At 39.2% G+C, this 60,948-nt stretch overlaps 1 long non-coding RNA gene across 4 annotated transcripts; it reads left to right on the top strand.

Moving 5' to 3' along the window:
* Positions 1–20,216: 20,216 nt before the first annotated feature.
* On the top strand, positions 20,217–45,038 carry LOC136010965 (uncharacterized). Of its 4 annotated transcripts, none has more exons than XR_010611112.1 (4): positions 20,217–20,299; positions 20,475–20,563; positions 40,964–41,055; positions 44,319–45,038. It is a non-coding gene; the product is annotated as an uncharacterized LOC136010965 (long non-coding RNA). The 4 variants fall into 4 exon arrangements; XR_010611114.1 differs by having other exon boundaries at positions 20,222–20,305; XR_010611111.1 differs by having other exon boundaries at positions 20,231–20,361.
* Positions 45,039–60,948: the final 15,910 nt, after the last annotated feature.

Here is a 60,948-nt window from a genome sequence, read left to right as displayed (position 1 = left end):
AACTGCTCATTGAAATTGATTGTTTCTAGTATTTTCAACTGTTGATTGTTCTTTCATGGCTGAAAATTTTAAAATAACACTATTGATTTTTCTCACATTATAGCCCTCCTCATAACTCCTAACAAAAGAGTGTCATTGTGGCCTAAGAACATGTGGAGACACCAGCGCTGAATTTACAATAAGTAAAAAAATCTATGTTTAGTGAAAAATTCGTTCAAGTATCAGGACCTTAAAGCAGTCAGTTCTATGATTCTATCTTAAAACAGTGCTTTGGTTTATTTTCTTTAAAAAATTGCAAAAATATTACTCACAAATATGGAACAGAGTGACGCAGAGCCTAGAATTTGCTAACTGGATTATAGTGGGTTTCCACAAGCCTCTCCTTTACTGATTTTCTACAGTTCCATGGGATTAGAGTAGGACTAGAGAATAATTTCTGTTCTCCCTTCTACTTCAAAAAAGCCCTCATACTCACAGGGCTTACCTCTGTTGGTAAGTGTGCCTCATGTGCCTCCTTCATGCTGTCCATCATCTCTTTTGGACTTTCCATGGTTATCTGATCACCTTTTATGACAAAATAAGCCGCTCTGTTGATAAAGGGAGAGTCATAGACGTTGTCTACCTGGATTTCTCAAGCCTCCTCCTAGAGAAAATGATGTGTTACGATCTAGACAAGTGGTCTGTGTGCTGGCTGGGAAGTGGCTGAATGGCTGCACCCAGAGGGTGATGGTGAATAACTCCTTTCAAACTGTCAGTCTGTCACTAGTGGGATCCTCAGGGATCGATACTAGGCCCAGCCCCGTTTATTGTCTTCGTAAGTGATCTAGAAATGGGATCAAGTGTATCCAGATGAAGTTTGCCAATGATACAAAACTGAGTGGAGAAGTGGACATTTTGGAAGGTAGAACCACCTTGCAGAAAGACCTGAACATGCTGCAGGAGTGGGCTAAGAAGAACCTTATGAAATTCAACAAGGAGAACAATCCAAGAGTGCAGCACAAGCTGGGATCTATCCAGCTGGGGAGCAGCTCCTAACAAAAGGGACCTGGAGGTCCTGGTAGACAACAAGGTCAATACGAGTGAACAGTGTGCAGCTGCAGCAAAGAAAGCGAAGAAGGTGCTGGGCTACACCAAGAAAGGCATCCCCAGAAGAGATAAAGGTGTCATTGTTCCAGAGCTTGACATTATTGACAGAGCTTGTCAGGCCACATCTGGAATACTGTGTTCAATTTCAGTCCTCACTATGTCTACAAAAATTATGTGGACAGGCTGGAGAAGATCTTCTCTGGATCTGGGCCACAAAGGTGATCAAAGCACTAGGAAGCCATATGAGGAAAGGCTGAGAGAACTGGGTTTGCTCAGCCTTGAGAAAAGAATGCTTAGGGGAGACCTTATCATCATGTTCCAGTACGTAAAGGGTGACTACATAGAAGATGGAGATTCCCTTTTTACAAGGAGTCACGTGGAAAAGATTAAGGGTAATTGGTATGATTTACTCCTGGGGAGATTCCAACTGGACACAACAGGAAAATTTTTCACAATGAGAACAATCAGCCATTGGAATAATCTTCCAGCAAAGGGGTGTATTCCTCAGTGCTGGACACTGTGAAGATTCAGCTGCACAGGATGTTGGGCCATCTTGCCTAGACTTATGCTTTTGCCAAGAAAGGTTGCACCAGATGATCCTTGAGGTCCTTTTCAACCTACTATTCTATGCTCTATGTCTGAAACAAGAAGCTTTGCAATCGTCACAGCCTGCTATTATAAAAAATGCTTTGTGACCATAAAAAAATTATTATATCTCTGTCATTAGCACTTCATAAAGCAAAAAGTATTGTGTATCTTCCTAGCCTTGTAACTTACACAGTGAAAAGGACACTTGCATAGCTATTTAATAGAATCATAGAATCATAGAATAGTTAGGGTTGGAAAGGACCTCAAGATCATCTAGTTCCAACCCCCCTGCCATGGGCAGGGACACCTCAAACTAGACCATGTCACCCAAGGCTCTGTCCAACTTGGCCTTGAACACCGCCAGGGATGGAGCATTCACAACTTCCTTGGACAACCCATTCCAGTGCCTCACCACCCTAACAGTAAAGCATTTCTTCCTTATATCCAATCTAAACTTCCCCTGTCTAAGTTTTAACCCGTTACCCCTTATCCTGTCAGTACAGTCCCTAATGAAGACTCCCTCTCCAGCATCCTTATAGGACCCTTCAGATACTGAAAGGTGCTCTGAGGTCTCCACGCAGCCTTCTCTTCTCCAGGCTGAACAGCCCCAACTTTCTCAGCCTATCTTTGTACGGGAGGTGCTCCAGTCCCCTTGTCATCCTTGTGGCCCTCCTCTGGACTTGTTCCAGCAGTTCCATGTCCTTTTTATGTTGAGGACACCAGAACTGCACACAATACTCCAAGTGAGGCCTCACAAGAGCAGAGTAGAGGGGCAGGATCACCTCCTTTGACCTGCTGGTCACGCTCCTTTTGATGCAGCCCAGGATATGGTTGGCTTTCTGGGCTGCAAGCACACACTGAAGCCGGCTCATGTTAAGTTTCTCATTGACCAACACCCCGAAGCCCTTCTTTGCAGGGCTGCTCTGAATCTCTTCTCTGCCCAACCTGTAGTCAAGTGTGTACAGTGGAGAGGGAAATGATACTACCTCTTGCACCTCTGGTGGCCCAGAGTGCTTGCCATGTTCTTGGAGGTGACGGTTAGGCTTGCAGAGTAATCACTGGTGGCTGTGCAGGAAAGGAGGCTCACATCTGCTCCAGGCCAGCGGGATTAGGAGTAAAATGACAAACTGTCAGGCACATCGCTCGTACCTTTTGTGGTCTGATATTGCTGTACCATTCAGCCCTAGCTTTAAGAAAATATCAATTGGATTGCTTTCTGTTTTCACTTGCGGAAGAGGGACAATTTTAACTACAGACAAAATGCCATGTGGCCAAGAAAAATTCTGTGTATTATAAATGTTAAGACATACCAAGAAGATAAATGCAAAGAATAGGAAGTACAATTGACCAGAAAATTTGTCCCAGAAGTCTTTTGTCTAAGTATCTTTTTTGTTGTTGTTGTTGTTGTTGTTGGTAGGAAAATAATGATAAAAATCTGGGTTTGCTTAAAATATGAAGCAATTCTCTCATGTTGGTGTGTCCTATGATTTATTTTGCAAGCGGAATCTTTTTTTCCATTTTGAAATGTATTTTTAACATTATGTAGGTTTTATGTATTCATAAAGAAATCAACAATTTTGTGTTGTTCACTAAGTTTAGGACTTGGGAGTAGGCAAGACTAGAAACATTTTCCTTTTGGAATCAAGTTTCTAAATGACTGTATGTCCTGCTAAGCAAAAAAGTCTGATAGGAATTCGGGGTGGCAAAGCATGACATACTGACACATAAACACTAGGTCAGCGGCCACAGTGTCATCTTTCAGAAGAGCTGTCTGTGGGCTTAGTGTCAGTGGATAATATGAATATTAAGAAAACTCTAAAACTAGCCCTCAGAATCAGGAAAAGTGGTTGTCTCTGCAAGCACACAAAATGTTAGGACTCTAGAAACCAATGCAAAAACAAATACTATGCTTCATGTCCTGTTCTGTAAGATAGAAAGTCTTTTTATGCAAGAGAGAGATCTGACTTCAGTTGCCAGAGCTGATTTCAGTTAGCTCTGTGCATTGTATTATTTCTACCTTTCAGCTCAGGATGTGTTTCTGACTCTAATCTTATGGTCTCTAGAAGACAGATGATTAATACAGACACATGACTTATCCAGATATCATGCTGTGGTGAAGAGTTTGATTAAAGTCTCTGCCCATATAGTAACTGAGATCTCTGTAGATTAGATAGTGCACAGAGAAGAAATCTATACATAAATATTTCCATGTCTTAAAAAGCTTGAAAATATTTGCATGAAAAGAAGAAGGTTTTTCCTTATATGTCAAAAATATTGGGAGTTTTTTGTTGGTTTCATTCAGAGAAGAGTCTCTCAAGTTAACAGAGAGGAATCACCTTAAGTGAGCACATTACTTTAAAAGCCATACAACTATAGACCACATTGCTGTCATTTCCTAAATAGCTGTTTTTGCATCTCAGCTGGCAACGGCCCTTAGCTACTATTCCTGGCCTAATTCCATGTACATGGTTATGTCTGTATGTATGTGCATGGTGTCAGAGGCCTGTGGACACGTTTTCTTTACCGGCCCTGATCAGGCTTCCCTGGGGACTACACGCCTGCCCCACACACCTGCCCATGGGCCCAGGAGCCCCTTTTAAGCTCAGCTCAGGGGCACTGGTCCCTTCCTGAGCAGTATATAGCAGTGATCTTCAGCTCTGCAACAGCCTTGTCCTGCTGATCTGGACCCCAGCCCTGAGGCTGATGTCCTACCTGGCCTGGCCTTGGACTTACCTTGCACCTGCAGAAATGCCTGGTGACCTGAGGTGTTGCCTGCCCCCCAGCCTGCCCCGCTTTCACTCATCTCATCATTGGGAATTTTATTTTTCAGGAACATATAGAAAAAGACAAAATTAGGTAGAAGAAAAGTTAATGCAGCAATTTGAATGACTGTAGAAGACAGAAGATAAGGCATTGAAAAACTTTTAGCCTGACCACCAAAAATTGAAGAATAGACTGAACATGCTCTAGTGGAAGAAATGAAACTAAAAAGGAGAACACAAACATTTACCACTGTCATAATTAATACAGTTAAATCACACCAGGAAACCAGCCAAAGATACTGTTATAATTTAAAGCTGACACAAAGAAACTTGGCATAATTAGTGAAAAACCAAACCCATCAGGAATTAACTGAGTAAATGGGGTAGGATTTTCAGGTGTTTTGAGCACCTGCATCACCTATATTGATGCCTGGCTCTTATGAAACAGCTCTCAAGATTATGATGAATGAAATCATCAAGGTATGTTGTGGATACAAATACTTTTACTCTGAAAACAATATACAGTTTGAGGATAATTTTTTATGTTTCTGAAAACTTTGTCCAGTATCGCCCATGTTTGGTTTGGTACAGAAGATGATTAGACTGGCTCATGTCCCATGCTGTTAGCACCTTGCATGAGACATGAGCCCTGGATCTTTGGATCTATGGATCTTTTCCCCTGAAGATGTTCCTTACTAGCTTCAGAAAGTTGGAAATGGTCCTGGGAGTTGTTGGGGTTTGTATCAACCATTAAAATCAAAATGTTGCTGTAAGGCTGTCTTGTAGTATATGAGCTGCTCTGGTTTATCTATTGTTTGCAAGGCATTGTCGAGCACTTCCCTTGTGTGCACACATCAGAGAGAAACATTAGAAGTAGTGGTCATTGCATCAGGTGATGTATGGCTCATCAGTCCACAGACTAAGGGTAAGCAGTAAACACCACAGAGAAAATATTGTCATGAAATCTTATCTCTGTGGAAATTACTCTTTGTATTGCAGCATCATCTGAGCAAGTCATCTTTAAACCTTTTCCCACACAGTTGTTGTCCAAACTAACAAAGTATCATGGAAGACAAATATCAGTTACACAAAAAGCCTCCTGAGCTTGGTCTGTATTCTCTCCTTCTGTTTTTCTCCTGGCTGGGTGAACTTCTGGCCCTTTGTGAAGAATTGAACATTTAGCTTTATTTCAACAGCGTGAAGTGCAGTTTTGATCATGAACAGGGCTCCTGGTCAGATCAACTTAGGGCAGGTTACTGAAGCAGGCTTGGAAAAACTGTTGTCCTTGGGCTACTAACATCAAATCATATTCCTGCATACTTGTGACAGCAATGGCAGGAGAGGAATTGCACTCTATATGAAGTTGCAGGCATCAAGCCAGAGGATGCATGTATACAACAAGGCTAGATCAACTGTGAGGTGCTTTGCTGATAGTGGGTGGATGCTCATGAAGCCTTCCATAGTAATCTTTGAAATACCCTGGGTTTAATTTTGGTGTCAGGCTGCTTGTTTCTGCTGAGAACAGTTTACGGCAGAGTTGTGTGTTTACAGAGAACTGTTAGGCTGCCCTTTAAAGTGTTTAAATAATATTGTATCAACATGGTGCAGACTGATATGTATCTTAGCAACTGTGTCAAGTTCACGATGGGCTAAAAATCCAAATGGGAATCAAACAATCTGGAGCTTTAAAGCCTAGAAAGCTGAGAATAAGGAGAAAATTACAAGGTTATTCTGGGCCTAACTGATGCTCTCATTCAGCTTCACACTCTGCTAATTGTAGGTTAACAAGTACCTTGAAACTATAATTAAAATGAAAGATACACACAATATCTCCACAAATGAATCCCATAAAAATGGCGTTTCAAGGCAAGAAAGAAGTTGAAATCACAGAAGTGCAATTCAAGTTTGAAAGGTGGTAAAATCTATAATGAATAGTCATGTCATTTCTCAAGTCTGGAAAACTCTGTATCTGAATACAAGGTTGAATGACATATGTTTACCCCAAGCGCTATGTGAGCAAGAATAGAGGTGCAGCTCCCTCTGTAAGCCTGAGCAAATACACATCAGCTATGGTGCTGTTACAAAAAGACATGTAGCTCTGAGCTGTGCAGAAAACAGAACCATGGAGAGTTTGCAGGCCTTCTGCTCACAGGGTCATAAATTGTCCCAGAGCTAGTGACAGTCACTTGGCATCACATTTTGTTGATCTACATTCACAGTCACCCTATTTATTATGTGACTATTTTGGATCATTCTTGAGCACACTGTGTGAACAATTCTTTTTGACTTCAAGAGGCTGAATTTGTAGAGTCCACAGTACCTGGTACAGGTCTGCAATGTCACTTACATACTAGGAAATGAAGGTTCCTCCATAAAGCATTTTACAGCTTTCAAAATGTGTCATGCAGGAGTTCTTCAAATTTCCCAGGTACTCATTTATACAAAGATCTATCGCTCAATTAACGGTTTGTATTAAGCTGATATTTAATGGCATTATTAGTTAAGCCTGTTAAGTACTCTGGGGATAATTATAGGTCTGAGAGTTTCTAGCTATCAGGACTTTAACTCATCCTATGTCTCTGCCAGATTTCTTACAAGGCAGGATTGTGCTTCCTTTGTCCATCTTTTTCTCTCCCAAGAACAGCTTTTAGTAGTTTTCATTGATTCTTACAGGACTGGCAAAACTTTTCTACAAGGAATAGTGTGTATAGTGCTCGCAAAAGATCACAGTTCCATAAAATATCTTATCAAACAGGTGACGCCTTATCTCAGCTTCAGACTAATTCATAAGGCCATCTGCACTTTTACAAAGCTTCCTAGTTTAGGGTACACTTTCTAGAGGTGTTTATGACACAACACAATCATAGTTTCCAAGCAAAACACATAGTGAATGGCATGCAGGGTAGATTATTACATGGTGACTATACTGTGGCATAAGGAAACTAAGATATTTTACATTTTTGTGCTCATCACCTAGAAAGAGATGACCCATAATGCAGTACTTGCCACTACTCACAAGTATTTTTCTGACCGAATCTTCAAAAGTACATCTGTCTACAGAAGTGAAGCTGATATGTTTTTATGTCATGGATTTTATGGAACATTTTCAATATAGCTCCTAAAAAAATCTGCATTTCAGTGTATGATGTTGAGGACTTCTTGAAGATCTAAATTACTCTAAATGAGCAACTGGAATATTGGAGTATTGGAAAAGGCAGCTAAATGGGAATCGTCAGTAACTCCAACAGTCAGAAAGAAAGCTTATTTTTAAGAGTTCTTGCTCTGGAAGAGGTTCATTTTTATTAAAAATGTAAAGTATGAAGAGCTAAATAGAAAGGCAGTGATTTTTTAAGAGATGATAATCTGTTCCTAGCAAATATTACAATAAATATTTACTGTGAAATCAATTTTATTGGATGATAAAATCATGTGGGTTTCCTCCATTGTGCCAATTCTCTGAAATGAAATGCTTTTTTTGTGAAATAACCTTTCTTTTTTTTTTTTTTTTTTTTCCATGTGAAAATTGTTTTTACAGGACAGAAAATATTTTCCCCTTGGGAAAACTTTGCCTGAAGACAGAAAAATGAAGCTGAGAAGCTTTTTGACTCTGAATATCATACTGGGAAATGAAGATGCTGAGTACCCCACAGCCTCACTGCCCCTTCAGCAGCCAGCCAAGGGAGGCAATATATTTCTGTGAGCTTGGCTTCTCTCTGTTAGCCTAGGCTGTTCATGCCAATTCTATTCCAGTGAAATTACCAAGGTCTTTTCCAGCAGGCAAGAGGAAGAGAAAATTCATGATGGCTCTTCCAAAACAGTTCTATTTCCTAGAATTCGCTGTGAGGACTGTAATCTCCAGTAGAGCTTCACAAACTGTATTAAACTCTGAGAACTCTCTAGTGAAATTCCTTTTGCTAGCTGATCCCTGTTGGTTTTGTTTGGTTGATTTTGGTTTTTTCCATCTGTTCTCCCCTTCTTATCTTTTCCTCTGTGTTTATCTTCCCTTTCTTTCTGTCACTTTTCTCATTATGTATCACCCCCCACTTTTCTTTCTGCAGAAATTTCCTTCTTGGGGGTGAGGGACAAGGAGTTTGTTGTATTCAATCCCATTTCTTCCTGATAAAAGTATTTTTAAACTTCATGATATCTAAAGATACTTTTAAGATATAAGAGAAGAAAAGAACTAGACAATGACACCAGTATTCCTTCTGGCATGGTAAAAAATAATTAAATGAAATGGCACAGCCTGAGTGTTTACACTAAGGCTAATTATAACACCACCACCCATTGTCTTAATACTAATGTTCACCTTTCTCTGACTGGCAAAGCAGTAATATAAACACAATTTCATGAAAGGTGCATTTTTCTTTACCTAGAATATTGTAGTTTCATGTCCTTGGTGTTTTTTTCATTCTTGTTCACTTGCTCCCTATTCTGTAATTAATAGTGTTGATTCCTTTGAATTTATATTTACCTAATACTTTCTAAATGACTAACAAGTTCTTGGGCCTCAGATGAGAGCAGATCACACTTTGCTTGAGAAATTCAGGAAGAATTATGGCACACATACATTTGTCTAATCCTGCCTGCACTCCTGCTCAGCAGGTATACATTTGCTTTAAGTCTGTCTGCAATTTTAAATGGAAAATTTTAGTTATTGATGGTAAAATAATGATTTCATGAGTATATTCCTGTTCCAGCAGAATTTCTATGTATTTTGTAGGAGAAACTTTTCCCATAAGAATAAATTAACTGCATCTATTTCCAACAAGGCTGTGTGAGAGAAAAATCTAAATTAATGTAGCTGGTAATCCTTTCTTCTGCTCTTAGATACTTCTAAAAGTTGCAATTTTTTGTAACCCATGATGCACTAAAATGACTTCAAGGGCTTCAAAGAAATACTAATTCTCATTTCAACATTTGTGTTTGAGCATAGATCACAGTTCTGAAGGCTTTTGTATCTTGCCCCTCAGTTACACTTTCGACACTTCAGCTACTGCATAGAACCAAGTTATTCTATTACAGAAGAATGTGTTTATTTATCTTTTCTAATTAGTCTCCTTAAACAAAATAGCTTTTTGTGTCCATTTCTATATACTTTTTTTAGACTAATGGCACTTTATACATATTTTTTTAGACTAATGGTACTTTATATGACTATTCTTCTCCCAGATGTTGTTTAACATTTAGCGTCCATCTTTTGATTAGAATTATGTTGCAATGTTCTCATTTGTTTTGAGATTAGCTATGGTTACAATATTTGGCTTCAGCTTTTTGAACACTTTGGAGTTAAATGGCACTTAAATCCAAGATTAATCATGTTGTTTTTTGTCATTAGAGAAAGAGTTCCATCTGCTAAATTTAAAATGACTTTGGGTTGAGTAAATTCAGATATTATCAGCAAGGCATTTAAGCTTGAGCTTGCTTAAATTCTCTCCATTGTTTGAAATCAAACATCTTCTACTTCTTTTATACTTGCTGTCAAATTACAATGTGATATTTAGAAGATTGTTTTGTCCAATTCCATTAGTTACAAAGATATAACAAAATGACATTCTACTTTTTCATTCAGCACCTGGAAACCTTTCATTTAAACCTGCCAAAATGTGTAATTTGTCATTCTTCCTGAAACATTTCGCATGCCGGCAAACATACAACACAGTTCTGTTCTCGTTGGTTACTGCTTTGTCCATGCCTGGTTACTGGACACCCTGTGCTTCGGTTATGGGAAGTGTGTAAACCTCTCACACTGGCAACACTCGGTTTGGTGCTTTAAAACAGAAATTACAATAGGAACACTCCCTGATTTCATGGAGGCCAAGATGTGACTAAATATTGTTCTTATCTCTATCACTCATCTTTAGGTTGTGGGCAAAAATCACTGAGCTCTTCGCCCTGAGAAGCATTACAAGCACATAAGAAGCCATGCTGGAACTGGTGAGCCTCTAGAGGCAGGGATTAGCTGTCATGATTAATGATCAAAAAAGTTAGCTCTTATTTATTTACTTTATAGGGGCTTATGAGAAAATAACCCTTTTGATTTTAGTTGAGTGGAAGTTGGATTTGAAGGTTCCTGCCAAGCAGTTATTTTACAGTGTATTTTGTATAAAGTTTCTCTGAAAATGCTAAAATCTGCCTGAAGCAAATTTCTATAAGCCTTGGTTACATATTCATTGGGAAAGATTTCCAAGTGTTCTTGCAGAAACTGAAAAACTTCACCTTTCATTAAGTCTATGACCAATCAGTATCTTCTCTGAAAGTATCTGATGAAGGAATTATTTCAGGAAAGAGAAAATACATGGTACAATAGCACTACCTTTTCCTCCTCAACATTAACTTCTCTTCATGTTGTTCTCTCATTCAGTCAGGAAGTTTTAAGTCCCTGCAGTGAGAAATGACCACGACTAGAAGCGTTCCCTCTATTTTTTGTTTCCCTCAGCATGATTTTTTGTCATTTATATCCTAGTTTCAGACTTGTTATTTCTTCTTTTCTTTCTCTCCTACATACTAAAGAATTAAAAAGGGAGTAGTAGCTGAATTCCTGAGAGTAGAGATTTCAAGAGTGTGTTCGATTCCTATAGTACAGAGTACTTTCATCTCCAATTAAAAGGAATAATGAATGAAAGTGTTTTAAACACAAGTTCAGTCATCAAATGATTTAATTTTACTGTGGTTTAAAATTTTCATACAGCACTAGATCTAATGTAAATTCTCATCTGAATGATTAGGAACTGAGTCTTAAAATGCTGAATCTTACAAATAAAAAAAATGCAAACTAAGGCATGGTTTGTAGATTTTCTGCTTCTTTTTCAAGATAGTTATTTAAGAAAAAAGAGAAGGAAACTTTACTGCATAATAACTCTTTCTGTATCTATAACATAATTTTAGTATCTAATATAAAAACACGCATTAAAATATTACACTACTCAGGTCAAGATCAACAATCAATCAGAATAAATGTATTCTCTTTGTGGGCTTTGAACAACACAAAGATATATATTCTTTTTCCTATGCAACAGAGCAAATGCCAGGTCACATGTGGGCATAAACCAAGGCAAGCTGGATGAACTATGTGTATCTTCAGAAAAAAGACTAAAAGTTTAACAGTGTAATTAAGAAAAAAAACCCAACTATTCATTCCTTTTGTACATAAGGAAGTAGTTACAACAGTGGTTTTATACCAAAGGTATTATATATCAGCACCAAAAATATATTAAGGTTACAAGATCTAAGGTTGTTCAACAAAGAAGCATTTTAAGAAAAATGCATAGCTACATAATGATTTTAAAATTAGTAATCAGTTTTGTCTGCCTTCTCAAAGTGGATAGGTAGTCTTTCATGAGTTTCGTCAACATCAGAAAACAGCTTATATCACCTTTATTTTCTAAAAGCAAGCTTTTGTTCATGCTTGCAGTCCCATCAAAGTCCCACCACTTCTGCAGCTCATAAATTATGACTGAAGAGGTGTGATTGCACCTTTTTTGTCCCCTTCAACCTTAATGAGAAAATACATATCAGCCCACTAGAGTACGCTCTTTGTTTTTTCTGTTTCTGTCATTCACAGCTGTCCCAGGTTTCATGGGTGAAGGCTGATGATGTGTTAAGAACATTTGTAAATAAATATGAATTACAACAAGTTTTGGCAGATTTGCTATCATTCATGCATATTCCTTGTTTTGGTGATTGCTGTTGTGTTTTGATTTTCTTTTTTAATGAGGAAGTAGGGAATATGTTGGATGTGTGCACACCTGCTACACACCACAGGCATGTGTGGGACAGTTAGCATGTGTGGAAATGCCTTCCTGCCATGGGAGTAACAAGCGGAATCCAGTTTTAGGCTGACTACTGAAAAACCTAAGTTAGGTCTGACTAAGGAGCCCTTCCCCTAGGGGAGTAGAAGCTCAAAGAAAGGAATCACCAGAGGGAATAAGCCTCATTCCAAAGATTTAATCATCCTATTTCTGGAGATTTCAGCTTGTTTGTCAGAAGCAAACATGGGCATTTGGGTGATTTAGAATAAAGGGGCAATTATTAGCAATTGATTGGATTATATTTACTTCTTGATTAAAAAAAAAAAGTGACAAAATAATGGTTTTAAGAAATCTTTTTTTTTCCTAAATCATTTCCAGAAACCTCAATATTAAAATCAGACTCTGCTAGTCCAAATGTGCTCAAAATCTCTATTTGCAAGCATCTAACTGTTGCTAGTTCACAAGACCGTGTATTGTCAAAACAATGTACAGTTAACTTACTGCCAGCCCCAGTTTCTGGAATGGAAACACAAGCAAATATTCGTAAATAAATTATCCTTAACCTCCAGTAAGCATTTAGTAAATTAAGTCTCAGGTTCATAGGGGTATTTAAAGACAGAACTTACACGTGCCCAGTTCTCTGAGGGAAAATGAAACAAATGGGAGTTATGTGTCTATCGAGAAGTTCTGGATCTGGGCCTAGGTGAAAAAGGCTTAGCTTAATTTCGCTGAGAGCTCTGCTTTTCCCTATCCCATACCAATAACAAGATTATATTTTTAGTGATCATATGTGGAAATTTGGCACCATGCCATCGTTTATTACTGGAGTTTAGCACTGACCAGTGAAAGTAAATGCAAGTCATATTGCCATTGGGACTATGTTTATAGAGTGTAAAACTAAATTTTAAATTTTGGTTTGGTTTTGTCCAGGTCTGATCATGCAAGGTGCTTGGTGGGTCATAGGAGAATTTGCTTCCTCAGAGTCTTCCAGATCACTGTAAATCTAATACCCATTAAAATGAGATATAACCACGAATATAGAAAATACAAATGGAAGTTATGAAAGTGAGATAGGTGCCAAGTTTATTTCTTTTTGATAATGATGATAATGAAATTTAGTTGTGGTTAACAAAAACTAGGGGGCATTTTCTTATTGTCATTTCAGAGTCTTTGGCAACAGATAGCCTGAGCTGCTGAAACAGAACCAGTGTCTTGACCCCAGTAATCCAAGGATGACTGAAAAATTGCCTTAGGAGGGCAGGGGAAATTTCCCTGATCTGGAATTTTTTCCAGGCAGACTAAAACTAGTGTGATCCCTTCCATGCTACACTTCACATTGTTATTTATGGGTGGCTAGGGTACAACTACTCCCCCCAGCAGCGCAGTTACTTTCTTTGGAGGCTGAAGGGCTCTTAACTGATCCCAGACTCAGATGTATAGTTATTTGTGTATATATATGTGATTGTGTTAGGTATGTGCTTGTGTAAAGACTGTGAAGAACAACCTTTGTTTACCCTTCCTCTTAGCAGTTTTGCAAAACATGCTCTACAAAAGTGGAGCTACAAAGCCAGTATCTAAATTTCTTGGAAATGGTAGCATTGTAGATGTTTGCTTCAGCTTTCGGATTAACTCATTTTAGATAGATTACATATTAGAATAGATTTGATTTTATAGTCAAATTTTCATGGAAGCTGGGTAAAGATAATGGATACAGTACTGAAATATAGTCAAAGTAAGCTTTCTAGCAACTGAGGTCTGCATTGGATGCCTAACAGTTTGCTTCTTATTGTATTAGAACTGATTGATCGCAGAGTACAGAGGTAATCCTGAGCTCTAGAGGTTAGTTGCGTACCAATATTATGCTGGCATCATATCAGGAAAATAATTAACACTTCTTTCTATTCTTTTTTTTCTTAGTAATCTTTTTCCTGAGTTTGAAATGATCCATCTGCTATAGCTTTTATTTCTATTGCTTTGTGGTTTATCTGAAAAAAATATGATTTTTGCATTGTTATGTACCTTTTGGCTCATAGGAATGAAATTCTGTATGACCCACAAGAAATAAAATACATAGTTAGGCTTTCCTCTGACAAATCTTTACTATAGATAATATTATTTGGTTCCTTAGAGACTGAGTGAATGTTTCTTCTTGTGCTATACTTCACTTTTATCAAGTTTGGGTTCTTATTATAAACTACTATCCTTATATGTGCTGTTAATGGATTGTTTTGAATGGTATTGGAGGAAAGAGAGAAAGGTGGGTCTTCATATTATTTTTTTTTCCCTAGGTGCACCTAAATATTTCTAAATTTATAGAAACTGAAGCATTGGCAATTTTAGGTTTTGGGTGATTTTACATTCACAGAATCCTCAGGATTAAAAAGATGATAACTAAAAATGCTTCAATAAGAGAACTATATCGCTATACAATCAAAAATTGCAACATGGTAGCATTAAGGTTTTGTGCCTAACTTTAAATGTGTTGCCTTTGTATTTTCATGATTCATAGATTCTAATAATAAACTGTGCTTAGTACTGCTATAATATCTTACAAGTCCATATCTGGCAACATAAAACCCACATTTAAACTAGAAAACAGTCATTCTATTTTGATTTTGCTGGGGTTTTGTTGTTGTTGGGTTGTTGTTTGGGGGGGGGGGGTTGGGTCTCTTTTTTTTTTTTTAATATAATATGGCATTTTCCTGTTTCATCTTGAATAATGTAAGAATTTTTAAAATCCTAGGAAAATCCTGAGAGTGACAGTGGAGCCCTTCTCTGGCAAGATGGGTTATCTGGAAGTGAGGACATCCCCTGGTTCTTGCCTCTCAGCTGTTGATCAATGCATGGACTTAAAAAATCTCAGACGAAGTGTTATTGCAATTAGCTATGTACTTCAGGACAAAAAAAAGGTGTTGTTAGAAAAATAATGAGGAATGATCTTTCAGAATTGTCAATGTTGTATGTAGTACCTGTCGTTACAACCACAGCATTTGCAAAGGTGAGTCACAAAATGTCCAACATAATCATGCACTTGGAAATGACTATACCTGTGATAAAGTGTTGGTAATAGGTTCCATATAATAAAATTTACTTAATCTTTTTTTTCTTATGCTATCAAAGAATCCATAGAGTTATGTTGTGACAAAGCTTGGGCTTTGTGTGTTCAGAGGTGACAGATGTTAAAGTCATTATCAGTATTCTGGGCCAGACCTTCTGAGTATACTTTCTGTCTCTTGTATAGTTCAAGGGGCAGTTATGGAGTGAAAAATTTCTTTAAGTCACTTCTGTCCTATTTTGTTCCAGGGAAAGATGCTGTATTTAAATTACATTTTAACCCTGACCATTAAATTACATTTTAACCCTGTGTTCCAGCACAGGGTCATGGGCTTGTTTCCTTTTCTGTGGCTACATGCATGTTAGCTGCCAGGAGTCCCTTGGAAAGCACTTAAATCCACCTGCTTAGAGCAGCTTTACTTAACCACAGAATGTCTACCCATATTCGCTGTAAGATCTCACTATGCAGTGAGAACAAGCTACAAAATAAATAAACCTGGCTTGATCTTTTAGACAGACTGTATCTAACTCCTTTTTTACTGAGCACAGATCAGAAGGAAGTCACTTAAAATCAGCGAAAACAAGACTCCCAAGTGAAACGAAATAGAATTGGGATACATCCTGCACAGTATGAAATACACTTTTTACTATGTATCCTTGGGGGAATGCAGTAAATACGTTAAATTTAATGTGGAGGGTTTTTTTTTTTTATGAGCTGAGAGCATAGTCTGCTGGATATTTTTGTCTCTGATCATTTAAGACTCTATCATATCTGAACTTCCACTTTCGACAATATCAACTATTATTACTCCAGGGATATGAGAGCCAAAGAACAATTTTTATCATAAAGTTGTTTTAAATAAATATTTGTTTTGTTGTGGTTGTTTTCTTTTGCCTGACTAATCTCACCAACTGTTTAGTATGTTCTCAGATGATAAACCAGTTGGTGCCATGTAGTTAATGAGGGGGATGCTGAGGTCTGGGACAGAGCGCACTCAGTGACTGCTAAAGATTTTATTGCTGGGGAGGGAGAAATCGTTATTCATGAGAGAAAATCAGGGTCTAAATTCATGGGTGGCACATGCAGTGAAAATCTGGCAAGTTTACAGGGGCATACTTGCTACATCCCTTGTGTTCAGAGATGGCATATTTATAGCATGTGGTGCCAGAAGCAAGAGGAGTAACAGGCCTAATGGATATGCAATCCAGCATGGGATGTCCATGCAGCATTGATGAGCAGAAAAGAAAGATAATAAAAGTCATCTGGTTAGTTTATTTAGTAGACTTTCTCCCACTTCATCTTTCTCCAACACATTTCAGACTGTCCTTCAACCTTGTCTTAATCTCTCGTTTCTCCCAGTCCTGAGTCTCTTGCATCTGTTCTTTCTTCCCTTATGAATAATCAGTCAGTCAAATGGATAATCTGCTGTAGACAGATCATAATCTCCCAATGAAGTGAGAAGCTGAGATGTGTGAGAGCAGCCTATTGTCCAGAATACCCTCTGGTCAAAATGTGAAGGAGGCTAACAACTGCTGAAATATACTTTGCTGCATTTGCCGTTACACTCCTTCTTGCATGTATTTTCTTGGTTAGTCCCTAGCTTCCAAGGAGCTTCCTGTATGGATTTAAGCTGTGGGGATATATATGCAGTCTCCTTCCACAGGATGGCTCTGCAGAAGCCAAAGCATCTCCAATCACTCCAGTGTGGTGGGAGCAGGCTTTCTGAAGCATAAGTCAACTGTGTCAAAGTAGAATGACTCAGCCATAGTTTTAACCACTAAGGATTGTGTAGCAACATTCTTTTCAGACAAGAAAAATGGTAGAGAATAAACCAGATGAGTTTTTAAACCACATAGCAGAATTAAAGTGGTGGTTATGATACAAGCTGTTTCATCATCCTAGTAATTTTCCAGTGGTCTCAACTATAATTTTAGTAAATCCAGCTGTGGTGTTTAGTAAAAAAAGGGGTTTGAGGTTGTTTTGGGGTTTTTGGTTTGGCTTTTTTAGTTTTTGACTGAGTTTTCACATACTGTAAAAGGTCAGGGATGAATGGGAAAGGTTGATTTATTTCTCTCAGAGCTCTACCTGCCTCTTTAAAAGCTATATTTTGTTGCTACTTTGGCCTGAAGTTGGCAATTTATCTGTAACAATCTGTATCTTGTGGTCTAAATCAGCCTTATTTCAACATACAGAGGCAGGATTGGCATCTTTGAACTAGAGACATAAAAAGTAGCAAGGTTGTTCTTTTATAATCCCAAAGCATAGTTCTTACAAGTCTTCTAATTGTGGTGAACATAATGGCCATCCTCCCTTCAAAAGTACATTTACAGGGAGCACATCTTTTTATTTCTGGCTGGGAAATGAGAGGGGTGGCCTGGCAGGGAGCAGAATTGCTGGAACTCACCCATCCCTGCCAGCAGTGGCTCCCAGATATTTGTAAGATCATTTGTGAAGCCATGATAGTCTAAGAGTATAAAGGAGGCAAGATCTGCAGGCAGAGTTAATAGTTTTTATTAGACCGATATTCTTGGATAAAAGACAAGCTTACAGGCACTCAGCCTGTCTTCATGTCTGAAACTGTGTTCTGCACAGCCTGCCATGGGCTGATGTGCCTGCAAGCTACTCTGCTTTTTTCCAGTGGGTTTTTTTTTTTTTTTTTTTTGTTCTTTTAATCAAGGCTATTACTTCTTCCTAAAATGCTCAATTGACTATCAGAAAATGGTGAACCTTCAGCAGGTGGCAGGAGACAAACTAGTCTGGATTACTTCATCACAAACATAGGTGGAACAAGTCATGTAAATTCAGTAAGGTGGGCCATAATGAAATGGATGTGTTTGTGTTGCTATCCACCCAAGTATGTCCAGGATTTATTTTTCCCTGTATGCTCTGCCTATGGCAATGGCCCTGCAGGGTGACAGAAATGTAAATTCAAAGAACGAGGTCATTAGGCAATATGGACCTAGAGAGGTTTACTAACATAATCCTTAGCTGCCTGCACACTTTTTACACATTCTTTCCCCTAGCTTGACACTGGACATAGTTTTACAGCAGGTCCCTTACTCAATAACTTGTGCAATTATACCGTAGCTGAACAATGATGAAGTGTTACATGAATAATGACTTGAGCATCCTTCTCTTAAAGCTCCTAATAGTTTAATCAACATCTATTAGGAACAACAATATACATATTGCCATGACCTCTTAACTTCTGAATATGAATATATGAATATCAAATCCATAGTATACTCAACAAGTGCAGATGACATGAGGAAGTGACTAGGTGGAGGGATGATGGTAGAGCGGTAGATGTAGTTTTTCTTGATTTCAGTAAGGCATTTGATACTGTCTCCCACAGCATCCTCACAGATAAGCTAAGGAAGTGTGGGCTTGACGATCAAGTAGTGAGGTGGATCGAGAACTGGTTGAGAGGAAGAAGGCAGAGAGTTGTGGTCAATGGCGCAGAATCTATCTGGAGGTCTGTGACTAGTGGAGTTCCTCAGGGGTCAGTGCTGGGACCGGTGCTGTTTAATATTTTCATCAATGACCTGGATGAGGGAACTGAGTGCACCCTCAGCAAGTTTGCTGATGACACAAAACTGGGAGGAGTGGCTGACACACCAGAGGACTGTGCTGCCATTCAGCGAGACCTGGACAGGCTGGAGAGTTGGGCGGGGAGAAACTGGATGAAATTTAACAAGGGCAAGTGTAGAGTCTTGCATCTGGGGAAGAACAACCCCATGTACCAGTACAGGTTGGGGGTTGACCTGCTGGAAAGTAGTGAACGGGAAAGGGACCTGGGGGTCCTGGTGGATAGGAGGATGACCATGAGCCAGCAATGTGCTCTTGTGGCCAAGAAGGCAAATGGCATCTTAGGGTGCATTAGAAAGGGAGTGGTTAGTAGGTCAAGAGAGGTTCTCCTCCCCCTCTACTCAGCCTTGGTGAGGCCGCATCTGGAATATTGCGTCCAGTTCTGGGCCCCTCTGTTCAAGAAGGACAGGGAATTGCTTGAAGGAGTCCAGCGCAGAGCCACAAAGATGATTAAGGGAGTGGAACATCTCCCTTATGAGGAGAGGCTGAGGGAGCTGGGTCTCTTTAGCTTGCAAAAGAGGAGACTGAGGGGTGACCTCATCAATGTTTACAAATATGTAAAGGGTAGGTGTCAGGAAGATGGAGCTAGGCTTTTTTCAGTGATATCCAGTGATAGGACAAGGGGCAATGGGTGTAAACTGGAACATAGGAAGTTCCACGTTAACATCAGGAAGAACTTCTTTACTGTAAGAGTGACAGAGCACTGGAACAGGTTGCCCAGGGGGGTTGTGGAGTCTCCTACACTGGAGATATTCAAGGCCCGCCTGGACAAGTTCCTGTGTGATGTACTGTAGGTTACCCTGCTCTTGCAGGGGGGTTGGACTAGATGATCTTTTTAGGTCCCTTCCAACCCTTGGGATTCTGTGATTCTGTGATTCTGTGATTTTTGTTACCTGTTCTTATGCTAAACTTTTTTCCCATATGATGTCTTTTCTGAGCAACAAAATGTAATGAAATTAACTTGAATTGCTAGTGTCTCTAATTTGGCTTGCAGCAAACTTGTATTGGCAATCACCAATACGGTATGGCCAGCCTAGTTCAGCCACTCTTCACTCTGCTATGTAATCCTTGCAAGGTGAGAATGAAGTTTCTTGGAAGGTATTAGTTTCCTGGGTCCTTGTTTATGCTTGTTAAAAGGCCTCACACTAATTGTCAAATGAGTCATGCAATCCTGTTGAATTACAGTATATGCACCTGTAAAATGTTCTGCCAGATTCTCTCAAGCATAACTAAATGTATCAATGTCAGTCAGCTTTGTCTGTGATAGAGTGAAAATCTTTACATCATGTACAACATTTATTTAAGTGCATCCACAGCTTGTCACTAAATTAACCACACCCAGGCATAATAAAACTGCCAGTCTCAGCACCTGTCTCTCCCTTGAAACTTGGAGCTGGTCTTATTAAGGGTAATGAGGTTCAGCTGTTCTGGCAGTGTTACCTTCACTCAGTCACGTGTTCAGAAGCTTTGTGAGTGTATGTGGTTGCTTTTGGCTTAGTGTGAGAGTGTAGCTCATGGGGATGCTTTGGAGGTGAGGAGGTCTGTGAAAGGAGCCTAGAAAAGGGTTGCAGAAGTGCTTCTTTCTAATGTGCTAAATTAAAAATTTCCTTCTGCATTGTTAAGATGGTTTCTTTTCCTTTTTAGGCAAAGCAGCAGAAGTGGACTGAGAACCAAATCGTTTTTTCCAGAGTAAGAGGGACTTCCACAGAGTACCTGCAACACTGAGAGTGAAGGTAAGTCAGAGATCCTTCAAAGTGATTTACTTCAGACACTCAAGATTGCTATCTAGAAAGCCAGTATTACATATAAATGTACTTTGGACTTAGTGTTCCCTGGGGGACACATGCTATCATCCTCTTGATGTCTTTCTCTTAGAATCTAAGTAATACATGAAGCCTTGTAGGGGAACAGTTCTTTTCCTTGTTGCCTGCACTTCTCAGAAGTGCCTGGCCTATTTTTATTTTTTCTTTCTGGTTGCTTCTGGTTTAGCTTGGTTTAAGTCATTTGGTACTTGGTTCTGCATGGAAAGGACTCTGAAGCCATATGTCTTCAGTTAAGATGTGTCCATTTAACAATACATATCACAAATTTAACTGACAATTCGGGACATTCCTGTTCTTGAAAGAGAGGTGGGGGGGCAGTTGTGGTGGAAAACAAACTGTTTCTATGGAATATTCTGATAGCCCTTCAACAATAAGAGTCTCTCTAAAACCTTAAACTTATGTGTCCATTTAACAGAAGATCCAGGAAATTCCTGTGTTTGAAAGAAGTGGGGTTAAGTAGTGGTAAAAAAAGCCCTTGTTTTATGGAATGTTCTCATAGTATTTAAAAAATAAGATCATCTCTAAAACCTTAAGCTGATGTGTTATTAACAGTAATAAGTTCTGAAAAGTAAAATCTATGAATAAACCAGGCTCACCTGGAGGCAATGTTTGGTGTGCTAGTGATGTCTTTCAGCCTGCCACCTTAGTGAAAGCAGGGAAATGAAGATCTGTGTAGCAGCAAAGATGAAAGGGTTATTGGTGTGTTAAAAACTACGGAAGCCCCCTAGAATAGCCTCATAAGAATTAGGGCTTCTCCCTCAGAAAATGTGGCAAGATCAATAGCTGATGACTGCAGTCCACTTCGAGTCACAAGAACAAGGTTGTACTTACTTGTTTGGCCCTTTTATTTTAAAACATGTATGGAGATTGCCAAATATTGGGCTTGACATGAGCACATTCCTTTTTTTTGGTGCCTGAATGGAGAATAGGAAATGTGAATGTTAAGCCAACCTTGAAACTACAGCAGAGGAATGAACCATATAACAAAGATAATACAAATGAGATCTCTAACAGCTAAGTCACTGGCTGATAAACACAGCTCCTAGTGCTATGCTGACCTCCACATTAACTTTCTGCTTATGTTTCTTTACCTGTAACAGAGAGGGCCAGAACAGAGGAGGAAGATTAGGTCTCTTTTGTACCAATGCGTTACAATTTCACCTGTATGTCTAATGGGCTGCCAATAGCACTGGTATTTCAGAAAGGCAGAGGCACCTGCTAGAGCAAGGCTTTGACCTGTGTATTTTCCAGTCCCCTGTACACAAGGATAATCTTTAGCAGACAGCCAAATTTTGATGAATTGTGCAACGCATTAAATATGAAGAAAAGCCTTGCCAACTCTGGTGCCTGAGGCATGGATTTCATTAAACATATCTTCACAGTGTGTTTAGCTTCTGATTGTTAATGCTAATAATTAAGTCACTCAGATTTTTATTAAGAGCCTTAAACTTAGTTTCCCTGGATCATGACCTAGTATTGTTTCAGTCTTAGAAATGAAATCCCCTAACCCCATTAGCTCTGGTATTTGTCTTATCACTAAAAGAAGCAACCATCCTGGGTGGCCATGAATCTGGAATTTGGTATTATGTTAAGCCCCTAAAGTAGAAATTAAGAAAACATGACTCAATGCATTTTAGGAGTTTGGATAGCCAAAGCATGAAGAAAAAACATGTTGCATTTCTGTCAATATAACTTTGATTTGTCCTCAGAGATTCTCTAGTTCTGTTGGTTTGGGTTTGTTTTTTTTTTTAATGCAATACAGTCACCTTGGATCCTGAAGTTGAAGTTACAAAATGTAAAGAAGAGCCCAGTGTCAAACAATTGTTGTTAATCAGACAACAGGAAACTTTTGTAAACTTTGAGTTGAATTTTTATTTCTGCTTGTGTAAGACACCTCCTGTGTCCATGAGAGACGAGTACAACTAATTTTTCAGCTGAGCATCATACTCTTTAGCAGGTATAGTAATTGGCTTGGCCTATGCGAAGAGCTGGTGCACAGTCCAGATGAAGCTTTCTGCACATTCAGTCCTCTCCATAAAAAATAATAGCTAATTCAGCTGGCATAAATAGACACACATGTATGTGTGTACATAAATAAGTGCATGTATATGCATGCGCACTGCACAATAGGTTAAAGAGAAATCATTAAGCTACCCAACAGAACCAGAGGGAAGAAAAAAATGGAGAGTAGGGTACACAGATCTGTGGGGAGTTGAGAAGTGACTGCTTGCTTCAGTTTCCTGGGAGACATCTTGACATAGAAACAGAAAAAATCCTGGCTCAAGCTAAGGAATGGATTAGTAGGTGCTGTTTGCAGTGCTTTTTCCCACGCATAAACTTTCAGAAGTTCGGGGTTTATTTAACTGTCTGACACTTCTGAATAACATCAAGTAGAACTAATTACTTGTTTATATTTATTCATTTTCTAACAATACAGGCCTCACTGGGAAACAACTTCTTTCCTCTCAAAACTGACTTTGTTAGTGTGGGTAAAAATGTCAAAAGTTTGTGGTTTTGTTGTTAGGGGGACTTTTTTAGGGTTCTGGGAACTGAAATGCAGCCTAAAGCTAAAAATGACACTCCTATATATGAAGTTCGGATAAAATCAGGCATTCTAAAAATACTTGAAGTTGGTCTTACTTCTGGTAAGGTTAGTCACAACCAATTCTTGTATTTGATAACAAACTGAATCCCGTCTTCAGTTTTGTCCAGTATTAGACTTGGTGTCAGTATCATATAATCCTTATATGGTAAAAGTGCAATAAACTTCTCTGTACTGGGTTGTGAAAGAAATGAAGACAATTATATTGATGCTGAAAAAAATAAGGCTTCACCATAGATGAAGGCAGTAAGCTAAGCAGTAACTATTAATGCTGGATTATTTCAAATCCAGGATCAGGTATTTTTCTTCCTAACTGGGAATTACATACCAAGACATCTATACCCATCTTTAATTGCTTCTCTGTTTTTTAATTGCTGTTCTAAGGCTATTCTACTGAAATAATTTGTCTTTTTTTATGAGGACTCAAGGTTGCGATGGTTTGTTCACTAAGCACGAGTGTCTATTTAGTAAGTAAGAAACAGTTGTCTTAGTGGTGTAGAATTGATGTGACCCCTTTGGGTGTGAAATTTCAGAAAGAATATATTAAAAATAAATGCAGAGAACTTAAAAATTAATTAGAGTATAAGGGCATGCTGTATGTTCAAAGGTGTCTACTTGGTCTATTAACTTCAAGTGAAGGTTAAGATGTGACTTGTAGTCAAGTGTCTTTGTAGGGAAAAATAACAGATATTTTTCACATTCAGCTGGAAAAGGTATAAAGAAATTCAATGGCAAAAAGTGGTGCTATGTAAATTCACAGTAGAGATAAGGCAGTCCCTTATCAGTAAGGGTTATTCATCACTGGAACAACTTACTAGACATGTAATGGTTTCACCTCCACTTAGAGTATTTAAGGTGCAACTGAAGAGCTTTCTAAAAGAGATGCTATAACTCAAACAGAAATTATGGTCTTGAAGCATAAATTATTCGATGAGGTTCACTGGCCTGTGTTACACAGGAGGTCAGACTATACTGTCATAATGGTCCCTTTTGGCCTTACTGCCTATGACTAAGTAGCTGCCTGCAAGATTATGTGGAGGTATAAATCTGCCTTGAATGAATATCCCTATTGAGTTTGATGAATTGTGTATATACGCTTTATGGATCAGGCTAACAAAATAGCATCCATGAGTGCTTGACCAGCGCTGTGTGTAGAAAAAAGAGTAGTCTTCTGGATTTTTCTAAAGGCCTCCTGTAGTCAACCACAACTCCTTAGAAAGGCAATGGTAGGTAAATATCTGCTATTATCAGCCTAGTTTGCTTAATGCACTGAGCTATCTAGTGAAATTCTAGTGAGGCGGCTGGCATGTTTACAGCTGTCTGCTAACATATTGAGGGATGATGGAATATGAAAGACAACTTATCAGTAAAAATGCCAGATGTCATATGCTAGCAAATATAATGAATTAACTGACGTTGGTTACAATTGACTGTTATTGTAAGAGACCATATTTGCAGATACTTTAATAATGGGTAATGCATAAATACCCTTACTGAAATCAGCTGAGCTATTCTTGTTGTCTAGTAACTTCCAGGAGCCTTGTTTCTTATGCTAGCTAAATAACTAAAATACCAGATCTTACATAAACTTCTACAGATTTACATCCCTGTGCTGTATGCTTAACAGCCTGTCTCTTCATAGTCCCTACACATGTACACAAAAATTTCCAATACTAGTGGTGATGCTTCTGAAATCAGAGCTCAGTTGCATCTGTATTTCAATGTAAATAAGGAGTACAAGGAGTACTGGCTCTTGATGCATGATAGATTTCACCAGCTGAAGTCACAGAGGTCTCTTAAGTGAAAGAATTGTTGGCTTCGACTGTGACTACTTTATTTGAAAAGGATCTCAAAGGACATCATGTTCTCTTGGAGGTCATACTGACCCAAAAAGTCTACATGAGTTGCAGAAAAAAACTGTTGTGCTCTCTGTAAAGGCTTCTTAAAGAAGCATGCCAGATTTGACATCATGGAACTCAAAACAAAATCTGACTCATATTAACTGTAATTAAAGTGTTATTTGTGTCAGCTAAGTACATAATGCCCTTAAAAGATCATTATCCTGAGATATGTCAAGGTTGAACGGTCTCTATAGCAAAATCTGAGAGCGTATTCTAAAACTTATAAGATCCCACTGAAAATGCATTAAATCCTAGTAATCCAACGTATCCTGATTGCCAGATTCCACTTAAAATAAGTACTTATAAAAAATATTACAGTCTATCCAACAGGAGTGTTATGCTCTGGTTTATTTTGTGACTTTGTATTTGACAGCTACATATAGGATGGTCATACAGCCTGCAGAACAGCCTTAGTTTAGAGTATCCCTCTAAGGGTGGATTTAAACTTCCCAAGAAAGCTGGTGTGACTCCAGCAGTCCCTCCACAGCAGGGTGACATTACTGAATGCTGTAGGATTTGGTCCTTTTTCTCTGTGGTGCCTGCAAGATGGAACCCATTGTTGGGCAGTGGGGGGGGGGGGGCAGGTTACCTGTGAAAGTGGGGGCAGCAGCAGTTGCCATTCCTAAGGCCATGCTGTGAGTCATTCTGCTGTATCATTCATGTAGCAGGTACAGTCTTTGGTACCTGAGGGCATGGCTGGAGACAACCAAGGTTCAGAGGCAGGCAGGGTTTGTTTTGTGGCTGGTGGATTGCCTTGGTTGCTGGACATGTGCACTGCCTGGATGAGTTCCTGCCAATGCTCGCATTGTGCTCAGCATTTCACTGACCATTGCATCACACCTGTGGGCACTCAAGGGTGTGTTTAAGCCATTTTTGTCTTGACTGTTGCAGGTGTGAATAGCCTCTAACATGGTTCCCATTGTTACCTGGTTTGGTTTTATAAACAAAGGTGTTATTTAGTCCTAAATAAATCCTGGTTCTTCAGGCTGATCTGTAATCCTGAGCTCATATCAATCAAAGCTGAGATCAATTTATATCACAATTCTGACACATTCCTAGCACACTTTTCTTTATTTTCTTCCAAAGAAATGCTGTGAAATTGTCTGTAACTAATTTAAAAGCAATAATTGAGTTGCTAGATGGTGTTCAAATCTTCTTGAAAAGCTTAGGAAGAGATACCAATTCTTGCAGCAATATAAGAACATTGGCCAGGGCTTTTTATCGAAAAACACAAAGCTTATTCTTGGACTGTACTGTCGCAGGTTCATTTGTTTCATGGTGGAATGTGGCATTTGAGAATGGAGACCAGTGCTGCAAAAACTAAGAGAGGGGAGGTTCAGGCTGGACATGAGGTAAAAATTCTTTACAATGAGGGTGCTAAAATACTGGCACAGGCTGCCCAGAGAACTGGTGGATGCACCATCCTGGCTGGATGTGGGTCTGGGAAACCTGACTGTGCTGAAGATGTCTCTTCTCACTGCCAGGGGGCTGGACAAGACCTTTGAAGGTCCCTTCCAAACCGAACCGTTCTATGATTCTATGAATACATAGGTGGCTGTATGTTCTCATAATACTCTCTTGGTACTCAAAATTTTCAATGAAAACTTAATGCATAGACTCTTTCCTATTTTCTTTTAAAATCCTGGTTAAGCGTTGCAAGAATTGTAACAACTTAAAGGACTGAAATTGTGTTTGAAAAGATGGTTAACGTGGTTTTAATACCTTTTCATGTAACTAAATAGTTACCTGCAGATAGTGACAAGTGCTCAGAAATGCAAACCAGATTGAGGCAAACAAAGCATCATTGTGGAATTTGAGGTAATAGAATGACATTTGGCATGAATGAGCTATTTCTAGAAAAAGAAATTATTCAGCCTTTCTTTTTCTAGTAACTTTTTATTAAACTCATAGATGGAAAAAATCTTTGCACAGTATATAATCATTCTCAGAAGAGATTATATCACAAGTGTATTTAATAATGCTTATTGTTTCATTATGCATTTGGAGGACAAATGGTACTTCGTAACGAGTTTCCACAACACATAGTGCAGCAAGACAGGGCAGGTTTGCAATGTTGAAGTAAATGAAGACGAAAGACATTCTTAAAGAAAAAAAATTACTTGATCAGTGAGTATATGATTCTTTGTACCACACTTAATTATGTTCATGATCACTTCCTTACATGTTTTATAGAGGGATGTGGAGGGGAGGAGGAACAGTTACATTTTTTTTTTCTTCCAAAACATATTTTGAGTGGGTAATCATACTACCTCTTGTCACTGTCAAACTGCTGCTGTAGTGGGGCTCAGTGCTCACTTTAAGGAAGCAAAGCCAAATGCATGGATTGGTTTAGCATCTTTGAAGATAAAGTTCCTGACAAACTAAGGACTGAAAAGTAGTGTGATCTAGTTTAAGAAACAATCTGCAGAAACATGGACTTACAGCCACTGAAGCCAAGAATAGCCTATCAGTTTTATCTCTGCAGAAGGAAGATCAGGCAGTTAGTCTTTAGATGTAGAAGGTTAATTTTACATTACTGTGGTTATGTAGAAATTTGGTGAGAATAAGATAGAGGTTTGAGCTGCCAATTTAAACAAAGCAGATATCCAAAAGATGTCATTGTTACTCAAAGTTATTTACTACTTCTTAAAAGTAGTTCAACACTGTTTGCTTGATGACTGAGAAAGAATGCTCTCACTCAGCATCCATACCCATGTGTGCAATTCATTTCTAGATTAATGCTTGAAGGAATAAATCTTCTCATTTGAAATCTTCAGTGTAAATTAAGCTCAAGTCATGATAAAAAAATTCGTATTTGGCAAATATGTTGATGTTGAGTCAGTGTTGCATAACTGGGCAGTAGGATAAAAAAAAGTGTTGCCCACGTCTACTTTTTTTCACCTCAGACTTTTTTTCAAGAGTGAAACTTGTGGCATTCCTATACACCTGGATAATTGGGCTGCATCGTGGCATGAGAACATTGTTTGGATAGTTGCTGCTTATAAAGCTTTTAGGGAGGTGGTAATGACAAACTGTAAAGAACTTCACCAGACTGCAGGTTATGATAAACGCAAGGATTATGGTCTTTCTCTTAAATATGTATTTATGTGCTTCTTCAAATGTATATTTTTTTCATGTATATAAGCGATAATTTTGTTTCTTTTTCTAAACTCAGCTATGTAATTTTTCAAAAGCTAGCTATGTGCATCTTTATACTTCAAAATACCAAAGCCTTGCTTGGATGATTTGGTTTCCTTGGTTTTTCTCTTCAAAATGGTAAAGCCCTGTTTGAAAATATGATACAGATATAATGCTGGAATTGTCTGCAAATTCTACTTGTGACACTTAAAAGGCAATGTTTTTTTTTTTTAATTATTTGCATAATCAGTGTTTTTTAAACTACGTTTCTTAACAGCTGGGGAGTGTTGGCTTCTTTCTTTGTCCAGACAGGACATTGTGACTCTGTGTGTCCCATAAATCATGTATTCCAGCTCTGATATCCCCCTATTTAATAGTCAGCAATTTTGATTTCTACTAGAACATCTCCTGGCAGTTTCTTAGTCTCCTAATTATTCTTTAGATGAATTTGAGGCTTGTATGAGTATACACTATAAGTAGAAAATCTATTGCGATGGAAAGCTCTAAGGAAAAGAGGTGAAGGCGATAACTGATGTAATTTCCAAGGAAAACTTTTGACTGTGTAGGATGTGGTATAAATCTTGCCTGAAAACCAGGAACTGATCATCTGGGAAGTGCCATATGACCTTCTCAAGTTCCAGTTTCTGAGTTTACTATGATGTGGGAGGTAATTTCCTTGCAAAATGGCGGCAAATGGTATCCAGCCATAAACCAAATGGCACTGCAGCCACTTAAAAATAATTTTAAAATCTTTGGATGAAATCTGCATAATGTCAATGTCTACAAATGGTGAAGTGCTGGTTTGTTTCATGGAAAAAAAGGAAAAATAAAAGGCAAGCAGTTTTCCATTAAAAATTATTTTGCTGGACATAAGAAAATGGTAGTGCAAATTACTATGAAAAAACTATACACACTTTATCAGGTTTGAATAACAGCTTTTATATTCCATTGCATGCTTATCTATTGAAAATTAATTTTATACCTTTTGTGTCTAATTAATTCAAATTGTCTAATGTGATAGTATTTACTACGAAATTACCTGCTCTTGTAGAATCATGAAAACAGTGCATGCCAGATTTTCTCATCACTTTATAACCACTTCCCTGGACTGGGAGGCAGAGCTTATGTTCTTTACTTTCTGAAGTAGCTCACAAAGCAACAGCTGAAATGCTTTGTATAATTAGACCAAACAGAAGTCAAAATGGGGAGAGATCTTTCTCATGGCATGTCACTGTTTGTAATCTTGGAGATCAATAACTTGTAGCTAAACATGCTGCTGTTTTCGGGCCAGTAATGAGTAACTGCACAGGGCAATTTACTGCCAGGTGAAGCAGAAAACATAAGGAATTGGGGTTCAAGCAGCAGAAGAATTAAATTCTTCAAAAGAGTTGGAGAGAAAATACCAATAGTATGTACCTGAGATCTAATTTTCACAGTCGCAGCAGAAATGTAAGAGGACTAGCATTAAATACTGACATTCTCTATAGAACATGTGTTTACTGATCTGCAATATCCACCCTCCATTCCCAAGGTGGTATCAATTGTGCTTCCAGTGTTTCTGCCTGGGTTTTTTTTTTTTTTGCTGTGAAACCTTTCAGGGAAGACCACTTCAGTCCCTGCTGGTTTCCCACTTCTGAACTCTGCCTTTGGCCAGCTTTTCCTCAGGTTCTTTGGTGTCATTTCTATCAGCTGAAGCCTTTTAACCCTTAAGCCTATCCACTAGGAGAATGGAAATACTTTCTTGCAACAGTTCACCGTATCTGCCCTTCAGCATCTTTTTGTAAGGTTAAGTAATTCCAAATGGAGAATTCCACTCATTCTTTCCTCATATGTTGTGTTTTCCAGGCCTTGATTATTTCTCATTGTTTTCCTCTGCTCTTTGTAATTGGCCTAGATAATTCCTGTTAACCAGACTTGGTGGCTACAGTGAAGTTAGTCCTTCCCCTGTGGCACCTGTATGGTCAATAGAGCAAAAGGACTTTTCTATGTAATTCATGCTTAAAACCTGCTGTAACTCCCTGGTTCTTTTCTATAGATTAGCTACTTGTACAGTTGTTATCCTTTAATGATTAAGACATTAATCCTTTATCATTACTTAGTTTTGCTTAAGTAGAATACTTAGTCTTGTTCACCTTAGTTGAACAAAAATTAGTTGCATTAGTCACATATTGACTTATATCTCCGATTTTACCTCTTTGCTTGTAAAAAAAAAAAATCAAATTAAATTTGACTATCCAACTTCCAATACAGTGAATAGTACCAGAGCCAGTGTGGACTCTTGCAGATTTCTGCTTTGATACACACTTCTTTCCTGACAGTGAGCGACTGACAGCTGTTCTCTGGATATGATTTTCCAACCACCTTCAAAGTCCTTACTAAATTCAGGGTATGACATCTACTGCTTCTTCTGTGTTGCTAACACCTTATTATCTAATACAAATCATGTAAAATCAATCCAGTTTTCCCCCTTCTGTTACAGGGTTATGTCCAGCGTGGATGTGTCAACTGTCATATATTATCTTCTAAGTTTTTCTAAAAGGTCCAAGTTTGGCTGAATATTGAAGCTAGGCAAGCTGGTATATTTTCTTTCAGAATCCTGTCTTTGTTAAAACATCTGTTGATATAACTGAGTACAGCTGCAACAGCATTCATTTTAGAAAGCATCTAGAAGTTTTACAGCTAATAAATGAATCCTTAGAGAGGGTAGAGGAAGTTTTTGACAGCAGCATTCATTTGCTATGACTGTCATACTGTAAGTCCTTGCTGTAAGCACAAAGTGGTCCTCTCAGCCCCTTCCCATGTTTAACTTTATGCAGGGGCCTAAACTTGCTGGCATCAGTAGGAGAGTTCAACCTTTCTCTGAAACAGCAGGTGTTACCTACAATTAGGAGGTGTGAAGCAAAGGCTAAATAATAGTTTAATGTGAGTCAGTAAAAGTCATTTACAACATGGTAGGTTTTGATAATGCTTACAATAAATTTTTAATTGCACAAACAAATCGTCCCATCTCAGATTTTGTTTAGGGCTTTCTTCTTCCCTGCCTCTTAGTTTAGTAAAAATAGTCCAGAATGCTAAAACACAAATTAAAATCCTATCAATTTTCTGGATGTGTTGCTGCCAGTTTCTAAAATAAAGGGCAAATCAATGACAAGAATTGAAATTAGAGTATAAATGTTGTCTCCCCAGTCAAAGCAAAAATCCTTTATTAGATTCAAAATATTGAATTCAACAAACAGCTGTAGCATATGTTGTATACAGACAGGCTGACTGTGAATGCTTGTCTGAAAGATTTCCATGTGTTTATATAGAGTGAGGTGATAGAAATGCCTGGAAATATATTACAGAGCTGTAAGAGGAGAATCTAATAACATCATCTAAATGCCCCTGCACTTGGCAAACAGGTATTGTATTATAGATTAAATTTGCTAGAAAGCTTATATAAATCATGTAATTTTCTTCTTAATTGAAGTGATTTTAAAAATTGTGCTGATGTGTGAGAACAACTGGATTCTTTTCAGCTACTGAGAGTATCGTATCAAATAATCTGTTTCATGCTAAGTTTAAAAACATCAAGTCTAGGTAATAAAGCAGTAAAGGTGCTGCTAGTTATATACATAAGTCTGTTAAAAACTGCCTCAGTAAAATGGCTTAGATCATTTAAGAGAAATGAAATGGATGTTGTCCAAAAAAAAACCAAAGATATGACAGGCTGTGGGTGAACAGTTATAGCCAATTCTACTACTTGGATACGCTTGTGACTTCCGATCATGCACATTAGGGAGCAGAATTTCAGCCAAATTCTAAGTATTTAACTAGAAAACTGGATATATAAAGGCATGAAAATAAAGAAAGAACAGCTGGCAAACACATTCTGTAAAATATATTAAGAATGAAGACACACTCAACACACTTGAGCAAAGTCCCTGAATTCTGCATGCATTTCCAAAGGCTGTTTTTTTTTTTAAAGGAAATCTGAGCACAAAGGAAAAATAATGCACCTTTAGGAGGAGGGTGATGTCATCACTGTAATTCAGCTATATCAGTATAGCTGATACAAATAGCAAGCTTCCAGGATGTAAAGTGCACTGTGAGAACAGGCCTACAGGACAGGAAGAAGTCAGGAAGAAATTGGAAATGGAAACCAAAAGTCTGATATGTAAATGGATTGCACAGACTACTTACTCTAATAGAAGGTAGTCACTGCTTAACTGTAGTAGCATACAGTATGATTATTACAAATTATTATAGATCTTGAGGGTAGGATGAAAAGGAAGTTGGTTGAAAGTGATATATCAATAATGATTGTAGGAGAGGTCAATTATCCTGACAACACTAAAAAGGGAAGAAAAGCTGAGGAGTGAAATAGGTTAGTGAGAAGATGCCCTGTTTCTGTCAACTTATGAGGCTACATAAATAATTTATTTTTGGTCACTTTCATAGAGAATTTAGTAGTCAGTTCTTTAAGGCAATACGGAAGATTGTTACTTATGATTGGTCTCCTTGTATTCAAAAAGCTTCTGAAAATCAGAATGGATCTATGTTTTGATAGTTCTTTCTATGCTTTTAACCAAGAAGGCAAAATAACCCCGAGGAAATGCAAAGAGATTGACTATTGCTGACTCAGTACAAAGCAAGGTTTGTGAAGAGCAGTAGCATCTCTTACTAGACCAACCTATTCAGTATACAGGGCTGTTCTATTCTAAGCAATCTCCAAAGTGAGGTTATTCTGTTGGTCCACTGCACCTGCATTCAGCGAACTTGAACATGTCACAGTGAATCTGCCCTAAAGCTTAGCAACTTTTCTAGTGAAAGGAAATTCTACCTGTCTGACTTTTTGCACTTTTCCACTGTATTTTCCTGCTTTGGCACACAGTGCTAGAGATACAGCCTCATAGATAGCTTGTCTTGGTGTCCACGTGTCTTACGCAAGAGGTTAAGTGTGTCCAAAAAATGTCTAGACAGCACCTGATTATGTCAGCCTTCTGCTGACAGTCATTGGCTACTTGGGATTAAAACATGCTATTGTGTTTGTGTATAGGACAGGTCCTGTATTTGTAATTTGTTTTTGGAAGACTAGTGCTAGATACCTGTAAAAGCCAGTCCTTGTCCTAGTAGCATTTATCCCTTCATCATCTTCAAAGTCAATTCCTTGGGAAAGTGGTGCACTAGTTTCTTTCTGACACATACCACTACCTTGCAGCTTAACCAGGAGATGGGTTTGTGCATCATGAAGGATGTGTGGCATTCACTGAACTCCTTGCTGTTGGTAAGCAAAGAGGATGAATGTTGAATGTATCATCTGGTTGTTTGAGAAGGAGGAAAATCACATATGTGCTTAGGAACCCTCCAAGTGGACATCTGAACTGGATTTCTCCTGCCACACAGAGGCACATAACAGAACTTCTGGGCTTTCTGTGCTCCCCTCCAAGAATCTGGCTCTCTCAGACTCTTGAAAGAAACTTGATAGTATTCACAAAGCTTCTTTTTTGCAAGCAGTTTTCTTACAATCTTCTTAAAACTACTAAGTTATGTTTTTTCTGAAATCATTATTTGAAGATGATATGGTGGTAGTTTTTATCTATAATATGCAACAGTTGGGCAATTTCATGGAGGAAAGGTGCATAACTATTAAAATGACTAGATCAAAGTGAAAGAGAAATTAATATGCGGTAAGGATAATGGTAGTGATGGTAGGGTTTTTAAATACTGTATGATATTTTTTTTCATTATGGGCCACAGACTTTTGAAGCTTTTCTATAATGTGACAGTGTAATTGAAGAGGTTAAGGGGACTTGCCTGAATGAGGAGGAAATTCACATTACTGAATGTTAAAAACAAGAGAAATAGTCCACGAATCTGCTTTATTGAGTAATTTTAAACTAAGTGTGGATGTTCAAAACTTAGAACACCTACTTTTTATGTCCTTTTGACCTGGCTGAATACAGAACAGCCCTACTGGATTAGGATAATGGTCCCTCTGAAATAATATGTTGTCTTTGACAGCAGCCAGCAGCACATGTTGAGGCAAGGAATATAAAATAGGGCAAACATATAATGATCCTTGGTGTAGACTACTACAGTTTGTTGGCAATCTATAGTCTTAAGACTAAGGCTTCATTTGCACCAATGTTTTTAATAGCCCTTAGAGGTTTTTTCTATGAGCTTGTATAAATTATGTAGAAGGTAATGTTCATTTGTTTCTCTCTTGACATTAAATGCTTCCAATGGTATTGTTTTGCAGGTTTAGCTTCATTGCGTGAAAAAGGTGCTTCCTTCTTTTTTTTTTCTCTGAATTTACCACTCAGTATTTTCATGGCTAACTCCTGGGAGATGGGGGCAAATCTTATCCACCCCTTTGGTATTTGAGTCCCACTACATCCATGGCACTCTTACTGTTGTTCCACCAGAGTCCTAAATTGTTTAATCTCTCTTGACATGGAAACTGTTACGGTTTTCTCAGATAATCCTCATTGCTCTTTTCTAATCTTTTCCCCTCTTCTAAGGTCAGGTGACAGTAACTACACAAAGTACCAGGAGTGACTGAATCATAGATTAGCATAGAAATGCAAAAGCATTTTCTGTTTAGGTTCATTACACTTCTAATCGTGCTTTCACATCCTTTTGCCTTCTTGAGTGCTGCTGAGCATCAGGCTGCATTTTCCACACAACTATCTGCATAAAATCCAATGTAATTTTCATGTTATAGCTAATTAAGCAATGATGAATTATAATGTATTTAGGGTTATTTTCCTTGCGTATGCAATTCTGCTTTGAATTTCACTTGCAACTTTATTGCTTATTTGAGATAATGAAATTCTTCTGCATTTTTTCAGTTATTTTGTAGAGTAAGTTTTCTCACTTTATGCCTTGATATATCACTTGCTCAGTACCATCTTCAGATAGACTTTGATGATAGGATGTCCCTGTGAAAAGCATTCTCAGCTCTTGGCTATTACATGAGTGTGTTAACTACTATTTCATTATTATTTCAACCACTTGGGCATATGCCAAAGATTAGGGCTTCTGTTCTAGATATTTCTGGGTCATGTCTAGATCTTTCCTGAAAACTGGTGTCCCACTGCTGTTTCTGGATTTAAGTGACAGGTGAGAACCAACAGGGTGTTGATGGTGTACCACCAGTATTATTTAAGTATTGAATCTTACCTCAGTAATTTAATTCAGCATAAAGGAAATAAGCACTTAAGATTCTATTGCAAAGTAGAACGCAATGGAGGAAAACTACAAGTATGTGGGACTTCCAGCCTTCTTACCTTATTTGTGTTAGCCCTTTCCATTCACTGGTGGGCTTTGCTACAGATTTTTGCATGCTGGTATTCATACAAGCTGAAGTGCAGAACATTAAAGACCCCCTCAAAGCCGTACAGGATGATGTTGTCTGAGAACCAGCATGTTGCGCAGACAACAGAGGCAAGCAGTGGATCAGCAAGCCTTGATGTTCAGAGTAGGAACAAACTGGAAGAATGGAGATGTGGAGTCTAGTAAAAGCTTTATTGCTATGGGAGTAGTTTTTTCTAAAAGTCACCTGAATAGGAAAGCTCATGCTTTCCGACAGCGCATGTATTTTAGTTTCTTGCTTATAGAACTTAAAGCATAGGTCTTAAAATATAGAACTTGCTTATAGAACTTAAAACATGAGGGTTTTTTTAAATCTCGGGAACATGATTTATCTCATCCTTGGATTTTTTAGCATTTTCACATTCAGAGTTGCTCATGCTCACCCTTCACAGAATCACAGAATCACAGAATCCCAAGGGTTGGAAGGGACCTAAAAAGATCATCTAGTCCAACCCCCCTGCAACAGCAGGGTAACCTACAGTACATCACACAGGAACTTGTCCAGGCGGGCCTTGAATATCTCCAGTGTAGGAGACTCCACAACCCCCCTGGGCAGCCTGTTCCAGTGCTCTGTCACTCTTACAGTAAAGAAGTTCTTCCTGATGTTAACGTGGAACTTCCTATGTTCCAGTTTACACCCATTGCCCCTTGTCCTATCACTGGATATCACTGAAAAAAGCCTAGCTCCATCATCCTGACACCTACCCTTCACATATTTGTAAACATTGATGAGGTCACCCCTCAGTCTCCTCTTTTGCAAGCTAAAGAGACCCAGCTCCCTCAGCCTCTCCTCATAAGGGAGATGTTCCACTCCCTTAATCATCTTTGTGGCTCTGCGCTGGACTCCTTCAAGCAATTCCCTGTCCTTCTTGAACAGAGGGGCCCAGAACTGGACGCAATATTCCAGATGCGGCCTCACCAAGGCTGAGTAGAGGGGGAGGAGAACCTCTCTTGACCTACTAACCACTCCCTTTCTAATGCACCCTAAGATGCCATTTGCCTTCTTGGCCACAAGAGCACATTGCTGGCTCATGGTCATCCTCCTATCCACCAGGACCCCCAGGTCCCTTTCCCCTTCACTACTTTCCAGCAGATCAACCCCCAACCTGTACTGGTACATGGGGTTGTTCTTCCCCAGATGCAAGACTCTACACTTGCCCTTGTTAAATTTCATCAAGTTTCTCCCCGCCCAACTCTCCAGCCTGTCTAGGTCTCGCTGAATGGCAGCACAGTCCTCTGGTGTGTCAGCCACTCCTCCCAGTTTTGTGTCATCAGCAAACTTGCTGAGGGTGCACTCAGTTCCCTCATCCAGGTCATTGATGAAAATATTAAACAGCACCGGTCCCAGCACCGACCCCTGAGGAACTCCACTAGTCACAGACCTCCAGCTAGATTCTGCGCCATTGACCACAACTCTCTGCCTTCTTCCTTTCAACCAGTTCTCGATCCACCTCACTACTTGATCGTCAAGCCCACACTTCCTCAGCTTATCTATGAGGATGCTGTGGGAGACAGTATCAAATGCCTTACTGAAATCAAGAAAAACCACATCTACCGCTCTACCATCATCCCTCCACCTAGTCACTTCCTCATAGAAGGCTATAAGGTTGGTCATACATGACTTCCCCCTCATAAAACCATGTTGGCTGTTCTTAATGACCCCCTCATCCTTGATATGCCTAGTGATGGAGTCAAGAATAAGTTGTTCCATCATCTTTCCAGGGATGGAGGTAAGGCTGACCGGTCTATAATTACCCGGGTCCTCCTTCTTGCCCTTCTTATAGATTGGTGTGACCTTTGCCATCCGCCAATCCTCAGGCACCTCGCCCATTTCCCACGACTTACCAAAGATGATGGAAAGTGGCCTAGCAATGACCTCCGCCAGCTCCCTCAGCACCCGTGGGTGCATTCCATCCGGACCCATCGATTTACAGATGTCCCTTCAAGTAACCCTTCCTGTGGTTCACTAAGGAATCTCTCTGCTTTATTTCTTTCTTGACACAAGTTTTCAAATGTTGAAGTCTTACAGGCAAACTCAGATGTCACTTCAAAGCACTGTAAAAAGGATCACTAAAATGATCACTACATTTTACCACTCTGTTAAATGTTCAGTAGCAGAATAATACTTCCCTTGTGAGAGCCTGGAATTTAAATTGTTGCTCTTAGGATGTAAGCGAATTTTTGACACATGGAGCTCCATTTTATGTTTTGTTACCTTCATGAAAAGTGAAATTAGAAAGTCACCACCTTCATTAAGCTAAAATTTCTTTAATTTGCCTGTCAAAACATATACCTGCATTGTGTTAACCAATGTCAATTTTTCATGGTTTCTACAGACAATTTAACCAGTTGAATTAATTGGCAAATAATGTCTCACCTGTGCTAGTGTTTTCTTGTAACTATTGTGCATCTTATACCATTTGGTAGCACAAAGTTAATGAGACTCCTAATGAGAGTCATCTTAATATGACTTGTGAAGGTGGAAACTTAGCAGCATCTGGTTTTTTCATCCTAGATTTTGCAGTGGGAAAAAAACTCTTTGAGCTATGGCTTTTTGGCAAGGCAGGATGCCTCCCTAATACAGATGTAACTCAATCTGAACTCAGGGTTGGGGAGGAGGAAGTTGCATTTGCAAATTCAGGTTAGGTGATGGCTCTTTGCTGTCAAGCTGGCACAGGAGTGTTGTAGGACTGGCTGCAGACAGCAGCTCCTGACATGCATGGGACAAACAGGCCCTCCCTTCTTTGTTGCTCTCTGTTTTCTGAGCCACTAACACTTGCCAGGAGGTTGAAGGCTGGTGGCATACAATCACCTCAGTCGTCGTAAGAGTGGTAGAGCAGCCAGCCTTTCCAAAGACTGAGCCACAACAGTGCCCTGGGCACATGCTGGTCTTCTCCTGAGAAAGATTTTGTGCAGAGCATGAAATGTTGCTTGTGAAATAACCCAGCTTTGGGTTTGAGATGTCGCTACCTGCCCTGTCTCCTCCCCCCCTCCCCCACCCTCCAGTTGAATTCTCCCCTCTCAGGTTAAGATCTGTGCACTGCAAAAATTAAAAGGCCATGGCACTGAATGTCTAGTCAGAGTCCATGGTATAGAGTGGGAGTTTGGCTATTGGGTTTCTGTGGGAAAACCCACTTAGGAACATCCAAAAGTAGAAAGAAGTTTCTAGGAGGGGAAATTTTTTTTCTTGTTTTATTAAATCTGATTCTGTGATTAAAAACATTTGTAGTTGAGAAATGGATGGGGAGATACTTTCCCCTGCTTAGTTTTTTGTTATTTTTTTGATTGTTTGGGTTTTTTTCCACATTAAATTAGCCCTGTTGGAAGTGAAAGTCTATGTGCCAGAAGACTTTTTGCCTATTGCTTTAAGGGAGTAAGTTGATCTGCTTGAATCTGGCCATCAAAATGGCTGCAAATGTCTTGAGATTTAGGAAAAAGAAGTGTGGGGGGGGAAAAAGGGGGTTTAACAAGGAGCAGCACTGTGACATACACCAGCATCACTTCTCCAGAAAAGCTTGCATGGTGGGTCCAAGCTTCCAGAAAAGCTGAAAAACGCCTCATGTTAACTTTACTTCCCAGGTTCTCGACTTTAAAGGGGTTGAGACTTGCACTGCCTGTAGCTTAGTTACCTGTTAAGTCACTGCAACCTCTGTGGGTGTTCATTGTATTGCATCAGGTTCTTTAGCAAGATACTTACCCTAGTAACAAAGATTTATAATTTTATCTGTACAGCCATGCAAATACTAGAAAACTGTTTGCAACAGCTCTTGCTGACTGGCAGTAGCGATGCTGCTTTTCTCAGAAGTTTTGAGTAATCCAGAGCAGGAGCAGAAACAATGTAGTAGTATGTATTCAGCACACTTTGACAAATAAACAAAGGTATAGGTAACAGATGGATTTTGCGTGCAAGCTACTTGAGGAGCTATAAACAGGAAGCATGCAAAAAATGAGCCTCTCTAGAAGAGATTAAAATAATGAAAGAAATCATTGAAAGACAATGTGATATGCTTTGAGAGTCAATAATAAAAGATAGGATATCTCCAATATGTAAGGTACAAGCTGAAATCTGCCTTGTAATGTTAATATTTGGGAGCTAAATAATTTTCTGTTAGAGTTTGAGCCAGTTTTATCTCAGTTGAGGTTTATTGTTGAGCATTCAACCGGAGACAAGGTACACAGAGCCCTTTTCTTCCTCTTCCATCCTCATACTGTAAAAGACTAAAATAATCTCCCCTATGGTAATATGTAGAGAACAGGAAGTTGTTGGTGTTTTCCTTACTTCCCCCTCTTGAGGTCCCAGGGGAAAGCATGCTCTTTACAGAAATAAGGCTCTTCAGTTCTGGCAGATCCCCTCCTGCCTCTCTCCTGAACACTTAAGCTCCTGTGAGCCATATTTGGTCCCATAATGAATTCAAAGGTAAAATCAAAGTACATCAGGCATGATGTTTCCTCTAATGTACTTAGAAACACCTACTTCATGTAATGTAGCCAGCATCCTTACTCTTGCTTTATGCTTCTCCAAGTCAGAATTGTGCATTTCAAATTTAAAAAAAAATTAGTTTTACCTAAGCTGTAAAAGTTAAGATGATGATTCAAGGCCAGGTTGGATGAAGCCTTGTGTGGGATGGTTTAGTGTGAGGTGTCCCTGTCCATGGCAGGGGGGTTGGAACTAGATGATCTTGAGGTCCTTTCCAACCCTAACTATTCTATGATTCTATGATAAGTGAAAATTCCTTCCTGCCTGGGATTCTGGGAAACCCAGATGCTCTTCAGTATGTGGATTGTTGAATAACTATTATAGTACTTTTATTTATATATCTATGTATGTATCAGTATATATATACATTTATCAATATTTCAGAGAAAACCCTATAGCTAATCAGCAGCAATATTTCCAGTTGCATAGTCCTTTTTTGTTTTGGCCATATTACTGTCGTTTGGCTAGCAAACAGTCTACATTTAAAACTTTGTTCTAGTTCAGCCCATGTGTGCGTATGTACAGTTCTCAGCAGTTGGTTGTGACTTATTCAAATTCAAAGTGAGTTTAGATGTTAAGATGAAAACACTGCCTGTAAAATGGAAGAATTAACCTCTGTCACCTAGGTCATTACTTTCAATGCCTGTTCAATTTTGAAAAAATATATATTTTGGAGCATTGTCTTAGTTTTAGAAGTCAGTGCTTTTTTGTACTGCTTAATACACACTCTGTGTAAAAAATTATTTGGGCTAAAAACTGTTTGTCTTATTGGTGTCAACCTAAGCTGCTACTTGGACCATCTATAACCTGTAAACACTCCCTTTTGAATTAATTAGGTGCAGCTGAAGATACAACTTGATCCAGTGATGGGCATGCTGAAGATGTGCAATGTCACACAAATGAAAGTTGACCTACACACAGATGTAAGGTACTTTCATATTGTTTGGACTTAACACTATGCCTTGATTTTCTGAATAAAGTCCCCAGCTCTATGTAGACATCAACTACAAGTTCAAAGCAGGAATGATTGCTTTGAAAGTAGCACTTAGCATATGAAAACTGTGTGCTAGGTCTGCTCTTGAATGCTACCAACATTCAGGACACCACCCAAAGGAAATAGTATGAGCTTAAGAGAGTGGACAAGCTACCCTGGAGTGTGTGGGCAGAAACCATATTGTGGTGACAGATTAACCTTCCCCTCATCAGAAGGGGAGAAAACTAAACAATGATAAGTGAAAGATTTTACTTCAGTCTGAATCACACTTCTACATATGTTATCTTGTGCTACCTGGATGATACTTAAGTCCTTCCAAATAGCTGCATGATTGAAGGCTAATTTTACACTAAAAAAATCCCAAATTTTCTGGGAGCTCCCCACAAACATAATGACTGGAAATATAATTTCATAAGTAAATTAACTGATACTCTATCTAGAATTCAGATTCATTTTACTTGTAGCATCACATGCCAAGAAAACATTTGAATTAAAGAAAACATAGCCTGGAGTGATGTAAAAGATCTTTTCCCCAGTTGCATAGGTCAGACAGCAAGACCCTGGTTAAACAGTGTTTTCACTGCACAAGTACCAATCCCATGTATTTCAAGAGGAAAAGCAGAACTTGGTTTTGTGTTCTTCAGTGAAGATAGGGAGTCCAAGCCTACAGTGAGAGAAGGCCAAAACAAGGTTTTTATTTGGATATTTGTTTTGTTGCAGTTTTTGGTGTGTTTTTTTGTTTGTTGTTGGGCAGAGGAGTTAATTGGAATAATGCAACCTCAAATACCCAGAAGTATGGCCATGTATTTCTGTGTAAAATTCTTTAACCACACAATAATGGTAAAGGTCTGAAAACTAATAAAAAATTAACTTGGAATAAAGTAAAAAAAGGCATCTCACAACCACAATTTGTTCATTGCCAAATTGTCCTGGGGCACATGATGAAAAAATCATATGTGAGTCTGTTGGGAGGAGCTTAGAGACTTCTGTGTTCATAAGTAGTGCAATACAGTTCCATGGCAAAATTTATCTTTGGATTTTTAGCTTATTAGCACTCAGCATTTATATGTGTGAGACCATAGTGTTCAATCCTACTAATGGTAGAGAGGTCTAGGTGTTCTAAGAAAGGAGCTGTGTTTAAAGAAGACTAAACCTATGGCTAACACAAGAAACAAAGCAGAGCTGAAGACCCATTTGATACCTGATATCCGTGGGTGGGAAATGAGGAGGCAGCTGGACCAGTTTCAGAAATGTACTGGCACCTCCTTCCTGCAAAATATCCTGCTTCATGGCTGGCTGATAAATGTGTGAAAAAATATTGTTATTGGCCAATGAATGTGAACAGACAAAAGCTCATCTTGAGTCAATTTCAGTTATAAGTCTCTTTCCTAAACAAGCATGTATAACATCACAGCTACACAGAGGCCCTTTGCTTTGGGCAAGGGAGCAAAATCCAGCTCCCTTTTGTACCACAGCTTTTGCCAGCTTTTCACGCTCCCCTGGGACAGGGCCTGTGATGAGATCAGGTCAGGCAAAAGAATAATAAGTAAAGAGGATAAGCTATTGATAGGATAAACCTTCCTCCCAGTCGGCAACCCTGGGATGCCCCACTCTCCCCTTTTGCAAAGAATTTAATACTTGTATGCTTCTTGGATTTGGCACAGTGAAGTCTTCAAGTGTCATGCCTGATTGTTAGCTGTCATGTACTTCTATAATAAACCAGACAACCACAATTACTAAGCACTTAAGCTAAGAAAAATCTAATTTGAAAACAGAAATGCACAAAAGCTGGTTTTGGCAGGTTACTTAGGTATGTGTGTAGATCCAAAAGATAAGATTTTGCAGAACTTTTCTTCAAATGATAATATTTATGACATATGAAGTTTGATTGTTCAGGGCAACAAGGGTCAATTCTGACTATCTATGCCAGCCCCTTACATAAGGTACAACACAGCTTTGCAAAAATCACTGCAACTTCTCTTGCCTGCAGTTAAGAATGCACATTTATAGTAATAGACAATGTGGAACCCTGACCCCACTGAAATCTTTAGAAATAATATTTTATAGTCTTTGTCTTCATAAAGGCAGAGCTTTTTCAGAGAGGTTTAGGGAGCTCAGCAGAAGTTAAGGCATTGAAGTCTCCTGGCTCTTTGAAACTTCAGTCTTCCAGTCTCATATTTAGGATATACATGATTATGTCATTCATTTAATGGTTCCTGTAATAATTTCCCTGTAGGAAAATTCTTATTTTCCAATAGAAAAATAATCAAGCTGTATTTTGTATTTTTATAAGCTCTTGTTAGACCCAACTGTCAGATGCTTTCACTGAGTATAAGGCATTGGAAGTACTGACCAAGCTGCCTTACAAAGCTTGGGTTGTCCTCTCAGAAATCACAGTACCAAGACATCATGCAAGACAGCTGCAACTTTTTTCATGCTTTCCTAAGAAAAGCTGTCTATCCCTTCTGTTCTATATGATACAAAGCCCTAGGTACAGTCCAAACCAAGTAGTAATTGCATGGTTCATAAGACAAGAGAGAATGACGAACCATCAGGGTGTAAGGCAAGAAAAAAAAAAAAAGTAAAGATATGCAAGAAACTTGGTTGTATCTAATAATTTAAGGTTCTGGAATTCACTTAAACTGAAGTGAATTTGCTATAGTGTACTCATGGGTCCCCATTAGTGTGTTATGACCGATATAAAAACCCTGAGTATCTTCTCTCTGTACCCATGAGTACTGCATGTCTCCTTGATCAACTATTGTAGTTCCATTAAAACATTTTAACTTCACTGGTGGGGAATCTTGATTGCATGGTGTCTTTCTACAGCTATCAAATCACTGAGATCTTATCTGTTTCAAGGTTATAATACCTCACAGTGAATATGGAAAGTGCTTAAGTACTGATAGATGTAATAGGCATAAATTGGGTCTGAGAAAAGTGGTGCTCTGCGGGTAAAACTCTGAGTTGTTATACAGAATTTTCCTAATAAGTCTGGGTGGTCATGTCATGGTATCAGCAACATCTCACTTGAAGGCAGACAATAACATTATTAAAATAATATGATTTACAGTTACTCTCCAATTGCTGCAATCACAATTTTTCTTCCCAGAGTAAGATAAACTCTAATTTTAAATCTTTTTATGGTAAACTTTTATATTTATAAATATTTTTTATACTTTCTCTTGCTTTTCCAGGCATCTGTTTGGAAATAGCTGTTCCACTTCAATATTGCTTCAAAGTACCAGTTTATTGTATATAATCTGCTAAAAAAACCAATTGTTTTACAATAGCATCTACCCTTTTATCATATAGGGAAAACACCTTTATAGTTATTAAGGATATGATTCATATTGAGACTGGCAACTGCTTTGTTTGTCAGAAGTAGGGGAAAGAAGAGATGTGACATCACGATGCAACGGGAGATAATGCAAAAATATCCTGACTGCAATGCAGACTTCAAGGTTATATGGGGGTGTATGTGTGTACATGCAAACATGCATGTGCAAAGTTGTTAATTTATGCATACAATAAGCTGAAGTCAGTGGAAGTTGTCAACACCAGGCAGTGTCCTCAAGAAACTGTGCCATGGTAAATAAAAAAGAAAAAAAGGTGAAATTATTTTGCTTTACTAAAGATTTTGGCTCTTTAATTGCCACTGAGCTCTCCATGTATATTTCTCATATTTATTGAATTGTGCCTTTTAAGACAGGATGGTTCTGAGAATGCAGGTGTACTAGAACTACAGTATATGCTACAACAAATTGACACAAATGACTGTGTAAGCTCAACTATAGGGTACAATTCAGAGTAAATCATTTGTCTGTAGAATGTAGTCTATTCAGAAAAATGTGTGAGTTGTAATTTTCCAGTGTAAAATAAGCTTTTTAGTGACCCATTAGTTTCTATGTATTTAAATGGACACTTCTACAACTCTGTAATTCTAATAAAATTAAAAGTATAGCCTAAAAGAGGCCATTTGCCTGGACACAGGGGATGCATAGCAGAAAATAACTGACAGACTTTTCTGCTGTAGGGTAGTTGTAATTGATGTGGGTCTTACACAGTTCTACTCTATCTAAAAATGAATAGGCTAAAATTTTTCTGGGCATTGAATTAATAAATTACATGGGTTCTCTAGCACAGTGGGTTTGGCCCAAGGACAATGACAACCATATACTTACCTTAGTGTTAGCCTAACTCAAAAGCTACAGAAAATCATGGCTATAAATTGCAAATGCTCCCCTAAGACTGTCATTCTTTATTACTGGAACACAGCTGATAACTGGCTACTGCATCCAAAAATAACATTTAGAAACAAAATTCTCAATTTACCATGGAAAGACTGAGATGCAAATGTGAGAATATTTTAATATAGTACATCACTGACTGCCTAAGAATCAGTTACAAGGAAGAGAGGATCAGCTTTTGCAGGACCTTACTAGTCGAGGTGTTTTTCAAATCATCTTCCAGTTATCCCTGCAATTATGATATTTGAAGACCTGGTAGTGTAAGGGGACTGGTGTTGGACCACTGCTTGCATGTGTTGAGGCAACTCCTCTGCTCACTTGTGCGGCCATTGGCCTGCTGTATTTTCTAGTTAAAAACAAAACCGAAACCCAACCCCCCCCCCCCCCCCAAAAAAAAACCAAACCATGAAACAAACAAACAAAGCCCAAATCAAAACAAAAAACCTTAGCAACTAAAACAAGCAACCCCCTCCAAACCCCACCTGCAAAATCCCTCAAACAAAAAAGCTAACAAACAAAAAAAACCCCAACCTCCCCCCCCCAAAAAAAACAAGAAACAAAAACACCCCCTCCCAAAAAAATAACCCAAGACAAAAAAAACACCAAACCAACCAACCAACCAAACAAACAAAAAAAAAATCCCAACAAATGAACAAAAAAAAAAAAACCCCACCCAAACCTGAATGATGTAAATCTTGAATCTTAAGTGTAGAATGGCAAAACAGCAACAAAATTCAGCTGCTCCATGTGTTGCCGGACTAAAGAAATCTGGTGTCCTACATCTGTTTCCTGCATGGATTATTGATGTGTAGTAGCGAGTGAACTCAGTTTGTCACAGCCTTCACTGGGCACCCATGGGGTCTCTCTCTGCCAACCATCTCCTTATTTTTACTGATTTCATAGAAAGTTAGTGTCTTTGGGTGCTCTTTTGAAATTATCCAGTAGGTACAAAGTTACTGAGAGAGACTGACATATTTACACATAAATCCCATTCCTCTAGGAAACCAAAATAAAAACCTACTTTCCTAACAGTCCATACAGAACAAACCCCAGGGCCACTGAAGTCTGGTAGGAGTCTTACAATTTTTTTTCAGTAGGATCCAGATTTGGTAGCAAAATTTTATACTTGGAGTTACGTACTTTGGTATTGCTAGACGTGTAAGGCATTTAATACTGTAATAGTAGCTACCTCAAAGCTGAATTAATTTCTTTTGTGAAATCAGTGTCTTTTCTTAGGCCCACAAAGACAGTATTAGAGATGTGCAGACAGACCCTGAGTTGTCCACTGCTTTCTCACAATATGGACCACAATATATAGCAGAAGAGGGAGCCTCAAGGAGTAAGAGGGACCTGTATTTAGATGTAGTTGGTGGCTCTTATTATAGAACACTTTAGGTTGGAAGGGACCTTCAAAGGTCATATAGTCCAACCCCGCTTTCAAAGAGCAAAACAAGATTGCCCAGAGCCACATCCTGCCTGGCTTTGAATGTCTCCAGGGATGGGCACATCTACCACCTCTCTGGGCAACCTGTGCTAGTATTTTACCACCCTCATTGAAAAAAAAATTTCTTTCCTCTCACCCAACCTATTCAGGACAAGTATTTGAATGGTGCAATGCTAAATAAGAAGCTGTGTTGCCTATTGACGTATATTGTGGCTTAGAAATTAAAAACAGTGGAAGCAGCAGCAGTATTGATTTAGGTACTTTGAACAAAGGAAAACAGCCAGCGTAGCTTGGGACATTTGGCTATTGAGAATGCAGGTTGGAGAGGATATGCAATGGAGGACCTCAGGCAGACTTGCAGCTTTCTTTAACAGCAGTGTGGAGGCCAGGCAGGCTACTCTGGGGACCTAGCTGGCACTAGATGGTGGTTCTCAGACAAACTGGTAACCACTAATGATTCTTACTTTTGCATACAAAGGTCTGAATAATATATTTACAGCTCTCTTCACTCCCTTTGCTCATAGCCAATTCAAGAGTAAAGGAAGGAATTTGCAGTATAAAAGAGGAATACAAAGACAACATTGTGACATAGTATTTTAATTTGCCCAGGAGTTATAGCCCTCTTTTATTCAGACAAAAGCTTGGAACAAATAAAATTTACTCTCTCTTATTGTATTTGGAAAGGAAAAGGTCTTCTCTCTTGAAACAGAACTGGAGTGAGAATCAAGTGCTTTCCTTACTATCTGAAATTTGAATGTTGAGACAGTCTGAATTTAAGCATTTTAATTGAAGGCTATTAATAGCATACTCATCCTTGCATGCCATTTCTGTGTTTGAAACTCTAAGCTCAGTCTGTTTATCCCCCATAGATATACAGATGTGGTGTCCTGCTCCTCCATTCACTTCAGTTAAAGTGCCTCTCCAAAAGACTTGTGGGAAGATTGTGGCAAGCTTGAAGGGTCACTGCAGGGTAATGACGAATATCCCTCCCCCTCAATGGCTTTACATAGAAACTTGAAGTAGCCCTGTAGTTGATTTTAATGAAAGTAGAACCAGGTCCTCCCTGTAGCTGTTGACTGTCAGCAGGCTTAGCGTCAGTAGAAACCTTGGCAATGCTTTACTCCACTTATGAGTGCAAAGCCTCCCTTGTTATGCTTGGCCTGTTTGTCTCAAATGGAGAGTAAGAGAGAATGAATGACACATAGCTGATACACAAGATTAAGACATAGTGAACATGTATCATGGCAAAGAGGAAGGAAACCCTCACAGCCTAAAAAACTCTTCCAGTTCTGAAAAACATTAGGGTAGTAAGGATAGCAAATCCCAGCAATGTTTTTTAGCTGGCTGTTGAGTTCATGTTTCAGTGTGGTTGTCCTTCTGGGGCTCTGTGTCTCCACCACAGCTGCTGAGTCTCAGCCACCCTGTAATTCTCCTCCAGGTCAGATCTCGTGCATGCTATGGGGTGCTGGGTGCTTTCATCAGTGGCTTTCCAGAGCCTGCCAGCTCCATTGTGGGTATTCATCACAGTGCTGCTGCAGACAGTATGCACCATGTTAGCTTTGGCTTTGCTTATGTCTTGGGTACGAAATACAGTCATCATGTCATGTCTTGGAGGTCTGCTTGTGTTTCCACCATGGCCTTTTGCACTGTGGCACTTTTGCCAGAATCCTTTGCTTTGACTCAGCCTCGAGTCAAGCTTTAGTCAGCCTTTTGCCTTTCTGCTCTAGCAGTTCCCAGAAAGCATCTACATTGTGGCATACCTTACAGTGGTGAGGCTGAGTATGTGTCTTTGGCAAGTGTAGTCATATCTAAGAACTATGTATAGATTCGTGAAGAAACCCAGATACATGTGTCTAGGAGCAGTTGTATAAACTTGATACGTCGATATCTGTAGGGCTACTGATAATAAAGCAAAAGGGCATCTAGCCAAGGATGCCTCAACACGGTAGAGCCAGAAATATCAAGGCAACTTAGTACAGAGTGAGTTACTAAGTAAAGTAGTGGCAGAAGAGCAGCTTGGGCCACATGAACTCTGTAGGGAATGGGCTTCCCACACGACTGATTCATGTCTGCTCTAAGGGGGGATGCTTAGTGTAGCCTGAGGTACTAAATCATGTTGAGCACCAGTGCGATGTACACACCAGCTACTTCAATTCAAGCTAACCACAGTTTAAGTGGTTCAACAGCCCAATGTAGACATGACCTAAAGCAGTGCAATAAAATTCCCTTCTTTTCCAGGCCATTTGGGGTTGTGTTGGCAGGTAATATAATCCTGGAGGTGGAAAAATTACTGTATTACCAACAGAATTTGAGAGGGGAAGTTAGTTGACAATATTGCTAGCACTTCTACTGCAGAATCAGCAATTACTACACTATTCTCTGATTCTGCAAAAATCAAAGTCTGGACACATGGCCTCAATCCCAGGAATATGCCATCCCTAAGAGTAAAAAATTTCTTTTTATTAGCATGTGAGATGTTTTTGCATCATCTGTTTCAGAAAGGGTTCTTCAGACTTACAGAGTGAAGCCTGTGTCCCTTGTTTCTCACTATATACCTTCTTTTCCAACATATTTCAGCACTATCTACATTTGGGAAAAATAACAATATATTTCAGCACTATGTATTTATAGGTTCATAAGACTTCTAAGTGGAACTTACTTTATTTTATGGTATCGTTTTCACAAAGCCTTCTGCAGGATTGTATTTTTAATTGCTTTTGCAGTTCCCTGTTGAGTTTGATATCAGGGTTGCTTGTCATTATAATGAACCAATTAAATGATTGCTATTAATGTTTATATAATGCAAGGGGAAAAAGGCATTTCTCAGCCTGGGCCATCAAGTACTAGGGATGTAGATGGTTCTGGTGTGACAGCTGAAGATTCCCTGTTTTGCCAAGACAGACCAAACACATTCTCCTCTAAACAGTAAGGGGAATCATTAGGTTTTGGTAACCTTACAGGGTGTATAGGACATTTACTCTCCTCACTAAGAACTCCCAGATACTTGTGAATATCATAAAAATGATGATTTCGGCCTAGGAAAAATAATATATGGCCTACAAACTTGTGATTTATCACTGCTAGGCAAACACTGAGTGCCTTTTGTAACTTATTTTCACACTTTAATATTAAAATGAGGATACCACAATTGATACTTTCACATGAGTGTAATAACCATGTCTTGCCTGTATAATCTTCCATTTATCAACTAACTCTATGTCTAGCAGACTCCAGTGTTTGTTCCTAAGTTTTCATTTTATCTAGTTCAGTTATCTTTGAAAGCCTGCACACTAGGAAGTCAAGCAGAATACCTGCTCCGACGTGGTTCTGAAGCATTGATCTAACTCAGTGCATTGAGTTATCCATGCCAAAAAGGCTCTGGTCTAATGCACCCCTAATTCAACTTCTGTTGAAATGGAGACAGAGAACAGTCTCTGATAAAGGTACACAAAATGTTGACATTGGACGTGCAGCATGAAAGTCCCTCTAGCTTTCTTTAGAGGCTTGAAAGCCTAATCCAGCAGAATAGTTCACTGTCTTTTCAAAAACTTAAGGGCAATTTGGATAATAGAACTGGTCATTTAAACGAAATTTAAGTTTGATTTCTTAAAAGTGAGATTTTTAAACCAAGGAAGAGGAGGAAAGGAGCAGAGAGCAACCACAGTCACCTGAAGTGTTGTGTACAGACTGTCATTCCTACAAAGTTAAAGTGCATGCTGGGGTGAGATATGAGGGCACGTTTTTTTTCAGCTGTGCAGTAGGAAATTACGAGCCTTTCTGTATATGTGACAAGAACCAACTATTGCTTCAGTCAGGAAATACTGTAAAAATTAGCATAATAATAATAATCCCAACACAAACACAAAAATTGAGCTGATGACTGTCTAGCAGTTACACCACTTCCATTGATTCATCACTATAAAACCATGATCACATAAGCTCATCTGCTGTTCACATTTGCCACCTGAAATGTTTCTTAAGTGGTTTCCATGATAAAAAAAAAAAAAAAAAATCATTGAAATGATTTCTTAAGAGTCTGGGGATAAAACCCATTGATGGAGACCTGGACAGGCTGGAGAGTTGGGCGGGGAGAAACTTGATGAAATTTAACAAGGGCAAGTGTAGAGTCTTGCATCTGGGGAAGAACAACCCCATGTACCAGTACAGGTTGGGGGTTGACCTGCTGGAAAGTAGTGAACGAGAAAGGGACCTGGGGGTCCTGGTGGATAGGAGGATGACCATGAGCCAGCAATGTGCTCTTGTGGCCAAGAAGGCAAATGGCATCTTAGGGTGCATTAGAAAGGGAGTGGTTAGTAGGTCAAGAGAGGTTCTCCTCCCCCTCTACTCAGCCTTTGTGAGGCCGCATCTGGAATATTGCGTCCAGTTCTGGGCCCCTCTGTTCAAGAAGGACAGGGAATTGCTTGAAGGAGTCCAGCGCAGAGCCACAAAGATGATTAAGGGAGTGGAACATCTCCCTTATGAGGAGAGGCTGAGGGAGCTGGGTCTCTTTAGCTTGGAGAAGAGGAGACTGAGGGGTGACCTCATCAATGTTTACAAATATGTAAAGGGTAGGTGTCAGGATGATGGAGCTAGGCTTTTTTCAGTGATATCCAGTGATAGGACAAGGGGCAATGGGTGTAAACTGGAGCATAGGAAGTTCCACGTTAACATCAGGAAGAACTTCTTTACTGTAAGAGTGACAGAGCACTGGAACAGGTTGCCCAGGGGGGTTGTGGAGTCTCCTACACTGGAGATATTCAAGGCCCGCCTGGACAAGTTCCTGTGTGATGTACTGTAGGTTACCATGCTCTTGCAGGGGGGTTGGACTAGATGATCTTTTTAGGTCCCTTCCAACCCTTGGGATTCTGTGATTCTGTGATTCTGTTACAGTATTTGAGGTCACTTACCTGGGGCTTGCTTCCTTTCAAATGGTATAAAGTTTATACTCGCTAAGTATGTGCATCAGTAGTGCAGCTTGTGAACTTAGAAAAGCTAAACTCCTTCCTTCTTATTTCTATTTGCTGTTCACTGTCAGATTCATGTAAAGAAACAAGTCCTCTAGGCTAGAAGAGAGACAAAAGGGAATGCTTGAAACAATTAACAAGCACCCAAAAGCAAGAGGACAAAAGTCCTGCCAGGTTCAAAGAATTGATGAAGAGAAACGATGGATAATCCTTAATTCTTTGTACGCTGTCCTTTAGACTCTTTTCTGAGCCCAATGTGGTAATATATCCTGACATAGTAAACACAGTAGTGTCTATAATATGGGGGAAATCATCTTCTGCCAATGGTCTGTGTTAGTTAAAGGGAGAGGGTTGCTTCAAGCTGCCTTATGACCTTTCCCTTGGCTCTTTGGGACAGTAGTGAACTGCTTCAGTTTTAGATATTATTACAAACCCTGGGAACTCCCAGTATGAATCCTGAGGTAGGAGCAGTCTGTTAGAAGTTAGAGGCAGTTGGTGGTGCTTCAGTACAACTTAATGTGGGAGAAATAAGGTTGAATGGAAAATATAAGCCAAGTCATGGATACATTTCATTTTATACCATGTAATGTACGCCACTTGTATTACAGAATTCAGTGGGTGTATGTAGGTTTACTGATGATTGAGGCCTTACCTCTGTTCTAAAGCTTAGCTGTAGTACAGTTTTCTTGCACATTTACCTGTGTGCTAAAATAAATTACATAAGCAAGTTCATCAGGCAGTATTTATAGATTATTTTCCTGGAGTTCACCATCAGCGTGGCATTGAGTCTGACCCCTCAGAGCTTTCTTGCTGGTTTTTAAATTCTTTTCTGTATTTTCACATTCAGACCATCCACTCTTAGTGATTCACTGGTTTAGCAATACTGCAGGTTGCTCTTGAATCCTTTTTATAAGACTATCCACCAGGAAGAAGCACCTAAGCAAAACTGCAGTTGGAGGCAGTTTCCCATGTGAGGCAGTCAACCTGCAGATTAGCTGCCACTCCCCTGGTACACTGCAGCTTGCTGTTCACATTAGCTGTTTTCTGCGGTAAAAGATGTTGCCTTCAGGAAAGAGACATCTCTAGCCATTTAACAAGTCAGAGTAACTTAGGCACCCTTGCATTTGAATTGCCAGAGCCACAGGTGCCAGCCAGCTATGTCAAAAGAGAAAGCAGCCTACTTCTGTGATTTGGGTGCCCAGCCTGGCCCTGAAGCACTTCTCTGTTACCCAGGGGAAAGTTAAACTGGCTGGGCTGCAAAATTCTGGACCTGCAATGCTTACTAAAGACCTTCACCCCAGGAGACTGTTGTTCCTAGCTAGGTGATATATGAATAACATCAGGATTTTACTGCCTGCTGTATTCAGAGGACCTTAAGTAGTGCAGAGTTTTAAAGAAAGGTCATGACTTGCAGCCAATGAAATGATGTGAACCTATTCTTACTTTTATGTAGGTGATCAAATTTTAAAATAGGTACATTCAGGAAAGTGACTACAGCAGCTAAATGTTTTCTTGCTTGACAAATGTGTGTGGCTTTGAAATGAGATCTCTGGATTTCAATGACGAAGGGCGCTTGCTGTTTAGTTTAATTGTTGCTTCTGACCAGCCAAGTAATGGGACAACTAAGGGTTGATTTGGTTTTGTCTTTTTTGTGGTGTGTTTTTGCTTTGATTTTGGGTTTGGGTTTTGTTTTGTTTTGTTGTTGGGTTTTTTTTTTTTGTTTGATTTGTTTTGTTTTGTTTTCCTCCACTCATCTAAGAATGTTCTGGTTGAAGTTCAGGTGAAGACTTGTTTTCCTTGATTTACTGGGAGCTGTACATGAACAATTACTAGCGCTTGTCCCGTTTGGTGATGAACAGCAAGAGGGCAGAATAAGCAATTTTCAGAGTTGTTGAGTTGAAACAGGAAGCAGACAAGATGGAAGCTTGTTCCCTGAAGACTGAGCATTTGCACTTAAAAGTGAAACAGACCAGAAGCATTGAACCCATATTACCAGAATTTTACTCTGTTTCACAGCTGCAGGGTTGAATGTAGCTGTGGGTGATGTGATTTTAGCTACATTTACATAGTCACTCGTTCACAGCTCATCCGCTGAAATCAACAGACTTTACTATAATTTAAATTCAAATCAGTGCTAAAGAGATCAGACTCAGGCCCTATGATTCTACATACCTCTACGGAGTCTGAGCCCATTTTTGCATGGACTTTTGCCTCATAACTTGCTATAGGACCACGTAAATGTAATTTAGTGAGAAGCTGGCACCATGTTTCCTGAAATTCAGTCTGTGCACTCAGTTTCTGGGTGGATAGGCACATATTCAAATTCCTTTTCTAAAAATTGCATGTAATTCATCATGAAAACAGAAGACCTCTCTTTTTCCCTACTGGTATTTACGATCCTCTGACCCTTCTACATGGAATATGAGTTTCCCTTGAAGTCACTACCGAAAAACTTTCCTTCCCCACAATGGTATGCACATTTTGCATCTTTAAAAAAAAAAAATAGCTAGATGTATTCACACAAATGAAAAAAGCATTCTTTCTTTTTCTTTTTTTACTAGAATTACTGTGTTGGTTGATTCTTCATAGTGTTTGATTCTCACTTAGGAGATGAAAACTGGATCACCCCAGTTCTACTGATTATCAAATATATTTGCATTTCCATGGCCCTATGGCTAACAAAAGTTTAGTGAAATATTTAATTATCAGGCTTTTATCATTAAAGTAACACATTTGTAGTGATTCTAACACACAAAAAGATGTTGCTTCATAAGGCAAAAACAGCGTTGCACAGCTCTGCACAATAAAACAAATATATTTATTTCAACCAGCGTAATATGTATTTGGCAGCAATTATTACAGTGTCACAAACAAGCATCACTAAGCAGCTGATTACTTGCATATTATTATTTCCATAGATTAAATGAGAGTATACCCAGCATAATGTATCTTGTTTCCCCTAATTTTACTAGATGAATGAAATGTACTAACAGAACTTTTGCACTGTGGGAAAACAAATAATTTTGCTTTTGACTACAAACATAGATTTCCTCCACTGATCTCCCTTTGTTGTTGTTGTTGCAGGTGCAAAGTTGCACCTGCCTATTCCCTGCCAAAGATTAAGGTGTTTTGTTTTGTTTTCCTCTAACTTGTTAGTGTGATAGCAGAGCCCTTTGCACTAAATGTTGCCCTTCTTGGTGGGTGCAAGAAGGGAATGCTCAGTGGCAGGATCTCCCTTTATCCCTGAGGCAAGCAGGCACTGCCGCTGGCTCCCCAGGCTGGCAGTCAGCACACAGATCCAGGAACTGTTCCAGTGTGGTAAAGGTGCCCAGGCTGCTTTGGGTGGCAAAAAGCAACCCACAAGAAAAAGGGCCATCAGCAAGTGTAGTTAATCCGATGGGGATGCAAAATTGTAAAAAGCTGTGATGTCCTACAAAGACAGATGTTGAAGTCTGCTGAAAGCAAACTGGAAAAAAAGAAAACAACCCACCAAAACTACAAAAACAAACAAAAAAACCCAAACCCCAAAAATACCTGAAATAGTCACATTCCCTGATGAGTATATGATTGAAAAAATAGACAAGCAAATTTGGTAGTTTGTGTCATGGGCAAAACAAGGTGGAACAGGGCTTCATAGGATCTGATTGCACTTTCCTGCAGCATGTCTGCATTGTGGGTGCAGTTTCACTAAGGAAAATATCTGTTTACACCTTGCTGATGCAAAGTGGTGCCATCCGCTGTGACCTTCCAGCTTGTTAATAATAGGGAGCCCTTGCATTGCCTACAGAGTCCAGAAATTTTGCTAGGTTTCACACTGATGCATGCAACCACAGTTTTTGGTGACTGCTCTCTGCAGCTTTCCAGGGGTTTGGGCGCTGGCAGAAATCCAAATGTAGGCAGTGTTTTTCTGTGTGGGTTATAGAACTGATATATCATAGGAGTCTTGGGATCATGTCTTGGCTATATGAGAGAAGATGCATATTTTCCAGTTGCATATTTTGCTCTTGAAGCATTTTTGTCATATTTATAGCCCCACAAAATATGAAGTTTGGAGACAAAAAGAAATGCTGCAGTTTTGTTGTTTTGACTCTTTAAGCTACATGTAGTCTGTTTCTGTGGTCCTGGTTCAGTTACCTAGGAAACAGCTGTAGGATAGAATTTATTTATTCTGTCTGAATAAGTGTCTGAGATGTATACACGAGGATTATCTTGCTTGTATCTGTGGAAAATCAGTGAATGCTTATATTAGGCTAATATAAGGTACCCTCAACTACATGAGGGCAATTACTGGCACAATTTAAATGGTTAACAAAAATCCTCTGTAATTCCCAAAAAAGAAGAGTGAAAGAAGAACCGTATGAATATATTATCAAGCATTTACGATCTTGGGTCAGGGAGGGAAGCTGCAGGAGACCACAGCTGTCTGAAGCAACTGGGGACAGGAGTTCAACTGGCCTTTTCCACAGAAGATAGTGGTGTGCATCTGGAGCATGCTGCAAGCCAGGTGGAGGGCTGCCCATGGCTCACCAAAGCCAGATGTACAGAGAGGAACAGACATGGAGTCAGATCTCCTTGTCCAAATCGCACCCCAGTAGCCAAGATAGTGAGTTTGTGAACTTGGTCAGCCCTGTCTCTGGGAGCCCCTGTAAAACACCAGCTCTTGCAGATGTTCAGGCAGAAATCCATGTGTTCTTGTACTCTGTTACCTGTTAGTAGCACAGGGTAATGACCCACTCATGGGCTGATGTGCAGGCAGCTGCCCATCTTTCACCTTTGTCCATGAATCCTTAACACCCAGCATTGTGTCATGCCACGTGAAAAGCCTGTGTTTCCAGGCTAGGAGACACTGATTCATTCTGCTCCCAGTGGGACCCATTGCTCTTGTTGGCCCCTTGCCCTTCTCTGTTTAATTTATTTTTTTGACAAGAACACAATGTTTTCCCAGAGTGGCTATCCTGATATGCCCTGTGAACTTGAGGAAGGGTGAGAAGATCACCAGCCTGTTCCTTATCCCCATCCTTTCTTGCTTTCCCAAAACTCCCAACCACGACGATCTCCACATGGATAATATCCACCCTTGGCATCACACAACAGTATTCATGTGCAGTGTGTGTGCAGCCTGACATATGCTGTGTAGGTTTCATGTTTTATACTACAGAGAAAAGCTAAATGGTAGAGAGATTACAGCTGAGGCTTTGCACAGATTTTTTTTAACTGGCCATTCATGCCTTGATGGTAGTCCAGGAAGGGCTCTTGAAGCACTTCTTGTGTGTCTGTAGCAGAGATGTCCACATGTGGGCTCGAAATAATGCCACTAAGTGAGGTTTTTCACTTCTGTTTCCCATTGCGATCACTGTAATTGGTACGCAGGCAGAGCATCTGTGTCTACTTTTAGTAGCTGGGGTAGCTATGGCTGCACTGGACACCCGCAATTTCTAAATCAGGGTAGTCTCAGCTGGATTTGGGACTCTTGAGTCCCTGGGACTGAAGCTACACCTTCCACTTCAGAGCCTTGGTATCCCTGCTGTCATTGTACCCTGTAATCAGCTGCAAGTGCTGGGCCTGCAGAAGAGGTCAGGTTTTTGGCTGCATTACTTTAGCCAGCATGTTGAGAAAAAAGTCTTGTATTTCAGTAGGGTTCAGTTAGATGTCACAGGGAAATTTTGTATAAATAGAATTGTTTTCAAAGTCATTTAGCAATTTGAATAGTAAATAAGCCTTTGGTGACTACCCACTCTAAACTCTGCCGCAGGGTGTACCAGACGCACCGCTACTCTAAGATCACCCCAGCTGTGTTTCAGAGTGGTGACTTTTATCCTCCTCTCATAAGCTGTGCTGTGATGCTGCTACTGCTAAGTGCAAAGAAGACTGCTTGCTCTGCTCTGATTTATGTACTGTGTAGTTCTGATTTTTAATAGGATTAAGCAAGAGGGAAGCAAAGGCAAAATGTGGCCATTCATAGAATTTACCATGAGTGTATCTTTATTGTAGTGTTTTGGTATTTCATCCAAAGATCATAAAGTGCTTTACGAAGACAGTAAAATTACGAGCCATACTTTACGTGTGGTAAAACTAATTCTGGCTAGGAGAATTTCTCAGTGTTGCACAGAGTCAAGAGCAGGAAGAGATTCCTATTTTTTTTAAATCTACATTCCCTCTTTTAATTGGTATATTATTTATTTTAGTTAACATGGGCTTTTCTTGATACTACATTAGCATAAAGCAATCCAAACAACCCTTAGAAATCGTTTTAGAAGCAGAGGAAGCTGTTAAACTCATAGTGTGAGCATACAGGAAATTAAAGCATGTAAGAAGTTTATGAATTTAACAGATGGCACTCTCTCAGCTCTTTGTACATATGATGATATGAATTTTTTAGGATCTTTATTTGAGAGGAATTCATTACTCCACTAGTGTGGAGTATTCTTAAGAAAATCTTGGTTTTGCCTCTAGATGGCTCACCTGGAACTGCCATTGCAAAAATGCTGTCCAAAAAGGAATTCCTACAGTATAGTCTCATGATATAATGGCTTGCTTTTCCAGCAGCAATGGAGAGTCTATCATGTAAATGTATTATATCTGTATGAAAACATTCTGCCAAATTGTTTTGTCTTTTGTAGGAGCAAGACTAACAGATGGATTAGGGACAGACCAGACTTATGAGTGAAATAACTTCCTATTAGTCATTATCATGAGTCGCATCCTAAAATATCTTAGAGAGGGCTGTCTTTCTGCTTATAATAAACACTTTCCAGGTGCAATCTTTGCTGTGGTGTAGGTGATATGTTAGGTAGTGATCACGTTGTAATCTGTCTACTACATTTCAGTGCTGTATATAAGAAATGGTGTTTTTCTTGGGGGACTAGGATGTAGACTACTGTGTGTAGTCCTAAGACTTCAAGTTACATAAAAATAATGATGAATAATCTGTAATAATTAGAAAATACAAAAGCATTTTGGGAAAGAGCTAACAAGTTTTTCTTCTCTTACTAAGCATATGGTTCATATAGCTCTGTAAAAGTCTGGGTTAAAGTATATATTTCTTATTATGTCCATAATAACTCACAGAGAAATGAAAAAGGGCAGCTGGTGGCTGAGAACGCAGTACAGCCCACCCAGCTTCCATGAGCAGAATTCAGAAAGGGCTGTCCGTGCAGGTTTTCTGTTGTGAGAACTGCAGTGTTTAGGGGAGTCCCATCATAGCCTGCAGATACTGTGAATTTGATTTAGTAAACTAGGGGGACACAAACCAATACAAGCAACACAGAAATAAGCAACCTCCCCTTCAGGATTTCACTGGAATGTGAAAGAGCTTCTCAATATTTTCATTTTATAGGCTATGCATTTGGGTTTGTTTGGGGTTTTTTTAATGGTTTATTTAGGGTGAGATAAAAATCATCGGGATAACTGCTTGCATCACACCATTTTTTACTGTAATGGAGACTGTATTTATCCTTCGTCTGACCAACAGGAGCAGCCCCCTTTATTTTCGGCGGCGCCCCATGCCGTTCCCGCTTGCACATTCCACCTTTGTTCTGCGGGAGGAACTCCCCTTGACGTCGATATGTATTCCACTCACCAGACGAGTGCAGAGCCTGCGATCGACAGCCTCTGCACTGCATCTTGGGGAGAATATTTCTCCAGATCACTCCTTGCATTTTAATAGCCCTGAGAAAGCAGAAATATCTGTTTTCTGAAATGGAGGGAGTAAATAAGGGAATAAAAGAAGTGTCAGGTACTGAAATAAGGATTAAGCTAATGATTTCTTTTTTTTTTTTTTTAACTCTACTATTTAGTCACAGCATCTGAGAGGTACATTAAATGTTAAGAATGTAGCCTCAGATTGCACGGATGAGATGGAATGATTTGCCAGTGAAAAACTGGGACATACACAGATACCCAGACTCACAGTGAGCTGGGAACAAGACTGAAGTGTCTTGTGATGTTTCTCTTGCATCTCTGGTGCATGATTTTGGGGGAGAACTTTGTTAATATCTAGTCAAACAAAAAAAAAAAAATACAACCATTGAATTCAAAATTCAACAGAACAGTATTCCTCACCGAAACCTAGGTCTATCTCAGATAAATTGATTATTTGTTCTAAGGTAGTGCTAAAAAGGTCATCTCCAAAACTAAGTCTTAAGAAGAAGTTGTGTACCTGAATAGCTACTACAAACTTTGATAGAAACAACATGAATTTCTCAGGGTGGTCCTCATGACTGTGTGCCTGTGTTGTACTTCCGGGTCAGAAATCTTTCTCTGCATATGCAGATATCTCATTTTCTTTTCTCAGATTCAGACTGCCAAGTTCCTCTACTTCTTGACATTCACATCAAAAAAACTCCCTCTACCTCAACAAAGGGACATTACACAGTTTTCCTCCCATGCACACATTTCAATCAGTCTATAACAGGAAAGACGGTAGATTTTTGTACTTCCCAAATAAGATGCTCAGAAACACCACCCAGAAGTAGCTCTGCTGTTGTGTTTTGGGTTTTTTCTTTTCTGGTGGCCATTCCACTAAGATGTGAACTGCAGAGCCTGCTTAGTCTTTGTGGTCTCTTCTAGGTGCTCAAGTCTGTAAATTATAGTGAGACTGAGATAGACTCTGACTAGAAGAGCAATGTGTTTAAGAGAGGTCATTATCACAGGAAATTTTATCTGTTCCTCCATTTTTCCCAGCACACATTAAATCTGAAATCAACCCTGCTGCTCCTTGAAGAATTTGTCACAGGTCCAGCACTACTAGCAAACCCAGCTCAAGGAAAGACCAGAGCTGCATTAACACAGAAACCAAATATGTGCTGTTAGGTTGTTGTGTGGAAGGGAAGGTTCCCTTAGGTCAAGGGCAAAAGCGACAGCTGAGCAGAGATGTGGCTGCCTGTGCTGTCACTACTGTGCCCTTTGTATGTACATAAAACTTTGGTTTCCAGGGGTTTGCAGTCACAAACATTCCTCTGACACCCAAACAAATAATCAGAAATAAATACTTGTAAAGCTGTTGATAATAAAGCCAGGGAATGGTCATTCATAGAAATATGCACTACATCACTCCTCCTGACTGCCTGGTGATTCATCACCATTTCCCTTCTCTTGCCTTTTATTCTTTTGATTATCTTTGCTCAGGGATCCCTTAAACACTTTCCACCTAATTTTAGATGTGGTTTTG

This window comes from Lathamus discolor, chromosome 3 (genome assembly GCF_037157495.1).
Source record: "Lathamus discolor isolate bLatDis1 chromosome 3, bLatDis1.hap1, whole genome shotgun sequence".
NCBI lineage: Eukaryota > Metazoa > Chordata > Aves > Psittaciformes > Psittacidae > Lathamus > Lathamus discolor.
This window is presented reverse-complemented; position numbering and strand designations above follow the sequence as displayed.